The sequence below is a fragment of the Bidens hawaiensis genome, unplaced genomic scaffold (assembly GCF_021521415.1).
Source record: "Bidens hawaiensis isolate Kalapana, Puna unplaced genomic scaffold, B.hawaiensis_p1.1 tig00024421_1, whole genome shotgun sequence".
Classification (NCBI taxonomy): Eukaryota; Viridiplantae; Streptophyta; class Magnoliopsida; order Asterales; family Asteraceae; genus Bidens; species Bidens hawaiensis.
In genome coordinates, this window is record NW_027493846.1 from 122,643 (window position 1) to 194,731 (window position 72,089).

General features: G+C 36.0%; 3 protein-coding genes and 3 long non-coding RNA genes across 8 annotated transcripts; 2 read left to right on the plus strand and 4 right to left on the minus strand.

Annotated features, from left to right (window-relative positions):
• The first annotated feature begins 75 nt into the window (after positions 1–75).
• LOC143569215 (uncharacterized) lies at positions 76–1,943 on the plus strand. 3 transcript variants are annotated; one of them, XR_013141696.1, is made up of 4 exons: positions 76–160; positions 1,021–1,080; positions 1,450–1,499; positions 1,722–1,943. It is a non-coding gene; the product is annotated as an uncharacterized LOC143569215 (long non-coding RNA). The 3 variants fall into 3 exon arrangements; XR_013141694.1 differs by having other exon boundaries at positions 1,040–1,080; XR_013141695.1 differs by having other exon boundaries at positions 1,043–1,080.
• An 18,236-nt stretch (positions 1,944–20,179) lies between these two features.
• On the minus strand, positions 20,180–21,608 carry LOC143569222 (uncharacterized). Its single transcript, XR_013141699.1, has 2 exons — positions 21,486–21,608; positions 20,180–20,712 (listed from the first exon to the last, which is right to left on the minus strand). It is a non-coding gene; the product is annotated as an uncharacterized LOC143569222 (long non-coding RNA).
• Positions 21,609–21,664: 56 nt separating this feature from the next.
• LOC143569226 (putative serine/threonine-protein kinase At1g54610) lies at positions 21,665–26,057 on the minus strand. The gene is made up of 5 exons (XM_077055196.1): positions 25,549–26,057; positions 24,233–24,517; positions 23,438–23,755; positions 21,847–22,074; positions 21,665–21,769 (listed from the first exon to the last, which is right to left on the minus strand). The coding sequence occupies exons 1-5, from the start codon at positions 25,930–25,932 to the stop codon at positions 21,665–21,667; spliced, it is 1,320 nt and encodes a 439-aa protein (XP_076911311.1). The 5' UTR covers positions 25,933–26,057.
• Positions 26,058–27,804: 1,747 nt separating this feature from the next.
• On the minus strand, positions 27,805–30,489 carry LOC143569216 (uncharacterized). Its single transcript, XM_077055184.1, has 5 exons — positions 30,452–30,489; positions 29,876–29,930; positions 29,553–29,633; positions 29,215–29,462; positions 27,805–27,995 (listed from the first exon to the last, which is right to left on the minus strand). Exon 4 carries the CDS (start codon positions 29,446–29,448, stop codon positions 29,215–29,217), a length of 234 nt encoding a protein of 77 aa, XP_076911299.1. The 5' UTR covers positions 29,449–29,462; positions 29,553–29,633; positions 29,876–29,930; positions 30,452–30,489; the 3' UTR covers positions 27,805–27,995.
• A 1,757-nt stretch (positions 30,490–32,246) lies between these two features.
• LOC143569217 (putative protein phosphatase 2C 21) lies at positions 32,247–35,501 on the minus strand. Its single transcript, XM_077055185.1, has 10 exons — positions 35,372–35,501; positions 35,222–35,285; positions 34,995–35,103; positions 34,190–34,343; positions 33,989–34,114; positions 33,777–33,900; positions 33,619–33,695; positions 33,479–33,531; positions 32,813–32,867; positions 32,247–32,607 (listed from the first exon to the last, which is right to left on the minus strand). The coding sequence occupies exons 1-10, from the start codon at positions 35,486–35,488 to the stop codon at positions 32,422–32,424; spliced, it is 1,065 nt and encodes a 354-aa protein (XP_076911300.1). The 5' UTR covers positions 35,489–35,501; the 3' UTR covers positions 32,247–32,421.
• Positions 35,502–52,793: 17,292 nt separating this feature from the next.
• On the plus strand, positions 52,794–53,148 carry LOC143569218 (uncharacterized). The gene is made up of 3 exons (XR_013141697.1): positions 52,794–52,814; positions 52,915–52,967; positions 53,064–53,148. It is a non-coding gene; the product is annotated as an uncharacterized LOC143569218 (long non-coding RNA).
• The last annotated feature ends 18,941 nt before the right edge of the window (positions 53,149–72,089 follow it).

Sequence of the window (72,089 nt, forward strand, 5' to 3'; positions counted from 1 at the left end):
TTTTATCCGTTGCTATCCCATTTTCTCTCTCTCACCCTGTATTCTCTCTGTTCATAAATCGATTGTGGTGTTGGAACCCTTGGTGGCGCCGGACAACAGTCGTGTATGGATCTCAGATTACGTGAGCCACTACCAAGACAAAGTTCATTTTGCCATTAAGGTAACCTGCCGGTTTTTCGCTTGATTGTGATTATGGTTATGCTAAGTATTAAGGGTAAATACTAAATAAATTGATTCTGTGAATAGGTTGGTGAATTATAGGGATGGTCTGAATCCTTCCTTGAATGGTTTTTTTCGGGTTGGGTTTCTTTTTTATTTGACATGCTAATGAAGATAGAAATCAAAGAATTCGAACAATAGTTCTATTGCAGTGTGCATTCAGTAGTTATAGTTATAATGAGGTTTTAAGTTTGATAACTTTTGACGCCTAAGTTGAGCAACATAAATTGAATTATAAAACAAGGTCGGTGACGCGTGTTGCAGGTAAGCCGTAATCTATCGTTTTCAGGTTCCTCTTCAGAACCCTTGGTAGTTATGGTGTCGTCGCACCAGTTGCGTTTGTGTTTGCCGATTGTGATATTCGGCTTTCTTGAAAAAAATTATGATGATCTATTGTATTGGGGTTTCGATTCGGAACTGTTGGCAGCGGTGGAGTGGTGGTAGTAGTAAGTTGTTTGTTTTTGGTGCATGTGATCTGTCATTATTTGGGTCACAACTTTACGGTTTTACGTTCCTTAGATAGACTTGGTTGTTATGTAGTGTATATCGTTTACTCGCGGGTTTACAATCATCCTTTGATCTGTTTGTTTACTGGCGGGTTATGTTCCTTAGATAGACTATGATTTTAACGTATCTATTGTTGAACAATATAAGCTCACATTTAGTCTACATGGCTTGGCTGCTAACCGGATATGATGATAATGTATTTGAGCCTAAATAAATATCTAGGAAAACACAGTTGTTTAACCAAGTTGATACAAGTTAAATGCAACATTTGTACATCAGTTTCGCTTATTTAAGTTTTAAACTTTTATGTCAGCAGGAAAATAGAGGCCATTCATATCACATCCGGATGCTAAGGTATGCATTTCATGTCTTATTGTTACAAAACCTAGAACTGCATAATATGGTCTTTAGTGTTCTACTTAGATGTGTACAAACGAGGTATTTTTCGAAATGATTCCGCTGCTTTGGGATCAATTAATTACAAACAAAAGTGTATCACTTTATGATTCTTTGAATTAGTATTTTGGTGAACTAAGTACTGTTTAAAATGGATCAACAGTAATGACACGAAAGGTTTTAAGTGGTGGTGCTGCTGCTGCTGCTGCTGCTGCTGCTTAACCTTACAGATTAGAGTAATTTTTGGGATGTGTTTTTGACACCCATTTATTGTTGGATTACCAATTATTAGTGAATGCAAACAATTGTTTCTTTGCTTTTCATCAGGTGGCTTCTGAGTTAGATATATGCTACTACTTGGGAAGCTTCATATAAAGGTAAGAAATTCATTTATCTTGATAAGATACACATGTTACTTTTCTATTTGTATGTTCAACTATATCCACTGTAAAGACTTAACAATGGGTGGTTTCCAAATTGTAGCATAAAATTGCAATACTGTATTTTTAGTTTTAAGTTGAATTAACAGGTCCTTGACTTTTGGTGTAATTTTGATCGAAATATGTGATTTAACTTATGACACCCCTTATTTCTTGCAGTAACTAAAGCTGATGCAATTCCATATGTCTGCATGCTGCTGAAGAGATGTCTGCCTGTTGCAGGAGGCAGTTAACTGTACCACAAGTCTGCAAGTTAGAACTGATAATATGTAACCGCATAAGTTAGAACTGATATATCTAACCGACCAACAACTTAGAACTGATAATATGTACCTGCATAACCAATCCCGGCTAAACGCGCCTGGTCAACCACTAGTTGTAAACTAAAACAAAAATCAATATGCTTAGGTTTCATGATCCCTCATGAAGAAGTCCATCTCTCTTTCTACTCTATTTCTACGGTAGAAACTCGATAAATTAATACTCAATTATTTAATAAACTCTCTGAGATAATATTTTTTGCCGGTCCCGATTCGGGGATAGGGTGCTAAACTAATAATTCGCTAAAATTATAAGATAATACATTTTGATAATTTCTTTAGACTCCATATAAAATATAAATTAATAATTCTTTATATATAGCATATTACATGAATGATTTATGAAGGTTTCTTGAAAAATGACTCAATTGTCTTTTGTTTTTTGTTGAAATCAATTTCCCCTTGAATCTCGTCTCTAATTTTCCTTAGCATGGTAAGAATTTCTTGTGTTGTTTTCTCATTGCTTAACAAGAAATTGTTCAATGTAATTACCGCTTTAATAGCTTCGTTTCGCGAAGGGGGCTCCATTATAGAACTTTCATCATCTTCTTCATCGATATCATCTTTATTAACTTCAATAACACTTTCAATAATTTCTTCATCAGTCAATAACTGTGCAACTACATTAATTCCAATAACGCTTTCAATAATTTTAATAAATTAGTAATTATTAATTTATCGATTAATTAATAACTCTTTTAATTAATAAATTTTGGTGGTCCCAAGTGTATTATTTTATAGAGTTTCTACTGTATATGTTGTGAATGTTGATGTGTGTAAAACTATACACATTATTTATATCATTTACCCCCGATTTTATACATTTTTCATAACAAATCCATTGAGTTTGACACTAAATCATTTGTAACATGGATTTGTAGTTTCGAATGACGAATTGGCCTAAATAAACAAGAAATAACGACCAAAAGAACAAAATTCAGAAACCGAACAAAACCGAGAATGAAGAAACAATGTCCGAAATGGGTTGGTCCAAAGAAACATTAATGAACAACCGCAAGAAAGAACGAAGTTGGAAGAAATGAAGATCAAAAGCAAAGACAAGACTTGGCGATAAAAGAATAATAAGACACTTGCAAATCTTATGTGTTGCAACGACACTATCAACCGAACCTTATGACCCATAAAGATTTCCAGACAAAGCATTAATGAGCAAGCATAAGAGTCAAAATCCAGAAGACCTATACTTGACACTTATGGGTTGTAAACACCCTTATGACCCTTAAAGAAACATCGGTCATTTTTTTATCTGCAAAAGTCTTTGTCGGTGCAACCAGATCCAAAAAATCCGGAATAGATAATATCAAGGCATTTGAAAGCGACACATATGAGTCATAAAGCCAGGTTACGGCCCATAAAGACTGGCATTAAGAAACAAGATCCGAAAAATCTGGAGTTGAAGATAAGATCTCTCAAAAGTTACTTTTGTGGGTCATAAGGATAATATTGAAAACATTACGACCCATAAGTATTCCAGATTTTTACCTATAAATAGCAGTCTCGAGTTTCAGCCAAAACCGTCCCTCTTCTAGCATATCTCTTCTCTTGTTTGCTGAATAAACTCCAAATGATTGCCAAGGAGGTTTCAAGAGTCTCAAAAAGGTTAAAACACTTCCCGGGAGCTTTGAAGTTCTTCCCGAACACCCCACGAGTAGTATGTCTCTATTTTGTAAGTCTAATTTGGTTATGTTAATTGCTATGTTAGGCTAATAATCTATTAGTTTCGACATTAAGGGCTTTATTTTGTATTATGATTCGAATGTGAAATAGTTATGTGATTTTATTGTCGAAAGGTTTCGTTTGTATAAATTCTTGAACTTTAAATTCCGAAACTCTGTTAGGATTCAAATTAGTTTGTTAACGAACATTAACAGTTTATTAATATGCTAATGAAATTCTTCAAAGTTATGAAATAAGATTTTAATCTTAATAACTAAGGAATAAATGTCGGTTTTGCGTTTGTCTACGAATTCAAATTCGTTATAGAAATTATACATTGTGATTTAGTATTCCAAACGGCGTGAACACTAAATGATAATTAATACTTTCATCACAGGCAAATCGCACATTAAGATCGTAAAGACGTGAGCTTAGGGTAGCGAGTTGAATCTAACTAACGAACTGCGCTTAGTTAGACATAGATGGAGGGAACATCCATAATTGCACCATAAGTATTTATGATCGTAACTCGAATCAGAAGTATGAAATACCCCTTGTGTCGGAACTATCTTTAATAATCGTTTGTTTCTAAGTTAGTTAGTTTACCTCTTAGTTATATGCTAATTATTTGTACTGTTGTCAGTTAGTTATATGCTTATATAATCTATAATTTGCACAAACCCCCATGTTACGAATACTAGTTCTAAATCGCTCCTGGTTATAAAATTGTTAAACCGCATTCCCTGTGGACACGAACCTTACTTCCATTCATATTATCCATAATAGCGTGTAACGTAGTAAGTTCACCTTTATAGATTTATTTGTTGCAGTTAACGACATCCAACAAATTGGTGCGGTAGCCGGGGACTATGTCCAAAATTTTACTTTTATGCCAAGATCTTTAAGAGTTGGTAAACCACTTGTAATCGATCTAGAAATAGAAAAAACCGTGAAGAGATTAAAGAAACGGGCAAAAATTCAAAAGAAGTTAGCAAATCCTTCAACCTCTACTCAATCACCACGGTCGTTAACATTTGGGGAAACATTTCCTTGTCAAGTGACTCTGAATCATCTTCCACTCCCACGTCACAAAACTCGACTTCGACCCAAGATTCAGGCCCAACAACCTCTTTGTATCGAACCCAGTCGAGCAAACCCTAGAATGGGCGAACTGCGATGTTCCCCAACAACCTCTTTGTATCATTTATCCCGCTATTCCAAATATCAAGCTAAAATCAAGATTTATCCATTTATTGCCAACCTTCCGAGGCCAGGAGAATGAAGATCCTCACAATTTCCTCAAAGAATTCCATGTTCTGTGCACCAGAATGAAGCCAAATAATGTAACAGAAGATCAAATCAAACTTTTAGGGCATTCCTTTTTTCTTTGCAAGATTTAGTGAAACATTGGTTGTATACCCAGCCACCATGGTCAGTGACAACCTGGAATGCTCTTGCAAGAACTTTTCTTGACACGTACTTCGCTGAAGCAAAAGCGTCCACTCTTCGTAGAAAAATCACAGGGATCAAATAAGCAAAAAGAGAGCCTCTACATGCTTAATGGGAAAGGTTCAAGGAGCTATGTAGAAAATGTCCTCAACATGGAGTCTCGGAGCATCAATTACTTTAATACTTTTGTCAAGGAATGGCACCCATGGAGAGACAATTGCTAAGTGCCTCAAGTGGAGGAAACCTACTCGAAAAAACTCTGACCTAAATCAGATCCATAATCCAATCAGCAGCAGGTGGCACCAAACACTCAGTGCATGAAGAAGAATGGTATCCATATGTACCACGTGCTATGAAAGGAGTGAATACTCCTCACACTGCAACTCAATTGGTTGAGTTAACAAAAGCAGTCGTGATGCTTACAAAGGATAAAGCAGCCGAAGCACCACAACGAGCACGTGAAATATGCTTAGAAACAAGACACCCCACTAATATGTGTCCAATGCTGCAACACAATGTTGAACAAGCAAATGCAGTTGGCGGATATCCTAGACAAAACTCAAGGCAATGTGATCAACCACGAGGAAATCAGATCTGGGACAACCCACCAAGTTTGGCTACCAACAAATACCAACTCAATATCAACCACGCCAGCCCTTTCTAAACCAACAAAATTCCCAACACCGTCAAGCATTAACAAAACAACCAAGTAGCTCTGGAATGTCTTTAGAGGACATTGTGAAGAATCTGGCTACCAGTAGTCAAACATTCCAAAAATAAACAAATGCGAGCATCAAGAATCTGGAGCAACAAATGGCTTAGTTAACTAGTTCAGTGAGTAGACTCGAATCTCAAGGAAATTACCAGCACAAACAGTAGTAATCTGTCACACCCGGCCCTAAACGGCGGAAACAGCCAGGCGTGCGCGCGTGGGGATTGATAATCAAGCACGGGTCATTGCAAACATTCAATAAATTTCCCATTTCTCATGAAATGTCTAGTACAAAATACATTACATTGTTTAGAAGAACATATAAAAACATCCAAATATGAAAAACGTTGAAGATTTCCGCGCCATATCCCCTTACACGGCGGGAACAACCACGCGTGTGGAAGGGATAGAACTAGAATCTTCCAAAAACCATTTTTATAGCTGTTCTGCGTGAAGTGCTCTACGTGTGACCCCTTGCGCTACTTAATTACCACCTGAAAGACACGTAAAAATATTTGAATCAGTATAAACTGAGTGAGTTCACAAGTTTCGGTGACTTGATAAATCGTATTGCATCATATTCTTGATACAACCATATTGAAACATAGTTCTGATAACATCATTAAAACATATTCTTGATAAAACCGTCCCGCGGGTTTCGCGCGGACATTTCTGAAAACTATGTGCTCGTCCATGCAAAGTGGCGCGGCCACTACGAGCGAATTTAACCAGTAGTACTACCCCATGACCATACTAGGCGCTCGTCTATGCAAAGAGGTGCTACCCCTACGAGCGGGTTGATCAAACCAGTAGTCCCTACTCTTAGAGTTTCATTGATAAAGTGATCACTTTCTCGTTCTAGCGCACTCACATTGATAACCAAGATAGACACTATGAACAGATAATCGTTTGCATTGCTTGTAAATATACCATGATAAAACATAATTTAAACACGTGTCCCTCGCCCGAAAAGAGTTTAAAAACAGTGAAAATAGGGGCTGTGAGACTCACCTGTGATTCTTGTTAAGTGATGGTTTAGAGAGATTAAACGAGATTCGGGTTTCTTGGTGTTAGCCTCGAAATTGGAAGTCTAGAATATGTTTAAATAACAAGAAATATGTGTATTAAGACCAAGTAATCGAAGAATATAAGGGCTGGTCAGAAAAGTAAATCTCAAGACTAAAGTTTCGGCTTACCTAGCGATGGAACTGGAAACGGATGCTTGGGAGATGGTTAGTGCAGAATTACAGGTTTACGAGAGGAGTTTGGAGTGTGTTTCTTGTGGTTGTGATATTTTTATTCAAGAATTGATATTTATAGGCAAATTCAAGGGAACACAATCCCTTGATTTAGGGGATTGAGATCTTATCATATTGGGTGTAGTGATGACAAGGTATGGGGTTTATTATTATTTATTTAGGGATGGGGGTGATGGTCCTAGGGAGTGGTTATGAAGATTCTGACAGTACATGCAGGACTGTGGTTGGTGAGAGTAGGTGCGGCTGACAGTTGACATTTCGTGTTACAGTACTGTTCCTGGTACTGTTGTCAGTGTGCTGTCAAAAGGTAAAAATCTCTGAAACACGCAACTGGTTCTTTCTGGGCGGGGGTAATCCCCTTTCATCTAAAGAATAGACTAAGTGTTTTGTGCGCGTAAACTTGCGCGTATAGCCTTCTGCGTGTAGGCCATTTCTTTGAACGTTGTGGGTCCGGCGGCTCCAGTTGGTCTTCGCGCAAGCGTCCTTGTAACGAATCCTGCGCGTATCACTGCGCAGGCGTCCTTATAAGGAATCCTGCGGGCCCATCTGGCTCTGCTGGAACCAGCGTTCTCAGAGTTTATTAACAGGGTGAACTTTTGGATTTAAGCGAAAAGGTGGTTGGTTTCTGTGCAGAGGTTCATGCGTAAAGGGTTTAGTTTTAAGGTGTCCCGCGGGGATTCTTCCCGCAGGTGTCGCACATAACTCCTTTTTATTTGATGCGGGTAGGTGCGTAACCTTCTCGTAGTCAGGGTCGTTGAGTTTCATTTGTAGATTCTCCATGAGGTCTTGGTATTTCAACATAGTGATCAGTTATGTTGAAGTCAATTCCATCTTGGAGCTTCAAACAAACTAGCTCTCAATGTTCCCGCCATGCGGGGAGGTTAGTTCCCTTTTTCCGCGCGCGCATAAATGATTTGGGTCTTAATTAGGAAATTAGGATATTGTTTGAACATAGTTTTACTTATTGATCATTGAAGAGGTATGCAACCCATTAGACAGAAACGACATAAAATTAAGTTGTCATGAAAACACAACAAAAACCTGTGCGCGTGGCGCATATAATATATGCCCGTGCTTCACAACATGGCGCGCATCGCATCCGCGCATGGCGCATATAACATATGCCCGCGCTGATCATAACATGGCGCGCATAATATTCACAATCACCTAATAATTAGGTTGATTACTTGGTTTATGGGATTGGGGAATTACCGGGTGTCACATTCTCCCCCTGTTAGGAGAATTTCGTCCCGAAATTAGGAGGTGTCGCTGGTAGGAGCTATCCTTTGGAAGAGGTATGGGTACTTTTTGCGCATTTGGTCTTCTCTTTCCCAAGTGAATTCAGGTCCACGCTTTGAGTCCCATTGAACCTTTACTAACTTGATTCGGCTTCTTCGCAACTTTTGTTCTTTCCAATCGGTTACTGCTATAGGCTCTTCCATGAAGTGTAGTTGTTTGTCGATATGAATCTCGTCCAATGGTAAAATTAACGTTTCATCAGATAAGCACTTCTTGAGGTTGGACACATGAAACGTGTCGTGAAATCCACTAAGTTTGGCGGGTAAATGGAGTTTATAAGCAACTGGACCGATCCTTTCCAGGATCTCAAATGGTCCGATGTATCGCGGATTTAACTTTCCTCGCTTGCCGAAACGGGGAACTCCTTTCCATGGAGAGACTTTCAAAAGTACTTTATCCCCTACTTGAAATTCCAAAGGTTTTCTTCTCACATCTGCATAGCTTTTCTGTCTGTCGCGCGCTGCCTTAAGGCGATCCCGTATCTGGAAAATTTTGTCCGTCGTTTCTTGGATCAATTCTGGACCAGTCATTTGCTTGTCACCCACTTCAGCCCAACACAGCGGGGACCTACACTTGCGCCCATACAAGGCTTCAAATGGCGCAGCCTTGAGGCTTGTGTGGTAACTGTTATTTTATGAAAATTCAACCAATGGGAGATGAGTATCCCAGCTACCTCCGAAATCGATTGCGCACGCGCGCAACATATCTTCTAATGTTTGAATGGTTCGCTCGCTTTGTCCATCTGTTTGGGGATGATAAGCCGTACTCATGTCAAGACGAGTACCTAAAGCCCCTTGTAACGATCTCCAAAACCTTGAGGTGAACCGACTATCTCTATCAGAAATGATGGATACCGGAACTCCGTGTTTTGAAACTACTTCTCGAATATACAATCGGGCTAACTTTTCCATCTTATCGGTTTCCTTGATCGGCAGGAAGTGTGCTGACTTAGTTAGTCGGTCTACAATAACCCAAATCGTGTTGTAACCCCCAGGTGTCCTTGGCAGTTTGGTAATGAAGTCCATGGAGATTTGTTCCCACTTCCACATGGGAATTTCTGGCTGTTGAAGCAACCCCGACGGTTTCTGGTATTCAGCCTTCACCTTCGAACACGTCAGGCACTTACTGACATACGTCGCGATGTCGCCCTTAAGATTGGGCCACCAATACAGCGCTTTAACATCTTGGTACATCTTGTCTGCGCCAGGATGTACGGAATACCGTGTTTTGTGAGCTTCGTTTAACACTTGCTCGCGCAATCCTCCCTTGAGAGGGACCCATATGCGGTTAGCAAAATATCGAGTGTCGTTCTCTTTGAGCTCTAAATTCTTAATCATACCCCCAAGGGATTCGTTCTTGACAAACTCTGGTTTCAAGGCTTCTTGTTGAGCTTCTCGGATGCGGGTAGTGAGATCTGCGCGAATGGTCAATCTTAGAGCCTTAACTCGTAGCGTCTTTGCTCGCTCTTTCCTACTTAAAGCGTCTGCTACCACATTCGCCTTTCCAGGATGATACTTTATTTCACAATCATAATCATTCAATAATTCTACCCATCTTCGTTGCCTCATGTTTAAATCCTTTTGATCAAATATATGTTGAAGGCTCTTGTGATCCGTAAAAATTAAACACTTTGTACCATAAAGATAATGGCGCCAAATCTTTAGCGCGAAAACAACTGCTCCAAGTTCCAGATCATGCGTTGTATAGTTCCTTTCATTGACCTTGAGTTGACGAGAGGCATACGCTAAGACTTTTTTTCTCTGCATAAGGACACATCCGAGCCCTTGATGTGAAGCGTCGCAGTAGACGACGATGTCGTCCGTCCCCTCGGGCAGAGACAAAACTGGCGCACTACATAACTTTTGCTTTAACATTTGAAACGCTGCTTCCTGGTTTTCGCCCCAATCAAACTTCTTATCCTTCTGTGTTAGCGCAGTCAGAGGTAAAGCTATCTTGGAGAAGTTCTCAATGAAACGTCGATAGTAGCCAGCTAGTCCTAGGAATTGCCTCACCTCAGTTGGTGTTTTTGGCGCTTCCCAATTCTCGATGGCTTTGACCTTGGAAGGATCGACGTGTATTCCTTTCTCGTTTACAACGTGACCGAGAAAGTGAACCTCTCTAATCCAAAACTCACATTTAGAAAACTTTGCATACAACTTTTCTTTCTTCAGCATTTCCAAAATTAATCTCAGATGTTGTTCATGCTCAGCTCTGGTTCGGGAGTAAACCAGAATGTCATCTATAAACACAATCACAAACTTATCCAAGTATGGTTTGCACACACGGTTCATCAGATCCATGAATACTGCCGGCGCATTAGTTAGCCCGAAGGGCATCACTAAGAACTCATAATGGCCGTATCTAGTTCGGAAGGCTGTCTTCGGCACATCTTCCTCATGGACCTTAAGTTGGTGGTAACCTGACCGTAGATCTATCTTCGAATAATAACTGGATCCCTGCAACTGATCAAATAAGTCGTCAATCCTTGGTAAGGGGTACCGATTCTTGACTGTCAGCTTGTTCAGTTCCCTGTAGTCAATACACATTCTAAATGAACCATCCTTCTTCTTCACGAAAAGCACTGGAGCTCCCCAGGGTGAAAAGCTTGGGCGTATGAAACCCTTATCCAATAGTTCCTGCAACTGATTGGATAGCTCTTGCATCTCGGATGGAGCTAGTCGATAGGGTGCTCGAGCTACTGGTGCAGCTCCTGGAACCAAGTCGATTCGAAACTCGACTTGTCGCGGTGGCGGTAATCCGGGCAAATCTTCAGGGAAAACTTCTGGAAATTCGCGCACCACTGGTAAGTCTTCAATCTTTCGTTCTCCTTTCTTCTCTACTACGTGCGCCAGGAAGGCGTAGCATCCTTTCCTCAGGCCCTTTAGACACGAAATGAGTTTTATCGCAACTCCACTTCTTTCCCCTTGAATTACTAAGGTTTCCCCGCTCAACAGTGGGATCCAAACCTGCTTCTCATGGCAAATAATTTCCGCGTGGTTCTCGACTAACCAATCCATGCCTACCACAATGTCAAAACTTCCCAAGTCTATTGGCAATAAGTTAATATTGAATCCGTGACCTCCCATGACCAATACACATTGCTCAGTCCTCTCGTTCGCGCGTATCTGCCTACCATTGGCTAGTTCTATAGTATAAGGCGTGTCTAGCCTACTGGTTGCTAAGCCTAGGGAGTTTTTAAACTCAGTGGATATGAAACTTAGGTCAGCGCCAGTATCAAATAAGACAGATGCAAAATGGTCGTTAAGTAGAAACGTACCGGTTACCACATTCGGTTCTTCTTTTGCTTCGCCCGCGTTGATCACAAAGGCTCTCCCGCGAGCTTGGTTTCTCTTTTGCGGGCAATCCCGACTGAAATGTCCTGGCTTCCCGCATGCGTAGCAGTTATCGTTTACTCCAGTTTCTTTGACATGGCAATTTATCGCCTTGTGCCCTGGTCTGCTACATTTGGCGCATACGATGCTTGCGCATTCACCCTCGTGGTGATACTTGCATCTGCTGCACCATGGGCGAGGCCCATTGTACCCTCTTCGTGGTGGCTCCAAGGCTTGTATCGCGTAAGCCCTTACGCTCTCCTGTCTCTTGAATGGTGGTTGCTTGGAGTCGGACCCTCGGTGGTGAGAGTTCCATTTTCTCTTGGGGTCAGAGGTTCGCTGCTCGTTCCCGCGCGAGGTCAACATGCCCGCACGGACCGTATCTCTTGTAAGAGTGATGGCCCGCGCCACTGTATCATCAAAGGTTGGAGGCGCTGCGGCATTGAGCGGAACTCTGATAACATGGGGTAACCCAAAGATATACCTCTCGATCTTTTTCTCCTCCGTGTTTGCCATATCCGGCACCATCTGGCAAAGTTCGTTGAATCGGTTGTTGTAGGCATCGATATCAGCTCCTACCATGGCGTGGTTCCAAAATTCCTGCTGTAGACTCTGAATTTCGGCGCGAGAGCAGAACTTCTTCATCATCATATCCTTTAGTTCCTCCCAGGTCTTGTGGAGAGCAACTTCTCGTCCCAATGTTTTCGTTTGAAGCTTCCACCAAGACGAGGCCGCTTCTTGGAACATGCAGGTCGTGTAAAGGACCTTTTGACTTTCACTACACCCGCTAATGGAGAGAACTGTCTCCATTTTGTCGATCCAGTTGTAGAGCCCAATGGCCCCTTCGGTGCCCTTGAATGGCCAAGGCTTGCAGGCCATAAATGTCTTATAGGAGCATCCTTTGTCCAAAGCTCCTGATTCGGCCTCATGCGTTGCGATCGCCTGTGCGATTATTTCTGCGAGTTCCTCGGGTGTCATGGTAATTCCTTTGGCTCTGGTTGGAGGCATTCTCGTTTTTCTTGAAAGAGTGAAAATATATCAAACTTAGCGCATGTACCCTGAGCACATAATGTTTTTATCCTTAGTGTTCACTAGACATTGTGTGACCCGTGTTCCTAAGTGTGTGTGATTTTTCTTTCGAAAATATTCTTTGAAAAAAATATTTCATGCGATTCCCCTACGGTTATAGTCTAGGTTAAAACTTCTTTCCTAGTTCGCTATAACCAGTGCTCTGATACCAATCTGTCACACCCGGCCCTAAACGGCGGAAACAGCCGGGCGTGCGCGCGTGGGGATTGATAATCAAGCACGGGTCATTGCAAACATTCAATAAATTTCCCATTTCTCATGAAATGTCTAGTACAAAATACATTACATTGTTTAGAAGAACATATAAAAACATCCAAATATGAAAAACGTTGAAGATTTCCGCGCCATATCCCCTTACACGGCGGGAACAACCACGCGTGTGGAAGGGATAGAACTAGAATCTTCCAAAAACCATTTTTATAGTTGTTCTGCGTGAAGTGCTCTACGTGTGACCCCTTGCGCTACTTAATTACCACCTGAAAGACACGTAAAAATATTTGAATCAGTATAAACTGAGTGAGTTCACAAGTTTCGGTGACTTGATAAATCGTATTGCATCATATTCTTGATACAACCATATTGAAACATAGTTCTGATAACATCATTAAAACATATTCTTGATAAAACCGTCCCGCGGGTTTCGCGCGGACATTTCTGAAAACTATGTGCTCGTCCATGCAAAGTGGCGCGGCCACTACGAGCGAATTTAACCAGTAGTACTACCCCATGACCATACTAGGCGCTCGTCTATGCAAAGAGGTGCTACCCCTACGAGCGGGTTGATCAAACCAGTAGTCCCTACTCTTAGAGTTTCATTGATAAAGTGATCACTTTCTCGTTCTAGCGCACTCACATTGATAACCAAGATAGACACTATGAACAGATAATCGTTTGCATTGCTTGTAAATATACCATGATAAAACATAATTTAAACACGTGTCCCTCGCCCCGAAAACAGTTTAAAAACAGTGAAAATAGGGGCTGTGAGACTCACCTGTGATTCTTGTTAAGTGATGGTTTAGAGAGATTAAACGAGATTCGGGTTTCTTGGTGTTAGCCTCGAAATTGGAAGTCTAGAATATGTTTAAATAACAAGAAATATGTGTATTAAGACCAAGTAATCGAAGAATATAAGGGCTGGTCAGAAAAGTAAATCTCAAGACTAAAGTTTCGGCTTACCTAGCGATGGAACTGGAAACGGATGCTTGGGAGATGGTTAGTGCAGAATTACAGGTTTAAGAGAGGAGTTTGGAGTGTGTTTCTTGTGGTTGTGATATTTTTATTCAAGAATTGATATTTATAGGCAAATTCAAGGGAACACAATCCCTTGATTTAGGGGATTGAGATCTTATCATATTGGGTGTAGTGATGACAAGGTATGAGGTTTATTATTATTTATTTAGGGATGGGGGTGATGGTCCTAGGGAGTGGTTATGAAGATTCTGACAGTACATGCAGGACTGTGGTTGGTGAGAGTAGGTGCGGCTGACAGTTGACATTTCGTGTTACAGTACTGTTCCTGGTACTGTTGTCAGTGTGCTGTCAAAAGGTAAAAATCTCTGAAACACGCAACTGGTTCTTTCTGGGCGGGGGTAATCCCCTTTCATCTGAAGAATAGACTAAGTGTTTTGTGCGCGTAACCTTGCGCGTATAGCCTTCTGCGTGTAGGCCATTTCTTTGAACGTTGTGGGTCCGGCGGCTCCAGTTGGTCTTCACGCAAGCGTCCTTGTAACGAATCCTGCGCGTATCACTGCGCAGGCGTCCTTATAAGGAATCCTGCGGGTCCATCTGGCTCTGCTGGAACCAGCGTTCTCAGAGTTTATTAACGGGGTGAACTTTTGGATTTAAGCGAAAAGGTGGTTGGTTTCTGTGCAGACGTTCATGCGTAAAGGGTTTAGTTTTAAGGTGTCCCGCGGGGATTCTTTCCGCAGGTGTCGCACATAACTCCTTTTTATTTAATGCGGGTAGGTGCGTAACCTTCTCGTAGTCAGGGTCGTTGAGTTTCATTTGTAGAATCTCCATGAGGTCTTGGTATTTCAACATAGTGATCAGTTATGTTGAAGTCAATTCCATCTTGGAGCTTCAAACAAACTAGCTCTCAATGTTCCCGCCATGCGGGGAGGTTAGTTCCCTTTTTCCGCGCGCGCATAAATGATTTGGGTCTTAATTAGGAAATTAGGATATTGTTTGAACATAGTTTTACTTATTGATCATTGAAGAGGTATGCAACCCATTAGACAGAAACGACATAAAATTAAGTTGTCATGAAAACACAACAAAAACCTGTGCGCGTGGCGCATATAATATATGCCCGTGCTTCACAACATGGCGCGCATCGCATCCGCGCATGGCGCATATAACATATGCCCGCGCTGATCATAACATGGCGCGCATAATATTCACAATCACCTAATAATTAGGTTGATTACTTGGTTTATGGGATTGGGGAATTACCGGGTGTCACATAATCCCAAGCACAACGCTTGTGCCATCACATTAAGAAGTGGAAGGAAGTACGACAACCCGGAATTGCAAGAAGAAAGGCAAGAGGTCGTTGTTGAAAAGAAGACTAAGAAAAAGATGCTTCCAAGTCAAGTGAAGTAATACCTAAGATCAATGTCCCTCCTCCATTTCCCTCAAGATTTTTAAGCACAAAGAAATAAAGAGAAGATCATGAAATCATGGAGACGTTTTGAAAGGTGAAGGTAAATTTTCCCCTCCTTGATGTTATCAAGAAAGTCCCTTGATAAACCAAATTCATAAAAGAACTTTTCACTTAAAAGAAAAGGCTTAAACGGAACGAAACCGCCAAGGTCAACGAGGATGTCTCAGGCGTCTTACAAAAGAGACTCCCACCAAAATGCAAGGATCCTGGTGTTTTCACTATTCCTTGTCAAGTGGGAAATTTAAGCATACCAAGAGCCATGCTTGATCTCGGAGGCTCTATCAACGTCTTACCATGTTCCAATTTCAAAACTCTCAACGTAGGACCGTTGAAAAGGCATTGGTAGTCATTCAATTGGCTGATAAATCCATGGTCCACCTAAAAGGTGTATTAGAGGACGTGTTAGTACAAGTGAATGAACTGGTATTTCCTGTTGATTTCTATATGTTAGACATGAAAAATGGTGACACTTCAGACTCAAGTTCCGTTATGTTAGGGACGCCATTCCTAAAGACTACTAAAACAAAGATTGATGTTTATAGTGGTACTTTCTCCATGGAATTTGATGGTGAGATCATAAATTTCAATATTTACGATGATATGCGGTATCCAAGTGATGTTTCATTTGTGAATTGGTTAGATGTAATCGATCCTTTAACTGATGATTACTTCGAGTTATCTAACCATCTCACTCTAGCATTAATCTTAAACAAAATCCTTGATGAAACGTCGACAATGAACCCGCAGAAAAGTTCAAACTTGAACATGAGTTGATAGATATGGTATCCCTCATGGATACACAACCCATCCGGGGTTGCAAAAATCCTGACTAGACGCCGATTAATCCCCGATTAATCGCTAGTACCCACTTCACTGATTAGTCGTGGGCTAATCGGTCAATGAACAATCCGGCCTAAACTGGCGGTTTTCGATGAGATTCTGACAAAAATGAGCGGTTTCCAGTGAGATTATGACCAAAGTTAATGGTTTCCGGCAAGATTCAATCAAAAACCAGCGACTTGTAATGTGGGTTTAACAAATGAAAAGGAAAAGGCACAAACTTGGCTCCTAGGGATAATGTAGGGTAGGGAGTATTATTTTTTTAAAGGTCATTATATGTGGGTTTCTACAGTCCTATTTCTCCATACAAGTGGTGGTATTAAGTTCTCGACATGCATATGACAACCAAGTTCTAGATATCATGAACACACTGGTTATTCTCTATAATGGCACTCATATGACATGTGTACATACTATGTATTATATGTGTATTATATATAAAGCAAATCTCACACACGCATGGGAGGAATTAGGTTGCCGATATGTAACATGTGTACACGTCCCCATGACTCATTATCCCCATCTAAATGGTCCATTTTAATTTTTCATTTTTTTAAAACATTTGAATGTGAAAACTTTTGAGAAACTTAAAAACTAACCATGAACAAAGACCTCTACTTGGCATTAATAATAGCAATTAGCAATTTACAATTTCGGCTTTTGTGCACGATCAAGATACTCTAAGGCCAAAAAAATTCAATTTTCCCCCCGTCCCCACACTTGAGGTAAACATGTCCTCAATGTTTAAAATTTAGCATTTAAAATAACATTTTCGAGGACGGGGTTAAAATTGACTAATTATAAATTATAAAATCGGGCTTAATGTGATGGGCATATCAAATTATACAATTAAACTTTTAACAACGCAACTAATAAAACAAAGGATACTACGAAAACGAAATCACCCTAATAAGATAAGAAGAAACTCAGGTGCGCTAGTGATTGCTCTTAACGAACCCGGCTCCTCAATTCACTCAACAATATCTACAAACTCTCACACGTGTAGAAGCATGCTTCTCATAATTGTTAGGATAACTCTTTTAAACCATTTGCAAAACCGTTAATTTTAATTACCAAGCCAATTCAAATAAATTCCATAACTAAATTTGTTAAACGAGTAAATATGCTAAAAAAAACTTAACTCCCTTTCATAGGAATCACGATTACATTTAGCATATGAAACAAGCTATTTAAACCCACCGGTAGCCCGGGTGGATAAGTGAGGTCTCGTGAGGGTTTATAGTGAACTACACCCACAAAGTTCGAATTCAACATAATATACACGTACCTGAATACAAGGTCGGGTTGCCTCTCGATTAGCACTAAATTCTTGCTAAGGTCTTCATTCGGACCATACCTGTATGTGTCGTTCATGGCGGTCTCGTAGGGTGCTTGCCTCCTTCTGATCCTAAACTTGTTCTACTCTCATCATTAGATTTTTCCCATACCTTATCATAACATTTACACATTTCTCTGTAATAATCAAACTCCACCTTTTTTCTTCCTCTCCTTCTTGACTTCTTCTTTACCTTCTCTTCATTTAACCTGCCAATCATAAAACATTTTATCTTTTCTGTTTAATTCTCCTTCTCAGGAGATCCACACTTGTTAGTTTTATGATTAAACGAATTACAAAACACCTTTAAACTCATTTTATTTTCCCCAAACCTCATTCAGACTGTTCCCTCGGCACAATTAATAATAGCCTTTGTTGTAGCTAAGAATGGACTGCCCAGAATAATAGTCGGTTGTGTATTCTTAACATAATCGAGCACTACGAAATCCACAGGATAATAAAATTCACCAAATTTATGATTTCTATTTTTTTTTTTTTTTGCAAACCATTCAGACTTCCAACCTCTTTATTATCCTTTTCCTATTTACAAATCAAAAGAAACTAAAATGAAACTAATCTTATTTTCTTTTTTTCTAATTCATGTGATATGTAGTTTCTCTCCACTTGATTTATTTTATAATCCAAAACATGGTGTAAATTATAGATTTCAAAATCTAATATAATGCTCGTTTCAGCCTGTAATCTATAAAATATAAAGACAACTTAATGAAATTGCATTCCAACAAATATTAAACTTAAAAGTGCAATATTATTAACAATTAGTCATAGCCAAACACCCACTCTTCAAACAACCGAAAGAAAGAACGAAGCCGGAAGAAATGAAGATCAAAAGCAAAGACAAGACGTGAAGATAAAAAACTGTCGGTTATTATTTTATCTGCAAAAGTCGTCGTCGGTGCAACCAGATCCAAAAAATTCGGAATAGATAATATTAAGACATTTGAAAGCGACACTTATGGGTCATAAAGCCACGTTACGGCCCATAAAGACCGGTGGTAAGAAACAAGATCCGAAAAATCTGGAGTTAAAGATAAGATATCTGAAAAGTTACTTTTTTGGGTCATAAGGACACTGTTGAAAACATGACGACCCATAAGTATTCTAGATTTTTACCTATAAATAGCATCCCCGAGTTTTAGCCAAAACTGTCTATTTTCTTGCATATCTCTTCTCTTGTTTGCTGAATAAACTCCAAATGATTTCCAAAGAGGTTTCAAGAGTCTCAAGGAGGTTCAAACACTTCTCGAGAGCTTCGAAGTTCTTCCCGAACACCCCACGAGTAGTATGTCTCTATTTTGTAAGTCTAATTTGGTTATGTTAATTGCTATGTTAGGCTAATAATCTATTAGTTTCAACATTAAAGGCACTATTTTGTATTATGATTCGAATGTGAAATAGTTATGTGATTTTTATTATCGAAAGGTTTCGTTTGTATAAATTCTTGAACTTTAAATTCCGAAACTCTGTTAGGATTTAAATTAGTTTGTTGATGAACGTGATCAGTTATTAATATGCTAATGAAGTTCTTCAAAGTTGTGAAATATGGTTTTAATCTTGATAACTAAGGAACAAATTAAATGCCGGTTTTGCGTTTGTCTATGAATTCAAATTTGTTATAGAAATTATACAATGTGATTTAGTATTCCGAACGGCGTGAACACTAAATGATAATTGATACTTTCATCACAGGCAACTCGCACGTTAAGATCCGAACGGTGTGTGCTTAGGGTAGCGAGTTGGCTCTAACTAACGAACTGCGCTTACTTAGGCATAAATGAAGGGAACGTCTGAAAGGCGTGACGTTTAGTATTGATACAAATCTTTTAATAATAAAAATCATTGCACCATAACTAATGATGATCGTAGCTCGAATCAAAAGTATGAAATACCCCTTGTGTCGGAACTATCTTTAATAATCGTCTCTTTCTAAGTTAGTTGTTTTACCTATTAGTTATATGTTAATCATTTGTACTACCGTTAGTTTTATGCTTATATAATTTATAATTTGCACAACCCCCCCCCCCCCCCCTGTTACGAATACTTGTTCTATGTCGCACCTGGTTATAAAATTGTTAAATCGCATTCTCTATGGACACAAACCTTACTTCCACTCATACTATCCCTAATAGTGTAACGTAGTAAGTTCACCTTTATAGATTTATTTGCTGGAGTTGACGACACCCAACAGATGCTTGCATTAATCTCACTCTAAGCTCGTTCCTCCTGCTTGAGACGCAACTTCTCAGCATGAACTAAAAAGAAGTTGCATAATCTCACGGTCTCACCATTGTTTTTTGCATTTCTTTTATAGCTTGCAGTAAAAAATAAGTAAGCATGAAAATTTCAAGTTTTAAGGGTGGATAAGTGTAAGAGGTCAATATGATATTTCAAATTTGGTTTAGGTACATATGAAATTCAAGACGTTTAAAAGCTATATATGAAGCCGTCACTGCTCGCAACGTCCTTACAGATTGCGTTGCCAGCGACAGAATCCGATCTGCATGAGATATCACAATGTAATCCTCCTTCAAAGGTGATAAAAACCGGCTGTCGGTTATAATGCAGCCCTAATCATACACTAATTGGTACTAATAGTAAGTAAAAAGTTCAGCAATAGCTTCAAAATAATACATTGGAATTAATATAGTCAAATGTTATAAAATAGTTATATGTTTATTTCACCTAACCACAATTATCCCAACACAAAAAGACCAAAAAAAAAACAAATGAACATTTACAATACTCAAAAAGCAGCTTCTTAGTTCTCACCATCGCGCACAACAAGAATCGGGCAATAAACACAAATAACAAAAATCGCATTGTCTCACCGGTCCAACAATATTTGCAGCCTTTCGTATCAACTGGTTTTGACCAAACATTCGCGAGTCTAGTGATGCTTCGAAGATGAATCGTTATGTTTCTTTCTGCGTGAACGACCTTTAGGTGCGGGCTCAGCCAATGGACCAGACCATGTCTGGATTGGTGGTTTGGTGTATGAAAAATTGGAGCTAAACGGGACATCGGGCGGGTCAAAAGTTGGATCCATGTGATGTGAAGAGCCCAACGGGTAACCCAGGGTTCCGTCTTGGTGAGGTGGAGGAAATTTCTCGCTTTTGCTTTTTGCATTTGCGTGTGTGATCAGCCGCCGTCTCTGTTAAGTGTAACAAATTCAAGATATGATTGTATGAAAACGAGACATAAACAGGTAAATAATAGGTTAGTTAAAAACAAACGGGACAAATGGGTTGAGAGTCTGGTGTTTTCAATTAGGGGGTCCATGACATCGAAAATATCCATAACCAAAAAACAAACCGAAACAACCAAACCCACACAAAAACCAACGGTTTGGTTTTGTGTTTTAGTAAAATCCGAATTACTTGTTCGGTTCCAATTTTGCATGTAACAAAACTGAACCGAATTTATGAACTTTATTTTTATTTGGATGTTAATAATTTTTAAAATAGTATATTCAAATAAATAATTTTTTAAAATAGCAAATTCAAATATTTTAGGCCCAAATGTATAATAATCAATAACTAACCAAAAGATTTAGGCATAAATCTATTATTTTCTCGGCCTAAAAGTTTCAAGCCCAGACGGTAAAACCAAACAAAAGCGAAACCAGAAAAAAAAAAGGGTCTTTGAAAACCGAATTTCTGGTTTTTGGTTTGGTTTGAGCCCTTTATTTATAAAACTGTAATTGAAATTATATATTTGTAATCATATTTACCACACCAACTATTTACAAAAAATTATATGGTATTTGTAATCATATTTAACCCAACCCTAATTTGACCTGCACCAAAAGTACCATTTGACTGGAACCCTTTTTACTAGCTACAAGTGGGTGTAAAAATAGTGGAGACAAGTAAAAATAAAAGCAAAAAATAAAACTCTATAAAAAAAACTAGTAGTTTTGCATACATCAATGTTTACTTGCAGCTCGGCATTGGCTTCGGGAGCAGGCATTGCACGTGCAGATCTTTCACGTGTGCGAGTCTTCTTCCCTCCATCAGCATTACTTTTAGCAGCATGTCTCAATCTACCAATAATAATACTCAAGTTTTAATTATAAGCTTACCAATAAATTATTCATTTAATTATTACCTTCTAGCTTCTTCATCATGTAGTTTTGCATCCATCTCTTTACTAGGTGGATATTTTGGAAGACTTGACGGATCACACGCATACGGTTTTGTTGTAAAAAACTGCATAGCAATATTCTTTTAGCATTTATTTAAGGAATTTAAAACTGTAATAACTGAAAAAAGATTGCAATGCTTACTTCACTTTTCAAAGCAGCGGTCGCAGTTTGACGATCTGCAGGGTCGATTGCAAGAAGGGTATCAATTAGCGGCAATGATGATGACGGGAAATGTTTAAATGTTTCGGCTATACAACGTTTATACGAATGTTGGGGTTTAAATATGGTTGCGTGTGGTAATTTTGACTTTTTCCAATATTCTTCAGAAGGCGAACCACATAACTTGAAAATCTTGTGTAGTTGTTCTACCTGATTGCACAAGAAAAAAACACTATAAATCAATTTTTTGAAGGCTTAATATCATAAAAAAATTAACATCCATGCTCATTTTGTACGAAAAAGTAGAGTGCATGTAACTGAAAAGGCTGAACCGAAACAAAAACTGCTGGTTTGATTTTATGTTTACGTAAAAACCAAAATTTCAGTTCGATTCTGTTTTTGCATGTAATTAAAACCGAAAAAAACAAACCGAATGTATGGATTTTCATTTCAAATTTTGAATGTTAAGTAATTATAAGACTTATTGTAACCCAAATATTTGAGCTCAAATGTATAATAATCAATTAATCATTAATTAACAAAAACATTAATTTAATCCAACACTTTCGGCCAGAAAATTTCAAGCCCAAATGGTAAAACCAAACCGAAATCAAACGGCTATCAAAGACTCTAAAATCGAATTTTTGATTTTTAGTTTGGGCCCAAAACCTACCCATCCACACCTCTACGAGAAAGTCCCTCAACCAAAATTTAATAGTCCTTTAACTTGTTTACAATAAATGTACTTGTTAAAAAAAAATCATTTACCCCTTAAACAGGTCAAGACTTTTAAAAAAAATTACCCAAGTCAACAATTTAAACTGAAGGGTTAATCCTAATGGTTCACAAGTAAACGGGCTAAATGGTTAAACCGAGAAAGAAAAGGGTCAAAGATAAAATAATAGGAAGAAATAATTGATAAATCAAAACAAAAGATATACTAGTGATAGAGAGATCATTAGTTACTTTAATTAGTTTATTTGGTTTTCTAGTTAGGAGTCTTGGTGAGCAAGTTAGAGTTTTTAGTATAAATAGATGGTTTAGGGTTATTGTTTTTTGTGTGGTTTTGATCTTAACAAAACATAAAAGAGTCGTAAACTAGAGTTGGGTCACAAAACCCGGTTGTTATTGTGTGTGCTTGATCCAATTAATTCCAACATAAACACTTGGAAAGTCACCTAATCAAATCTCGATAAGTTTAACTGGTAAAGGGTTAAATTTATTAAAAAAAATCACAATTGTGAGAAATTATAACAAGTGCATGTACTTGTGAAATTTTTTTAAAATATAACATTTTACCCCTTAAACAAGTCAAGATTTAAAAAAAATACTATGCAAGTCCAAATTTTAAATACTTGGAATGTCACTTCATCAAATCTTGACCTGTTTAATGGGTAAAAGGTTAAACTTTTATAAAAAAATTTAACAAGTGCGTGTATCTTAAATTAATTTAGTAACTTTTAAGTCTTTAACATAGCAAACTGGGGTGAGGAGCTTTTCGTGTACAGTGAGAAATTACCTTCTGTTTTTATGGTTAACCCTATTTCAAAATAAAAAAATTAAAAAAAATTACCTCGGTACGACCTGGCATGATAGGCTTTCCAGCTAACAACTCAGCTAAAATGCACCCTGCACTCCATAAGTCAATACCTACACCATAATCAGTGGCCCCGAGAAGCAACTCGGGTGGTCTATACCATAATGTAACCACCCGACTAGTCATCGGCTGCTTATGATTCGGATCAAAAAACGAAGCTAAACCGAAATCAGCAATCTTCAAACCCCCATCATTATCAAGTAAAAGATTAGACCCCTTTATATCCCGATGTAACACGTATCGGTTGTGACAATGTTCAAGCCCAGATAACAACTGATGCATGTAACACTTGACCTAAAATAATCATAAACAGTTAAAACAAAGAAAACGGCCTTTGATTTAATTTTGAAGCTTGGGTCCTTAATCATCATGAATTACGCCGGACATCCTTAAACTAATATTCATGTTGGTGTTTATTTTCTTTATTGATTTATATTTAATGAAAATTATATACATATTTCTAAATTTCTAAAAAAAACTTGTATTCTTGTCGGGATTCTATTTCGAGTAAAAAAAATTTATATTCATATTTATTATTTATTGATTTTTATTTAAACTAAAAAACTTGGGGTTTTACTTTCTTCTTTTTTTATGAAAAGTATAATAGGTAAATGCATATTGGTCATTTAACATGAATTTAACTAAAAAAACTAACGCTAATTAGTGCAAACGACGTAAAGATTAAGGAGTAAGGACCCAACTTGTAATTAGGTACGTATATACATAAATGATGAAATTTGTAATTTACTCAAATTAATATTATAAATGAACCTGAGGTTCGGTGAATTTGATTGTTGGGCTAGCAGCAAGTCCAGCTAAATCGTGTTCCATGTATTCAAAAACAAGATATAAACTACAAGACATCCTTGATGTAACCAACCCTTCCAATTTTACAACATTTGGATGGTCTAGACGTCGTAATATTAAAATCTCTCGGGCCATGAATTTTACACTTTCGGGCTCCAAATTGTCGAACCGAACCTTCTTTAGTGCGACTATTTTCCCCGTCATGGTGTCTCTAGCTTTGTACACATTACTGTATGTGCCTTGCCCGATCTGATCACAACATTAAAATGTGTGTAATGCATTATTAGTAATAGCATGCACATCAGGTTTTTTATCCTCGTATCTAAAATTTATCCAAAAAAACACAAAAATACATTTATCCCCAAAAATTTGTTCATCTTTCAAAAACCTTCCACATCTCATTCCCCATATCTATCCCTATTCAATTATATAATACTTATTAATGTTTTATTCTTATTACCTTTTTTCTTTCTTCCACTCACAAAAAATATGATTTATAGTAGTGGTGTAAACGCTCCAAGCCAAGCCTGAGCTTGGCTTGTTTTGAGCTATATTTCTAAAGCTCAAGCTCAAGCTTGGCTGGTTTCAAGCTATGTTTCTAAAGCTCAAGCTCGGCTGGTTAGTAGTTTTTCAAGCTCGAGTTCGGCTCGTTTATTCAATAATAATTAATCTATATTTCTAAAGCCCAAGCTCGGCTAGTTAGTAGTTTTTCAAGCTTGAGTTCGGCTTGTTTATTCTATATTACTAATCTATATACATTTTTAATTATTTTTGGATATATTTTAATTAAGGTTTTTTTATATAACATCGTATATATTATTTTGTTGTTTTTTTATCATAATTTTAATGTTTAAAATTTAAATATTATACTAATATTATATAAATACATAACTAACATTAAATAGAAATAATACAAACAAACGACTCACTTAGACTCGCAAAGCCAGCTGAGCTCGATAAGCGAAGCTCGGGCTCGGGCTCTGTTTTTAAAAACTTATTTTTAGGCTCGAGCTCGGGCTCAAGCTCGTTTAAGATTGGCTCAATTCGAGCTTTTGACGAACCGATTTCAAGTAGCTCACGAGTGGCTTGGCTCATTTACACCCCTAGTGTATAGATACGGGAAATGAAAAGTGAATCACTGTAGCTTCCCTAAAACTGTTCATTGTTTGATGGAATGGTAATCTTTCCATAAACATTACAAATCTATTTTTTTTCACAACCCTAACGATCATATGGCTTATAAGTGTGCAAGAGTATCAAAAACATGAACTTTTACTCGCCTTATCAATTTTCTCAAACGTATCCGCCCTGCGAGGAATCCACCCATTGATCGCCTCGCCTGCAACCGCCGATAGCCAAGCAGGCCACCCAGCGGCCACCTGTTCACCATGTAAGTTCTTGGTTGGATTACTATGTCTCGGGTTCGGCTTTGAACGCCTTCTCTCACCTCTTGACCTCACATTCCCATCTTTTTCCACTTTCCGAACCGCCCTGTCTTGCACCTCTTGACCGCCATTGTCACCGCCCTCATTGGCTGCCGACTCACTCTCCGCCCGCCCGGATTCCACATCCGGGTCCCGCTTTCTCTCTGTTTTCTTATCAGCTACAATTTGAGAACTTTGTGTCCCTGAAGATGAAACCTCCTTTCCAAACACACACCCCATTTATCCCAGTCTTTATAAACCCTAACCCTCATTTCTCATGACATCCCTGAATAAAAAACCAATCAAATTCACAAATCAAATGATTTTGTTAAAAAAAACACTTGATTTAAAATGGGTTTTTGATAAAGATTAAGAAAAACCCTAACTTTATTACAAAAATGTTCAAATTAAATTAAAAAACAGGGGCAGTAGTCATTCAAAAGAAAGAAAGAAAACCCTAAAATGAATATGATTATATGGGTCAAAGATGAATTAAAAGAAAAGGGTTTGATGGGAAGAGTGTGAAAGAAAAGAAGACAGTTGAAATTGTGGGTGTTTGATTGAAGATCTAATTAGGGTTTAAAAGTGACTTACTGGAAAGAAACAGAGTGTTGATCTGAGCTGGTATCTATGAGTATCAGTCAATCACCAGTATATGCGATGATTCATTACAACCTTCTTTTTTTTTTCTGTAAAGTTTTCACCAACTCTGTTAAAAAACAATACCTAAACCCTTTGTACTTATTATATTAATCGACCATTTGTGTAAATTAGTTTAACTAATTAAAGTTTGTTATTATTTAATTCATTTATATATCAATATTAATATTATTTAATTGTTGATATAAGTGACCATTGGTAATTTATAGGGCCAACTTTAGTTTATATAATAAGAAAAAATAAAAATCACATTTTTGTTATTATGAAATTTCTCATAAATGTTTAAATTTAATAATTTAGTTAAAAAATTATGAACTTAATATTGTTTAGTGATATCCCATTAAATCAGTTATTTGATATTTCTGGTTAAATTTGAAAAATATATATACGTGGTAAAATAGTAATCGAGTTTCATATTTGTTTAATTTAGAGGATTTAAACTTTACATTTATTAAAACTTTTAAAAGTAATAGAATAATGTTGAAACTTTATGTAATATTGTAGTTAAAAAAAATGAGTAAACTTAAAAAGTTGGTTTGTATTAGGTGACATATCCCTAGTAAAAAATTCATCACACTAAAGTTGATTAGAGTGTTAAAAGATTGTTAATTTTAACTTTAAGTATAAAGTTATATTTCAAAGCAAGACATTATAGTATTTATATTTACACGAAATAAAGGATGCTTTATCTTTTGGTTAGAAACTTAGATAAATAATAAGTCTTGTTGTTTTTATACGAAATAAAAAAAATACATATTATTTGATAAGCTCAAAAAACGGAATTGGCCTAGAATACTTGCATTATTGTTGTCAATGTGGCATTTAAGTTTTTAAATATGCCATTAATATAATTTTAGTTTGAAAGCATACATTTTTGTGGTGTTTTGTACAGCCAATTTATAGCATAACACTGATGTAATGAGTAGACAAATCTGGGAACATGCATGTTCTATACTTCTATTATTGAACACAAAAAATAAACTTGTTTCTTAAGGAAAGAACAATTTTATGAAGTTATTTTGTTATTTTCTTAAGTTATTACTTTCCTAATTAGGTTTACTAAAAAGTATACATAACTTGATATGTCACACAACCCATCCCATCCAATCCAACCAATTATCACTAATAACCTAATGTTGTTCCTACTTGAAAATGAATTTATATAGCAGAATATAGTAGAAAAGATATGTAAAATCATATTTAAAATTCACATACTTAGAATAGAAAGAAAACAAGCCACAGAAACAAGTGGACCAACAAACTTACAATCCCAGCTTTTCAAAAGCAAAAAAGATCAAAATCAATCACTAGACCGGGCTCATCTGCACACTGTTGCGGAACAGCGTCGGCCCACAGCGAAAACAAGGATTGACCCGCCGACCCAGGAATCAGAACACAGACAAACAAGACCTGGATGGTCATATAGATGCACGCTGATATTACTTTTTTATGCCTTTATATAATATCAGAAAAAAAAGTCTGCTTAAAAATAAAAGATTTGACAACAATTTGGCCATTTTATACCACGAAATCCTGCCACATGAGTCATAACATACACATTCATAAGTAATTACGAACCTCCTAAAAAAAACAAAGCGAGTGTTCAACAAAAAAATGCAGAATATGTACTGCAAAGTGGCACCCTGCACAAAATAAGACAATGGTCAAAAAATAAACAAAAGTGCAACAATTATGTATGCAAATGGAAGAAATGAGAATTAGGAAGATAATAGCACAGGGGTTATAAATAAACTATTAAGTCATGAGTTTATCAAAAATCAATTATTTTATAGTTATTTATTGAATCCAAGTGTAAGGTTTCTTACTTGGATTACTTTTTCATGAAAACTGAACCCATTTACTTAAACATGGGTTTTCTTTTACTAACAGCAAGAGCTCGAAAACCCAGGATGACCCTAGCAAATGGATCACCCTTCCGCCCGAAAAACAAAATGTGGTGACCCAGCTCACCCACAACTGGGAGAACCCCCGGCTCAACCCAAAACAATCTCCCATTAGGAAAATCACGGGGCTACCGCTGGACCAATTGGCCTTTTGGTAATATGGGTTGAATTTAGATTTTAACTTTAAACAGTCATACGGGTCAAGTTTAAAAAAAAAAAACTAAAAATATATTTATATTTATCAGGTTAAAAGTCACCCAAGGTGTAATTCAAAAGGCTTTAACATGCTAATTCAACTTGTTAAAACACATTTTATATTGATCTGATAGATTTTATTAAACGAGTCAAAGCTCAACTCGTGTGTAGCTTTTCAAACTCAGCTCGTTTATTTTTATTTAATTAATTATATAATTATAACGATATTTTTTATATTTAAAATTATAGTTTTATATATTTATAACTGTAATTTTCCTTTAATCAAAACTTTATAAACAATTACTATTATTTATATATATAAAATATGTCAAAAAATTAAAAAAATAATAGACTTGTGAGCCTACTTGAGTTTGATAAGTGAAGCTCGGGCTCGGGCTCAGGCTCGTTTAATAAACAAACTTATTTAGACTCGGGCTTGAGTTCGTTAAACCCCAAATTAATTCAAGCTTTTAGCAAGTCGATCCCGAGTAGCTCCGAAGCGCCTTGGCTCATTTTCATCCTTAATTTTATAATCATATTTAAAGTAGACAATAAAGTTGGCTCGTTTTGACACATATCAGATATTTTCAATTTTAAACATTAACTGGTTTTAGCCCATTATCCAACTTGCCCATTTTACCACCACTAATTTCTGTGTAAAGTGTAGAAGATCGTAAGTTTATTGTCTAGTGACTCGTATTTAGATGTTTATCATTCATTTAAATACAAAGCAAGAAGACGAGAGTAAACGTGTCGATTATACCTAAGAATCAGGTGACATGTCATCATCATCGTCGTCACCATCATCTCGGGGCTTCAGAGGCCCCTTCATAGAACCTTTATCCTCACCAAGAAGCTCACGAGTCGCTTTTTCTAAAAAATCCTGCGCAGCCGTCTTTACAGAAGTTTTATTAGATGAAAGATACTTCCTTCTTTTACTAGCATTTCCCTCTGCACGCGCTCGATTTGTACCCTCACGCCTACTAATTTCCCTCATGTTCTTCCTTTGATCTGTCAAATCATGCAAATTATAATTTGTTAAAACTATTAAACATATCACAAAAGTGGAAAACATGGTTTAAGGACAAAGGAGATAGTTACCAGGGGTAAGATCGGGCAATGAATGCTCAATGAAACGCGCTGCTGCTTGGTAGTTTAAGGTAGTTGATGGCCGCAAAGGTTCTGCATATAAGGAAATATAAGACAAGCTTCCAAACACTCCCTAAAATCAGTTACTCCAATTTTAATGTCACTAAAATCACATTTAAAGCACAGATCCAAACACCTCCTAAGACTGATTATTCAATTTCAAGTACTATCTCAGGCAGCATATAATTATGATTTTAAATTGTCAGCATTCAGTGTTAAGCTAAATCTCTTTCAAAACACGCAAACAAACACCCCCAAAGATGGATAAACCTTACCTTTACTCAAACTAATGCACTTATCCAGCTTATCCTGGTAGAGTTGTAATCTCTCCTACATTATCATCAACTCCAACATTAACCAAAACTTAAAAATCAAACAAATTCAGAAAAACCTTAAAAAAATAACCAGGGGTGCAAACGAGTGGAGTTACTTGAAACGAGCCAAGCCTTAATGAGCTGGGCCTCAAATAAGGTCCGTCTAGTTATCGAGCCTTGTATGGGAAGATAGGCTAGTGTATTTATAAGTTTGAACCCTTTTGAACTTGTATGTATTAGCATAAATCTCAGTCTGCATAGCTGAGCTTGAGCCGAGCTTAGAGTCAATAAGGTTTATTATTTTTTGTCAAAATATATAAGTAGGTAATAAACAAGCTAAGCTTAGGTTAAACTCGATAAGGGTTTCTCAAAATATATAAAAATAATTAAAATGTATGTAAGTAAGTAATTAATAAGAAAACAAGCTCAAGCTTGAAATCACGACTCAGAAACAAGCCGAGGTCGAGGTCTAGCTCGTAAGGCTCTTGTCTTTTACACCCCCTAAAATTAGAAAGAATGAAAAGAAAGAGAGGGTACAATTTCTGATCTGACAGGATGGTCATCTGGATCAACACCATTGCCTCACTTGAATACAAAACATTAATTAATTATTAATAATAAACAGAACAGAACAGAATAGAATATATATTTCACATTCTTATTCATTAAGTTTGGGCTAGCTAGGGCTATGTTTACATTATTACAAGACTTTGTTAGGGCATGTTTAGTTAATTCCGCTTTATAATCAGCAAGTACTCGGAACTCCAAGGATCGGTGGGGTGGGGTGGGGGTTATGAAGCGCTTTTATGTTACTCGGTAGGTTAATACTCATATATTGGCTGAATCGGTCAACATCGGCCTTGGAATCGGTCAACTCGGAACCACCAACATTGGCTGTCAAAGTTAATTAACAACCATCCTTGCCCCCACCCAAAAACGCCTAGTGTCCAATGCACGTTCCATTTGGGTTAAGATGGTCATGAGAGTTAGCCCATTACAATGCCCTTAGGTGATGGATATTGTCCATAAATTATGTCTTTTATATTATTGTCCCTAAATTCTATATGTTTTGCCCAATATCAATTCACCTCTTTAAAAAAGTTATTTACTAATTAAAAATGTTATTTAATAGAAAATGCATTTGGAATGAATTGGTTGGGTTGGTATAATAATGTAGAAAGTGTGAAGTATAAAAGGTTTTTCAAGAGAGTTTGTGTTTCAAAAGGAATTGGTTTAGTTGGTATATAGATAAAAAAAAAAATTATTATTTTATAAAGGTAGTCACAGAAGGGTGGAATTTTAAAATCTTTAGAAGTTGAGACACGGTATGTTAGGCTTAGCAAAACCGCACTTTACCACCTTTTTCCCAACCCCGATTGGGTGAGGTGGCATTCACCATGTTATGTCTTTGTTACATCACCACCTTTCCCGTTCGCGATTGTCACGCCCATCACCCTTGGTGCATTCCTATTCGAAACCTCCACCCTTGTCCATATAATTTATCTAAAAAATAATTTATTATTATAATTGTTCCATTTTTTAAAATCCTCAACACCCAGTTACCAATATTTATCTATATTTAATACAATAAGTCAATAATACCTTTTTTTTTTTTTTTCTTTTATTCTTTTTCTTCTTTTCTTATTATTTTTTTAAAATTTATAAAAGATAATGAGTGAAATTGACAATAAACATAAAGAACAATTTATGTATTTATGCCTAAAAAATATAAGGGAAGGGAGTGAATCACTAGTTAACTCCTATATTATTTATTCTAGAGAATTGGACATACTACAAAAACTAATGTAAACCTTATGCTTTCTTTAAATTATAGGGATGAGATATATAGATTTCTATGCACATGCTCTTTTGTATCCAATATCGTTATGACTTGATTTAATAGTACATGGACGTGTAAAGGGTGGTAACATGTATATGAGCATATATTATACATAGACGGAGAGAGGTACATCTAGGGATGACAATGTGACATGTTTGGGATAAACATACGTAATACAATATTATACCTAATTGTAAAACCATGTCTCATACTCATCAAGTATTTGTCAGATAATTATTCGTCGTGTACTAGGCATCCCTATAATTTATCTTTTAAGCATCAAATCCTTACTAATGGAGAAACATTCTGTGTTACAAAAATCTGTCTTCACATTTCAAATCGAAATATGAGCCTAACCTCGTTACATTGGTTTAAAAAGCCAAAAACATTTAGTTAGGCTTCAAAGGCCAACATACGATGCGAAAGCACGACACATTCGGTATTACAAAAAATACCAATAAATAATTTCGAGTCGACGTTACTTAAAACAAACAAGACAACTCCTTCTTTACATTCAGACGGAAACCAAAATACGAAACAAGCTAGAAATAGACAACTACAAAGTCGGAATAGTTTTTTGGCAGTCTCATTTATACCAGCATATATACAATGTAGTATATTACACACACAAAACACTAAAGTTTAATATTTTTTTTTTAACACTGATTTAGTTTGATTCAATTGTAGCAGTATTGTGTTTATCATCTACATCTTGTGCAGAAGCAAGTGACTGAATTGGCTTCTTGAACTGCACCAAAATCATGGTCATATTGTCACATCCATCGCCTGCAGATGTTGATGGTGCCAAGCATTTATCAAACACTCTTTCGCATATTGTTGAAAGTTTGCTTTCCTGTACAAGGTTTAAGCATTAGGAATACCAGTTAAGAACTAAAACAATGTTTGCAATGGGAATAGGGATGTAATTGAAAAAAAAGTTTGGTAAACTGTCTGACAAGTAGTTCATTTATGTCCGTTTATATATTAAATGAATGAACATCAACAAGATTTTATGGAAGTAGTAAATGAAAATGTAACATGAGATATTTCACACTTACAGATTTCAATTGTTCATGAATGAAATCCACTAATTGTTGGCTTGACATGCAATCCCTGGAATTATGGAAGTAAATAATTTATAGCAATGATCCAAGAGTAAAAAAATGAAAAATAAAAATAAAAATTGGATGGCGCATCAATAACGCCACAACATATAAAAATCAACTGAGTTGTGGAGTCAATCTTTCTTAATTTTGTAATTACATAATTATAAATTAGGTTATGAATTTCTGACGCCACACAAACCTGACAAGAATTTCGCAAATTTGGGTTTAGTCTAATTGTCTAAACAGGTTCAGGTCGTACCCACGCAACCACATTTAACTAAACAGTCGTGTTCGAGTCACCTGTTTATTTTTTAAATTGTTTAAAAAACATGTATTTTATGTCTAGTTAGGTACTCTATGCCAAAATTTAAAAGATAGGACAGTTTTTATAGTTTAGGCGTCACTTTTACATACGTATGTATTTTATGTTGTAAATTTGTAAATTTAGATTACTACTATGCGAAAAGAAAATTTTAATTAATTTTGAGTTAAACTGTCCATGTTCATGTCAGCCTATGAATAAACCTGTCACTTTCACACACTTTCGGGGTTTCCGCGAATACGACCCATTTTAACACCCGTAAATTAAAAACCATGGAGAAAGGAAAGACTACATACCATATACCATCACATGCCAGCACAACAAATTCATCATCCTCACATAGCTCAACCTAAACAATTAAGCAAAGTAAACGATTAGTTTATGCTTGTTAAAGATCGTTAAAAATCTCACTTTCTAGAAGGTGCAATAGACTTACAATATTGACATCAGGATTAGCAGTTACTATCTGCTTTTCAGCAGACAAAAACTTGTTCTGCTTAAATTCCATATCACCTGCACAACCAAAATCATAATATTAATATAACACTAAACAAAATAAAGCAAAACCATCCCATGAACAAATAAATAGATTACTTATAGCCCTTGTAAGATTCAGACTACCATTAACTCGTCCTGCATGAATAAACCCACCCGCTTTTAGTATCCTCTCCCTCTCAACCTCGAGCACTGGCTTATGATCTCTAGAAAGATTGTAAGCCTGAAAAAATATAAACCAAAATAGTTTATTTTTTTAATATTTAAATCTACTACACAAAAGGGAGAATAAATTATTTGATTAACACTACCTCGCCTTTTCTGGAAATAACACAACGAGAATCACCAGCATTTGCAACAACGAGTTGATTGTTCCTCATGATTGCAACACACGCTGTGCATCCAGATGTGGGTCCCGTGAAATCAGAATGAGGACCCTGCAACGAATCAAAGAGCTCAATGATATATAAAACTATAAACAATTTTCAACCAAAAATATTAAAAAAAAGTACCTCCTCAAAAGCCCAGTCATCAACCTTATTACTTGCTTCTCCACCTCGTGGAGACCAAATAAGACCCTCGATAACGCCTGTGAATTTGTTTAATTTGTCTCCTAAAACGGATAATTCTCTCCACCCTCTTTGCCCACGCATCATATCATCCATTCTGCGCCACATATGCAAAATTATAAATATTTTTTTTATCAATTTACAGCATATACATAGACAAGTGTTTGTTTCAGAACCAATAATATGTTGAAAACCGCACGATTCATTTGTACCTATGGCTTTGAATGCATTTGCATCATCTCATCCTCTCTCACCGCTTTTGATTATCTTTTATACACTATGTATAAATGCATTATGCAGTTCGCATGGTTCTCAACATAGTATGTTGTATGTTCTTAAGCAAACGCCCCTCTATATGTGCGTGTAGGGCGCATCTTTTCAGAACTATATTGAGAACCGCAAAAGATGTGTAGATGTCACTTCAACAAAAAAGAAATGGAAAACAGATGTTAATTTATCTCTTCCCACCCTGTTCTTTGATTTTATCTCCTCTCTCCTGAATTTTTTTTAAAAATATATAAAAAAAGGTGCACATAGATGTACATATAGTGTAGATGCAAATATGATTTAGATAAAAAAGAAACTATCAATATTATATTTTTTTTATCTTAAAAACTATTGAAATCTACATGCCTTCTAGTCCAACTTATATAATAAATAGTCTAAGATTTAATACAGTTCTCGCAGTTCTCAACATATTACTGGTTCTTGAGTGAAACTGTCAAGAAATTTGAAGAGATTTTATAACCTGATAAATGCCTTTTGTACAGAGGTTTCAATATCACCCGTAGAATACGCCTCATGCTTGAGCACTTGCTGGTGAAGATACTTTGCACAAAACTTAGCAACAACTTTACCTAAAGAAAACATTCAAATTGAAACTTGTATACACATTTCACTTATCTAAAACATAACTAAGATAACATGTGTACCAAACAACTTATAATCCAACACAAAAACTTGAAAATATCACACCTCCATGGCCATCATATACACCAAAGAAATAGGTAGTGGGGTCCAGATCCGGAAGTGCCGCATGCTACAAACACAACAAAAAAAAAAGTTAAGTTGAAACATATTGAAAACAAGCACACTTTATAAATGTTGAAGTTGGTATCTACTCACGGCATCTTCCATTGTTGCACGCCATCCTTGCATCGATGATAAACCGTATCTGACCCGTCCATTCTCACCGTCTTCAGAAAGCTTGTCTGTTTTGGGAGTGCTAAGGTATGTACCCATATTTTACCTGAAATCACAATAACAAAAGATCCTTAATTCAGCATAAAAAATGTTCATATGGATATATGAATTGTAGCATTAAATCGAGTTGAATCGAACCAAACCAAACTAAAGTATTAATCTTGCTAACTTGTTTGTTTTTCTTTGTATAGATATTAACTGCCCAATATAATAAAAGATCCATACTTTATGTTTCAAGAACAAGATCCAGCAAATACCCATATCCCAAAATTCAAAACCCCAAATTTCCCATCAAATTCACATCCAAAATCCAAAGAAGATCCATTGAACATTAAGTATATGATTAAAACAAGACTGTATAGTAATTAGAGATTAACTTACTCAAAGTGCAGTAAGAAAATGGGGATAACGAAATGAAAGAGAGTAAAGAAACAAGTGTAATGTAATGGTTTATTAGTAGAACTGGAATTGGATTGGCATGTGATGACAGATTTGTAGTTGTAGTTATCCTCCATGGAACAACAAAAAGGAAAGAAAACAAGACAATTAGCTAGCTTGTTTTGGGTTAACTTTGACTTGGGGTCAAAAGTCAAAACTATAATATCAATACCTCGTGCCATGGCTGCAGCTGAGTTAAGCCATCAAAACCCAACCACTACTTTTTTCTTTTTTTATTTTAAGGTTGATGCTCAATATTTATGTAGCGTTTGGTATGTAAGAATGGAGGATGGAATGGAATGGCCCATTGTGAGGTAATTGAGAAAAGTGTATTTGGTTGATCAAATGAATGAAATGACCCATTACGTAGTCCATTTCATTCCCTCTAACATACCCCAATTCCATTCCCTCCATACCCCATGTTTTTTTTTTCATTTCATTCCCTCCTTCACCCTACATCACCTCCACCACCCTCCCACCACCACCTACCATCGCTGCCACCTGCCACCAACCACCACCATCGCCGTCCACCTCCGCCACCACCCACCTCCACCAACCATCGCCATCAGTGCCAGCACCGCCAGCCGCCCACCGTCACTGTTTTCCACCACCGCCGCCACTGCCACCAACCACCACCATCGCCGTCCACCACCATCGCCATCAATGCCAACCACCCGCCACATCCATCAACCATCGCCCCACCATCACACCCGCCGCCCACCACCACCTCCGCGGTTACCGCCACCACCCAACCCACCTCCACCCCTCTACCACCACCCACCTCTAACCACCATTATCTCGTTGCCCACCGCCAACTATCATCACCGCCCACCAATGCACGACCGCCACCTACCTCCCACCACCACCATCCGCTACCGCCCACCAATGCACGACCGCCACCTACCTCCCACCACCACCACTCACTACCATTTTAATTTTATTTATTTCTTTTTTTTAACCTACCAAATAATGCAAAGTAATGATTCATTTCATTCTCATATGGTAACCAAACATTTCAATGGAATGGTAATAACTCATTTCATTCCTTTGTCCATTCCATTACCACGTTCATTCTATTTCGTCGTTCATTCCATTACCTCATACCAAACAGACCCTTAGTGCTTTAGACCATTTGTTAATGAGCTATTGATGAAATGATAAAAAGAAAGAGATATGGTGTTTTATATGACCCATGTTAGATTCATGCCCCGTCATTTAGTTTCAGCGACACATAATGATAATCGGAGACTAGCCGAGTAGACGACGATCATTAGCTCAATCCTTGAACTGAACACGTTTTATCTTATCGCACTCTCGTGTCTTCAGGCGAGTGGTCACAGACGTTGATATTAGGTGAGGGTTTTCCCCGGTTCGGATGTGAGTGTATCCCAATTTGGTGAAGGATTTGTTGGCCATTAAAAAAAATGAACCATACTAATTTGGTTTGAACATAGCAGATAAGATAAGAGAGTGGAGATTGAGATGGTTTGGACATGTAAAGAGAAGACAGGCGACGAATCCTGTTAGATCCGTAGAAAACATTACTATAGAGGGGAGGAGGGTAGAGGACGACCGAAATTGACTTGGGATGAGTGGATTAGGCATGATTTGATAGACCTAAACCTCTCCAAGGACATGGTTGAGGATAGGAATTCGTGGAGAAGTAGAATTAAAGTTAAGGATTTTTAGAGAGAATTGAATACCTTAGGGCTTAGACTTAACTTATTTAGGTCACATACCATAATGGTATTTCCCTTACATATATTATTATTATTATAATTATTATTAGCTTTTATATAGCTGTTAAACTGTGATCTTATTATTAATATTATTATTATTAATAGTAGTTTTTATATAACTGTTAAACTTTGATTTCCTTTATTTTGCTTCATACACATGTACTTAGAGCCGAGGGTCTCTCTGGAAGCCACCTCTTTATTCCTTTGGATAGAGGTACGGTGTGCCTACATCCCACCCTCCCCAGACCCTACTTATAGCTTTGCTGTCGGTGGGATTTTACTGGGCATGATTGATTGATTGATTGACAAATTTGGTTTAAAAATTGATGATCAAATTGCGATAAAGAATGAAGATGAAGATTAAACATGTATCTTATAAGCACATAAGATTTGTACAGACCAGGTACGAAAACTATCAGTCTCGTCTCCTTGAAACAAATGTTTCTCAAATGCGTCTTGGGAGACGAACCCGATAAAAAAACATAAAAATACCGTCCAGGAAGACTGCTTTTGATCAGAATATTTAAAGAAAAAATATGGACGGCTCCCTCGACTTTTTAAACTTTTTGACCCGATTTGACAACATCTTTACACGTGATAGATTTTAATTAGTCTAGAAATCTTGTCAGAACGTTACCCAAAGTGTTGCCACTGTCCAAATTTTTTGGTCCATTTTTGGAATATTGAATATTAGTTGGTCATTTGACTCATTTTCCATTTTCTCTCTCTTCAAACGATCCATTTTGAGAGTATGTGTTGAACATACGTCAGGTAATAATCCGTCAGGAATCGGATATATATGTTAGCTTGTTAAAAATTAACAATGAGAATTTTAAAATATATTTCTTATTATTTTATTATTTATATAAATTTATTACCTGCAAAATTTAGAATATAAAAATAAAATTTAATGGATTAGTTGATTACTTTGTTATAAACATCGGTGAATATTTGAGTAATATGGGATTTAGATAAAGATTTTTAACCACTCTGGGTTTGAGTTTATTTTTTGAGAGACGTAATTCGTATAATATGAGATTTTAGATAATATTAGAAGTTATAAAGTATTTGGAGTTAAAAACATTTAGTAATCAAAGCACGTAAGTTGTGTTATTGTCTTATTGACGAGTTGATGTACCTTGGCTAGAGCATCCACTCAGCATATCAATTAGGGATGAGATCGGGATCATATCCGTACCTATACTCGTACCTGTACCCGAAAGTACTCGTACCTAAAATCAGTAAATCTTGGTACCCATACCCGTACCCGAATTATATGGTACGGGTACATGTACTTTGGGTATGGTACTCGCTTTGTACCTCTTTGTTCTTTTTTAAAAAAAAATCTCCACTAAACTAGGTATCGGTAACGGTACGATACCGAAAATCAATTATCTATAATACCAAAACCGTAATACCGCAACCAAAACATAATACCAAAACTAAAAATGAAACAAATCAGCCATAATATAAAATTCATTCTCTTTTCATTTTCTTAGTTTATTGTTTCCTTAATTTCTATATAAAAACAAGAGAGAAAGTTAATACATATTATTTAATTATATACACAATTTACACATACATGAAATAAAAATATACGAATACACAATATATGAATATACACATATAAATTGAGAATGAACTTATTCAACTAATATATATATATATTATGTTTTGAAAATCTCTCTTGAAAGTAAAGTCATAAGTGTTGGAAACCTAATAAAAGCCCCTACATATTTAAACGGGTACCCGTACCCGTACCCGTTATACCCGTACCTGTACCTATAATCAGTAAATTTGCGTACCCATACCCGTACCCAATAGACACGTACGGGTACGGGTACAGGTACAAGTACGGGTACGGGTATTTAGAAAAAAAAGCTCATCCCTAACATCAATTGTATTCTATTACATCAATTATCATTTTTTGAGTAGGGTTCAGCGTGTCGTACACGGAACCTCTTCAGCTCCTAGATCCCAAAGCTTCGTTTTTAGCAGGATTGACTTTGCTATTCAAAAGGGGGTTGCGACGCAGCTTGTTGCCCGTTTGCCTGCCACTTTATTGTAATCGTTTTATAGTAATTTATCAAGTCCCGGATCGATAAACAAACACGAATAAACGACTAACTCTCGTTTATATTAATCCGAAAATATGACTCAAAAAACTGATTACAATATCTATCAAACCCTAACTCGGTTTGACTCTTGATGAACCCTAACTCGGTTACGTCTCGTCTGTGTCTTTATGTCACAGCCCCCGACCCCTATACCCTGGGAGGGAAGCCGTGAACATTGATTGGTGGTATCGGTGTTTATTAAATTATTTTGCAGCGGAAATTTTCATCAGAACCGTAGTTAGGAAAAATGATCAGAGTTATAAAAACACCATGGTTATTATTATGATAAACCGAGAATTTAATCCCTTTTGATACAAACATAAGTTTTATAGGGTTAAACCTTAATTTACAAAATACGTTTATTTATTCTGGTGACAAGCCACTTATTTAAGCTGGAAGCCCGCAGGCATCATTCCTTTGCCTCTAACAAGTCACCTGAAGCATGTTTAAAATATTTGATCAGCAAGAAATACTGGTCAGTACATTCATTTGTAAATGACACATTTTACAGTTACAACATTAAGATGTTTTTAAATCTGCCTGCTTACAAATTACCGAAAGGTACTTGTCACTCGACCGTACCTATGACTGTGGTCATATTACTTATTGGCTAACACTTGTCCAATAAGTAACGTGTAATAGCCCAGTAGGCAAACCTTGTATACAAAACCCCACAATACCAGTAGTAACCATCCCGTAAGTCTACAGAGACTTAATCACTGTAATGTATTTAAAATACTTTAAAAATATATTTGAAAACATTTAGACCATTTGCCATGAGTTTTATAGGTTTTGAAATCATCATTACAATGTCGAAAAAATAGTTGTCTCACGCAAAGGTGAGTGATACCAAAAACTCGAATGACTCACCTTGCAAGTTTACAATTAAAGAACACCTCCTGATATTAAGCACCTAGGATAAACACATGTAGTATAACTAGATTAGTATAAAACCAATAATCATAACGATAATCACGAGAGTAGAAACTTTACACGATGGCACAATGTCATACCTTAACAGGTAGAGCTTTTGGATTTGTGTATATTTCTTTCGATCGGATAGGATATCGTTGCAATAACTCGGTATTATACTATTAATATATATCTTAATATATGTGTGTATATTCAGAGAGAAAGAAAGTTTTGAGCGAAGAATGAATGTCTCAAGTTCAATCTATTTATAGCTGATTTTGGACCTCGTCGCGGTACGCGATGGCCATAGGCAAAGGCGTCGCGTATCGCGAAGCATCTTATAGCCTTGCCTAGTCAGCCCTAGACCTGCCACGTGGCAGGCTACATGTCTCATCTGCGTAACATCCACGTCACGGTACGCGATGGGTAGTCTAAACCCGTCGCGTATCGCGATGGAAGGATTTTTTAAAAATCTTAAATTCCAACAAAAATACTAAGGCTGCCCTGCGAGCGTGCAAAGTGCGCCATCAAAGCGCCACATTGCGCCCATCGCACTTCGCCTGAGCCCGTGCCCATGCGCGTACGCTTTCGGGTGCTTCGCACCCTCCGCTAGGACCACTGGGTGTGATATGTCTTATAAGAACATTAACATAGAAATTTTCTTTCTTATAAAGAGCTCAATAGTTTTATCATCTAGCGATGTGGGACAAGAAACTTACTTTCCTATTTATACTATGGTGGAAGCTTCCCTTTTCTTTCCTCCACCAATGTGGGATGAGATTTTCTTCACTTAGTTCTTTATTTTTTTTATCTTTGATTTGTTTTATGGTTTGTTATACTTTATGGTTTGTTATACTTTAGATGAACCTAACTCGGTTGCACCTCACACCACACTCTATAATGTCTAACCATTACTTGGTTTATATTGACTAACCTAACTTGACATCCAAGACATTACCTATTATAATTACAATACAATTAGGAAACATATTATAATTAGGAAATATAACCAACTATGAATAGCTTGCCAACATTGGTCCCTCACGTTCACCGTCTTGTGACTTGGTGTCCGAAATTACTTCCAACAATCACCCCTTAATTTCTGACTCAAAATAGGTGTATCTTTGTCTCCAAACTTGTTTTCTTCACATGTCTGATTCGAACTACGATCTTGACCTTCTCGGTTTTCACAACCATCTTGGCATTGATCTCCCCGGAACTTTTCTTGATCCATAGATGTGTTCTTCGGCTCCCCCGAACTCGACCACCTCTGTGACCCTGTCCACGACCATTCACTCAGTCGTATGAACTTGCATAACTCCTTTGGCTGCATCCCGATCATCTAATCGAGCGAACATCAATCTTTCTTGATCATCTTTTGTTCCCGAATCAAAACACAAGTACATCACTCAAATCAAAATCTTGGTCAAAACATAGCTCGTTTAACCTGTTTAAAAACAAACCTTGAATTGAACTTGGAATTGGTTGTCAACACCAAAATAACCCCTTGACTTTTGTGTTTCTTATAGATGAAAATTTCCGTAGCATGTGCAGACCCCCACTTCAATAGATAACATACAAATAATGTTTACTTTGTACTTTGTAGTTTGCACCAAAACGAAAACCTTCACTTCAAGAAAACGATTGCCACCGCCAAACAACCTTTGACTTTTGAGATACCTTTTGTGCGTTCTTTTATCACAAAAAAACGTGATCCCGACGAACAGAAAAGATCAGCGTTCCGGTCACCAAATATCAGCCCGTCACCGACCCTTGTCTCGATCGTTGACCGATTATCGATTTCTTGAACTTGGCTCTGATACCAATTCAAGTCCCGGATCGATAAACAAACACGAATAAACGACTAACTCTCGTTTATATTAATCAGAAAATATGACTCAAAAAACTGATTACAATATCTATCAAACCCTAACTCGGTTTGACTATTAATGAACCCTAACTCGGTTACATCTAGATGAACCCTAACTCGGTTACATCTCGTGTGTGTCTCTGAATGAACCCTAACTCGGTTTCACCTCACACCACACTCTATAATGTCTAACCATTACTTGGTTTATATAGACTAACCTAACTTGCTAGCCAAGACATCACCTATTATAATTACAATACAATTAGGAAACATATTATAATTAGGAAATATAACCAACTATGGCCAGCTTGCCAACATTGGTCCCTCAAGTTCACCGACTTGTGACTTGGTGTCCGAAATTACTTCCAACAATCACCCCCTAATTTCTGACTCAAAATAGGTGTATCTTTGTCTCCAAACTTGTTTTCTTCACATGTCTGATTCGAACCACGATCTTGACTTTCTCGGTTTTCACAACCATCTTGGCATTGATCTCCCCGAAACTTTTCTTGATCCATAGATGTGTTCTTCGGCTCCCCCGAACTCGACCACCTCTGTGACCCTGTCCACGACCATTCACTCAGTCGTATGAACTTGCATAACCACTCCTTTGGCTGCAATCCCGATCATCTAATCGAGCGAACATCAATCTTTCTTGATCATCTTTTGTTCCCGAATCAAAACACAAGTACATCACTCAAATCAAAATCTTGGTCAAAACATAGCTCGTTTAACCTGTTTAAAAACAAACCTTGAATTGAACTTGGAATTGGTTGTCAACACCAAAATAACCCCTTGACTTTTGTGTTTCTTATAGATGAAAATTTCCGTAGCATGTGCAGACCCCCACTTCAATAGATAACCTACAAATTATGTTTACTTTGTACTTTGTAGTTTGCACCAAAACGAAAACCTTCACTTCAAGAAAACGATTGCCACCGCCAAACAACCTTTGACTTTTGAGATACTGTTGCCCAAGATAAAAGAAAGAATGATCGATCAAAGAAAATAACACGATAACAATTTGCAAAAGTTATGAAATCTTTATTGATGTTGAAGGTATATATAGACGTACATACCTGTTGATCTTAATACTAATTAAAACTTCAATCCTTCTACAATACATAAATATTAAAACTCACTAAAACATACCATGACATATTTACATAACTAACCCTAGACTCTAATTTGGAGGGATTAAATCTAACATTCACCCCCTTAATCACGAACAAGTAAGTCTTCAACACCGAGCAGTTTCCTCATTGTAGAAAACTTTATCCTTGCCAATGCTTTTGTTAAGATGTCTGCTCTTTGAAGTTCTCCACTTATATGTTCAACCGTGATGTAATTGTCTTCGACACATTCCCTTATGAAATGATAACAGGTGTCAATGTGTTTACTTCTTCCATGAAACACCGGGTTCTTCATCAGCGCGATAGCGGATATGTTGTCGACATTTATCGTAATCTTTTCTTCTTTCCATTCGGTGAGTTCACTTAGTAGTCTCTTTAGCCATAGTGCTTGACATGCTGCAGTCGTTACAGCCATGAATTCGGATTCACATGAAGAGAGTGCCACAGTTTGTTGCTTTTATGTGCACCAAGTTATGGGAGAATTCCCAAAATAGAACACTATCCCCGTAGTGCCTTTTCCTTCTTCAGTATTAACACCATTGTAAGTCCCGAATCTGGATCACTACAATTATGATATCAATATGACAAGTATTGGTGCGGAATACCAATACTTGGTGATTCAAGAACACGAGTAAAACAATAATGATAACACGGTATAGCTTTAAAACACACGTATATTAGATACGTCGGGTGCTTAAGCACTTACAATACACAATGCCAAAAAAACAAGTGAATGAACAACCTCTACTCTATACATGACCTCGACTATATATAGAGAAACCAAAAGCTAGCCCAAACACACCAAAAGCCCACCGAGAACAACAACATGTTCTCGGTTTACATATTAACCCATAGCCCAAGCCCAAACATGTAAACTAAGTACAACCCACATAAACTAGGCCCAACAATCTCCCCCTTGGTTTGTAGCTTTGTCTTCAATCATGCTCCATGTAATCTATATCAGCATCATTCAATCCTCCCGCCCAAAACTTACATCTGATGATAGAGGCGACCATAACTGTGTATTATTTAGCGGCTGCTTCAAAAAGTGGATCAGCTACAATCTGGAACATGCTGAGTGTCTTGATATCCTTCTCTCCAAATTTCAACAAATCCTTAGGATCAACGAATCGGTATTGACCTTTTCCCTTTTGTAGCTTGATAATAACCGTGGCTGTAAAAGAATCATAGAACCAGAACCTCATGTTCTCCAAAGTGCCATCAGGAATGGCATCTGGTACAGGAATATAAGTAGCTTTCTTTGTGAGAGGCCACATTACATTCACCATTGTTTTCCCGGTCTTTGGATCCAAGACTCCTTTGGCTTTCTTTAAAAATGATTCTGCAGTTGTCATGTTTGGAAAGCCTCGATCAACCTCACGTCTTAGAAAATTCCAGAAATCTAGACCACGCTTGTCATTAGTTGGGTTGGTGAATGGAGAGTTAATCAGGTCACTAAGATCCACTTTGGTCCAGGAGCCAAAGTCTTTCATCTTCTTGTAGTACTCAGTTATTCCCGACTTTCTCTTTACCCACCACATATTCTTATTCGCGTCAAAACCCCATGATAGAACTCCCGATCGATCACCATTTTTATCAGAGAACCCCTTTTGAAGCGTAACGACGAACCTGTCTGGGTGATCCGATGATTCAACATTCTGATTCGAGTTCTTCATCACCAACAGTTTCTTCTTTCCTTTTTCAAGTAATTTCTTCTGAATTCTGTCTGATTTCTCTTTGGTGATTGGGGGTGCATCCATGTATTGCTTTAGTGACTTTGACTCATGAATGTTGTCGGCTGAACGAATAGGAGAGTCTTTGTCTTGATCAACAATGGGAGTTTGATGTACCACATCATCATTGCTTTTAAATTCATCTCCAAATTTTTGAAATAACTTATGTTGAAGATCAAGATACATTCTTGTTAAACCTCCCATACCAGGCTGCAACTCTTTAATCTTGGAATCCTTGTCTGAGTTGCTTGCTTCAAGTTCCTGAATACGAACATATTTAACTATCGAATCTTGTTCGAGTTCAAAGACTCGACGTTGCAGTGCTTGAATGTCTACAGGGGCATTCTCAAGAACCACACCTTTACCCTTGTTCTGAAAATAACTCTCTTGCATGGCAAGGATTTGAGCAACCTTTCTTGATGTACCTGGACTTGACTGACCCTGAACGGCTGGGCCAGACGAACCAGAGGGAATATTTGTAGTGTCGGTGTATGGAATGTCTGTATCAAAGTCAAATTCACTAACGAACTCACTGGACAACAAATATTGAAATGATGGCTCAGCAGTAGATGTATCTGGTTCAGCTTGTGTTTCTGGAGCATGTGACTCTGGTTGAGCAGTTTGTTGTTGTGGGCTGGCGTTGTTGTTGGTGTTGGTGTTGGTGTAGCGGTGGTTGTTTCGGCTTCACTATCCAACTCGCTAGATCTCGGATCAACCATTTTTCGTTTGCGATGGATGAGATCAGCAGTTGGTTCTTCACTATCGTCTTCCTCAATGTTTTCAGTAACTGTCTGAGGAGGTTTCAGCGCAGTTGACTGAAATAAAGCTTTGGCAGCTTCAAGAGCTCTTAACTTTTCAGCATCAGTAAGAGTGACTGTCTGATGGTGTTCTTCTTTATCTTCTTCGTCATCAGAGATTTCAAACGTTGCAGCACGTGGTTGAGCTGGTGCCACGTGCTCGTCAGCAACCTGAGCTATGACAGGCTCAGCTTCAGTCTCAGCAAATCGTCCGAATTTCACCAGAGCATTTAAGCCCCGCTATACCACTTTGACCCCCTTCCTGGATTGTTTCATCAACCCAAAGGTGTTGGGTCCCATTGACTTCATGTCCAAAATTTCAACAGATCTGACCAAGTCGGTGTAATGAGAATCGAAGATCATCAGTAAGAATCTTGGATACATGAGGAACATCTCCTTCTTCTTTGCTTTCAAGTTGCTCATTATTTCATTGAAAACGAACTTGGAATAATTGTAATTCCAATCCATGATCAGAGCAACGATAGCAGACATCTGAGTGTGGCTGATTTTGTCTGAACCTCCCTTCCTCCCCGAGATACATGTAAAGAACGCGTGTAATAGGTATCTCCAATACGGGTGAAATAACTTCTTGATTGCTGGAGGATATGTGCCTTCGTAACCCATTCTGGTAAGAACCTCAGTAACTTCAGTAGCAGAGTACTCTGTCGGGTAATCAGGTTGATCCACAAACATAAGAACTTCTCTAACAATGGCCTCTGTGATAACAACTAGCTTCTTCTGTACTTTGGAGTCAATTGACACGACTCCGTCTGGCCCTCGTGGATTAATTGACGCATTGTTCCAAAAATCGGTGACCATCTTCTTGCATATGACAGGGTTCTCTCGAAGAGCATGAGAGATCCTACGAGTGTTGAGACCGACTATCATCGACTTGAATTCCTTGTGGGCCAAGGGTGGATCAAATAAATGACCAGCTATGTTATGCGTGTCAACAAACTTTAACGGATTTTGATCAGCCATTTCTGCACCAAACGTATCAAGTTAGATATTAAGTAGATTAATTTGATAATATAAAAAACCATGACTTATAAGGGATTTGATTATAAAGTTGAGAAAGGCCCAAAGAAAACTCATATGAAAGCCCAAAAGCCCAAGTAAACAACACAATATAGTATTGGGCCTAACAGGGAGTAATAAGTCCAGCAGGAGAGATCTCGGTCAACAGAGAGAGTTCTCGGTCAACGAATGTGTTTTCGGTCAACGAAAGTCAATGAAATCAACCCAGAACTAGGGTTCTCGGTCAACATTTAACCGAGAACGGGGGTTCTTGGTCAAGTCTTGACCGAGAACGTAAGTTCTCTGTCAAGACAAGGGGTTCTCGGTCAACGAAAGTCAACCGAGAACTCCTTGACAGCTGGGGACAGAGAACCCATTGGGTTCCGCCTTGGGAAACGTGCAATCATCTTCAACCCACCGAGATCTCTACAAAACCTCCATTAAACCTGCAATTAGTCAATAATAATCAACCAAAAACACTTAATTAACCCCTAAGATGTCCATCAAAACCCATAAATACTCATGAATCCACTTTTAATTTATTAACCCATCCATGAAGTCAGTTCATGGCAACATCAAGTGAGCCTCTGTGAACACCTAGATCTCATATTACCTGTGAATCAAACAAGTAAACACTAATAGATGATTAGTGAAGATGATTTAGTTTTCGGCTAAGGCACTTAAAAGAAAGAGTTAAGGTTTTCCTTTTAATCTGATGAGGGTAGTAAATATGATAAAAGAAAACTTGAGAGTATTTATACTGAAACCAAGGCAGGCCAAGAACCCTTAATGGGCTCAAAACATTGAGCAGCCTAAGCACAAATATACCAAATTAAACAAATGATCCAAGAGATTTCGAAGCCCAATTTGAAAATAAGCCTAGTTTATACAAACGTTTCGAGGAGAGTAATTTCAAGATAATAAAAACAAACAAAATATGAAACAAAATAAGAATAAAACAACAAATTCACATTAATAAACACATAAACTCCCTTGAATTTTATGCATTTGGGATCAAATTCAGTTTTTAGTAAAATCGCCGCCCCTTTTTATGAGAAAATCTGAACATGGAATCATATCGTTTGAGAGGCTGTCACAAGGATTCATGTTCAGCGTTATTATGACAGAAAGAGACAGGTTGATAGCAGGTATAATGCACTTAGCATGATTTTCATTGTATCAGTAATATGATTAAGGTTCAGTTCGACACAAAGCTTAGATGGATATCACTCATGAATCTGTGATGCCCCCTATCTCTTCTCAAAGCGTATTTGGCTTTCCCCAGATCACCCCAATTTGACTCCTACCCCCTAGTGCTTGATCAAAAGATTTTATAGATAGTAAAAATTTTAAGCTTTAAGGTTGAGCGTTGGACTTACAAGCCATCCGGACATACATGCCTTTCATTCGAGACATGACAGGACTTATTTTTATGCCCCCATCTCTGTAGCTCTAGTTTGACCCTTTAAGCCTTTGAAAACATAAATTTTTGATAGAATGGATGAATAAGATAATGGAAACTCTTCACATGAATTTTTTTTAACGAATAACATGTCACACCCCGACCAAAGGCGGCGGAACATGCCGGGGTGCAACGTGATTGGACAAATACACAAGACACTATTTAAAGTGACAATATTTAATCAACTCATTTTATTTCATAAATCAATAAACAACACATCTCATTCATATAAACAAATTTGAAATCAAGTAGCAATCATATTGTTCGTTTTACTAACATCTTAATAGCCTTGGTAACGTTTTCGTCAAGTCCTCGAGTCAACAAATGTCAAACCTGTAACATTTCATAAAATAAAGTTTGTCAACACAAAGGTTGGTGAGCAATTCATAAGTTTGAGCATATAAGTATATAGTAATAAAAAGCCACAAAACTTGTATACGAAACAATAAATAATAGCCATAATTTGGATAACATCGCTAATAGAATTACGTTAGCGAAACCTGCCATAAAAGAATACCAGATGGTTCAGGATTTAATATAATATCGTTAATCGCATTACGTTAACGACACCGTGCTATAAGAGAATACCAGATAGATCACGGATTTATAGACTTCCCCCATGACTGAAAGCGATAAACACATAGACATATAGCATAGAACACCAAATCAAGCAAGTATTTAAATAATGTATACAATCACGTTTGTGGGTTTAAGATTCAAGTAAATAAAGCATGTAGTTTGATAAGTATGAAATGTTACCCCAAAGCAAAAGATGGAAAAAGGGGTATGAAAGTACTCACCTCGATTGACGAATTGAGAAACTAATAAGTGATCGACATATAGAAAGCTTGTAAACGAAACGAACGAATCTTACTTGAAAGCTAATTGAAAACGAATAAATAAAATATATTAGTGAACTTGAACTTTAGTTGAAACTAAATTTGAAACATTGGACGAGAAGGTTCGGTTGTTAATCGGGTTACCGGTTAATTTATTAACGATTTTGGACTCGTACTTAATTGGTATTTTAAAATAAAATAATAATATTTTATTGGGATTTTAAATAACTAAATCAATATTAAATAGATACAAGACGGGTTTATTTCAAGAGTTCGATTTTATAAAAAATGAACAGATAATAAATTTTATAATAATATTATTAATGATAATGCTAGTAATGATAATAATAATTCTAAAAAAAATATGTTATATATATATATAGATGTATAAGATAACGATGATGATAATAATAACAATAATTATTATTAATAATACTAATATAGTATGATACTAATAATAATAGTTAAAGAATAAAAATCCCAGTATTAATTAAAGCGTTGTTGATAAAAATAATAATAACAAATAATATTGATAGTAAATAATGATACTATACTCGATGTTTGTTCGATTTCTAAACGAGTTAACAAAATAACTATATTATTATTATTGCTAGTAATTAATGATAAAATATGATTTTAATAAATAATAATAATATGACCTTTAATAATATTAATAACTTTAATATTTATAATAATAATGATAATAATAAATAAATATAATCTATTATCTATATCTCTCTTTAAGACGCTTTTACATTCAATGTTTCTGGCGAATTAACAACCCATTAATATCATCAATTGAAATTCAATCCATTGAGATGGTCTTCTGTTACGTTACGACCCCTCTGCCTGAGAGGTTAAATCAATTGAAGACATTGTAGCTTCAATCATCGTATTCACAGTTCCTACCCTCCTTCGATATCTTGTAGGTAATCTTACGTTTCATTAAACCTTCTTAATTGGTTGATTCTTTTCTATCAGATGTTCCTTGGTCAGGCTGATAAACACAACATCATCTTCACTAGATTGGTTACTTAGAGTTATTTGAAATTAGTTACTTCTGTTTATTGCTCATTTTTAACAGTAATTTGAATGAACTGTTATTTTTACATTCTAAATGTGGATTACTTTATGAATACTATTTGAGTTCAAAAAGTCCAAATATATAACATAGCTACTATTTTGGTGGTCAGAAAATATGAATGTTCATTATATTTATACAAAATTTATATATCTTGCAGATGCCTTTCAACTCGGCTCAACGACAAAAGTTATGAGTCTTCTTATTCTTCTACATTTGCACATAATATATGATAAGTTTTGGTGCTCATCTGTTGCAGCTTGTTATTCAGTAAATGCTAAAACCAATTTCAGGTTAATAAATGAAATACTATAAACAATATTTGCAATTTAAAAGTGTTCATGCTATATGTTTCCAAATCATCTTTACTGGTTTCACATATATTTTTATTATTTCAAAAATCTATAATCTATATTATCTATATAATGCATATGGGATGGGCATAATGATGAATTACTAAGACACCGTTATATTAAATTCGTTCAAACACTCCGACCATGTTTGCACATTTCTCAGTACAAGTCTTCGGTAGTTAAAGTTTACTTGAAATCTTATTATTTTGCTTCCATTTTATAGGTGGTCAAAGTTGTTAGTGGAGACTGCGTCATCTGACTCAAAAGGGATAGCCGCTATTATCATTGGAAAAAGGATGCCCGGGTACATCTTTTATTAATTCTAATGACTATAATCGAAAAAACTAAGTTTGTTAACGAACCGAACAGGCACGAACTAAGCATTATCATGTTCGCTTGTCTAACTCTAATTGAACAAATGACCGAACGTCAACATTTAAACGAACAGGGTTTTTTTGTTCATGTTTGTTTGTTAAAAAAATAAACTAACGAACAAAACTGAGCTAAAATTAACGAAAAGTATACGTGAACTACAATGTGTTTGGTGTAAAAAGTTATTAAAAGTAGACTAACATGTAGTGTGCCAAAATAATTTAGATACATATTAATGAATGTATATGACAAACGGGTCAATCGACAATCCGACATAACCCGTATATTAAACGGGCTGTGTTTGGTTTGGTTGGGTTGGGGTTAAGTTAGTTGGCATGCCATTCTTTTAACACGTTCACTTTTTTTGACTCAACTCGACTTGTTTTGCCAAGTTTTAAATTTACTTTTTACAGTTGTGTGATCTAGATTTTTATCACAAGTGTAGGAATAGACAAAAAGGCCTCTAATACAAATAAACGAATCAACCCTCACGACAGAAGTGACAGCGAAAACCGCAGCAGCAATGTCATCTGTTTGTAACTGAGGGGACGGTGTTGTAGCCCCTTATTGCCCAAAACTCCTTCAATTTTGACTTGACTTCGTTACGTGCGTGTAATCCGTTAGCCAATTACCATTAATTTGTTGAGAAGTTAGCCTCGAAAACGCCAATGGTGGAGAAAAGAATTAAGATGCTGCAAGATTAGCAGCTTGGGCTTTTGATCCAGTGGGATTATAAGGCGTTTAATCAATGGATGAATAAAACCATGCTTGCACAGGTATGGTTGTTTAAAAAAGGTACACTTTCTTTAGCTCTCTCTTCTTTTTAGTTTTTAAACTTTCACAGTTTTTGTTGGTTATTGTGAGATTCAAAGTTAGTTTTCTTTTTTTTTTCTCCCTAATATGAATGAAAACTTAAACCGAAATGAAACAAAAATTGGAAACAAAAAATCAAAACTGAAATGACACCAAAAACAAAGAACTAAAATCAAACCGAAACCAAAAATTGAAAAAACTAAACCAAACGGATAAGAAACCGGGCCAAAAATAAAATTTATATAATAAAAGAGACCGGTTTCTGGTTTTTCTACTTTTTTTATACGTCTGTATTGTGTTATATATTTAATGAAAGGGCACTTCTGGAAATATATTCATCATTATGGATCTTGTAATAATAAAAGAGATCGGTTTCTGGTTAATCTACTTTTTTTATACATCTGTATTGTGTTATATATTTAATGAAAGGGCAATTCTGGAATTTTTTTAACAGCAACAACAGGTTAGACAGTGCACAATTTGGATTTATTAATATCAAGAGAAGGAAAATTTGTGTTTGAAGCAACTGCTAATTCAATGGTCGCATTTGACGGAAGTTTATGTTCATTAACCGACTAACAAAGCCACCAACTAAATTACCTACCATCTTAGAGATTTTCTACATTTGTGCAGCTGAATAACCGACAATTTTTTGATAGTTTACGCGCGTGCAGCTGAGTTGCTAACAGGTAATTGAAAGTTTAAAAAAGTAGGAATTAATTACTATTTTAATCTTTTTAATCGCAATTAGACAATAATGATAATTTTTAACGTTTAAATTTGTGGCAGAGTTCCCTTAATTGATGAGAAATGGGTGCTTCTTGGTTTTTGTTTCTACACAGGTATTATGTTCATCATTATGATTTGAAGTAAATTATTGAAACATTTTTACATGAATAGTGGTAATTAATTCTTGAACAATTTTTTGGTTATTGCAGTTGCAATGTATCTGCACTTTGCCACATTAATCATTCATGAAATAACAATAGCTCTCGGAATATATTGTTTTAGGTAACAAAAACCACCATTACTTTTTTTTTATATGATCTATGTATGTGTTGACCTTTTCAGCCTTTAAAAAATTTATGTTTTTAGTTTTTAAAATTGTCACACTGGTAAATGTAGACAAACTTGATTTGCCTAATTTTTTACCAGTGCTAGGGGTCCATTGTTGATTTATACCATGTTTATATTTTGACACTTTCCGAAAACTAATATTTTTCTTTTCAAGGAAAAACTTTTTACAAGTTTTTGTATTATATTTTAAAATTAACGAAGAAAGAAAGAGCACTTGATAACTACATGGAAACTTCTTAAAAACCTTATTAAAAATTGATGTCTAAGTTTACACTATTGTATGCTGTATTTAACAAAAATTAAATGTTTACACTTTGTTGGGTTGTCACGTGTCATGCTGCATAGGATCCGGTCTTCGCTTCTAAATAGAATACGATCACCATGCGGATGCAATTGCAACTACAAGCAGCTTATGGGATGTTATATGTTGCGAATCTGTTTTATGAACCGAATTGTTGATGGGTGTGCGTGACTAATCAATGAGATAGGTAATTACATTATAAACAGACGAATTTTGTGCTTTTAATATCAAATTTTGATTTGTAAATCTTGAATATGATCTCTTTCTTTTGCCATTTTTTATCAGGTGAAATGGATTAGTTTTTTTTTCTTGAATTTCACTATATTGTTGGGTCAGGTGGCTGGACAGACCTCACAACCTCAAGAGTGTGCTGGAAGTCGAGAGGTGAATGCGTTGCGTATAATTGGTGCACATAGAGCCTCTGTTGTATCACCGTTTTGGCTCTCAGCGAGTAATTCCCTAATGACAAGGTATTCGTGCACGCTGCAGATGCTGAAAATCAGAAGGTTTCAATCACCTCTTTTATCACCTTGCCTTTAGATATTTTTTTTTTTAAAGTATTGAAAATCAGGAGGTTTTTAACCTCTTTTTCCTTTTAAGTTTTAACTAATTTTCGCTTAGGTCTTCGATCTATGTTGGCCCAGCCCAACCGTGTATGGTATATATTTCAAAAACTATCGAACAAAGGTTTAAACCATTTTTTTGTTTATTAACAATTTGATGCTAAAAAGTTATGTTGTTGTTCCAGTTATTTTTTATACATTAAAATAGATGCTAATACTTTATCTAATTAAATTCAATTAAACTTTAAACTTTAAAGTGGTGAGAATGATGAAAAGTATATTTGAATCTGGTGAGAAATCCAAGAGCAAATCGTGGATGTCATCAAAAATTGCAAATTGTATGTTACAGTTTAAGTGCAAACATCTCCTTGTTCTGTTTTGCATTGGGTTAAAACTTTTCAAGTGGATATCCAAACTTTTTGGAAAAAACTGGTTACCAAGTAATTGTGATAAAAACTACATTACTTGCTATTTGTGACCTGAATGGGCAATTTTGGTATCATATAGAGATTAGCAAGCATAAAAAATGTACATACTTGGCCCAACAATTAAGCTGAGGGGTCAGAAAAGATGATTTTTTTTAATCCGTTTGCCTTTTCTTTTTCAAAATTAGGAAGGTATGGTATTGTTGACTTTTTGTTCAAAGTTCACCAAAAACTCAACCGGCAAACCAATGGTCAAAGTTCGTATTATCATTTTAAGAATCAAATCAAAGGTTAAAGTCTAGAGGAAATTACAATCAACATCTCTCAATTGCCAAAAGCATCATGGGTCAGAAAGAATAACCTTGATCACTCAGGGTGTTAATTCCATTGTGGTTTCTTATGATGGAAAAGTCACAATATATCTTGTCATCTTCTTGCCAAAGGAAAAACTTGTTCACGCCAATGGAGGAGGTTAGTTTGTTTGTAGAGTTTTAATGATGTTCATAGAAGTAAATAAACTGAGATGCATATTTTGGACTTCTTGTAACCAACTATCAAAATAAATATATCAATCAATGATGGCGATACTTACATATGCAAGATCCATACTTAGGTAAATGTTATATAACCTTGATCAGTTTATTTAGTTGTTTATTTTTTTATTTTTATGCTGATCCGTCAAGGGTAGTGTTGGAATTTGTGGTTTTATGCAACTAGAGATTTTCATGGCCAAAATATGATTAGTTTGGTCAACGCTAAAGTAACGCAAGATCGCAAAGAATCGTAACCATTAATTTATTACGATTGATAACATTAGATTTATCAATGAACAAACGTAAGTAGTGGTAACATGTCATGGGCGATAGTTGAGAGTAAGATTTGACGATAATCTTTTTACCATCATGTTTACTTTTTCATTTGGTGTACAATTTACAAATTATTCATTGTGATGATGACGGAATGAAGTGTATCATAAATATTTAAGTTTTCCACCTTTTCTTTCATTAAAATTTGTTGCTGATTAGTCAAGCATATGCTCGTCTTGCAATTTTTCTTGTTTTGACGCACTCATTACCCTTGTTTTTACCGTCCCAAACCGTACCGATGCCATTAAATTTCCGTCGCGAGCCTTACTTATACCGAGCTAATCCTCATTGAGTTCCTGCCGCAACGCGCGGGCACATCTACTAGTAGTAATTTATATGTAATAATACTAATAATAATCTTCATGTAGTAATATTAGTACTAATAGTAACCGTAATTTGTTAAGTATAAAAAATAACACCAAAACCGGTCCAGGAGGAGACTCGAACCCGAGACCTCTAGTTTAATAACTAACGTGCAAATCAACCGAACCAAGATAACGATTGTTAATTTAAACCCATATTAAACCCAAAATTGTTAAGTTACCATATTAGGTGTTCACGAGTCGTCGGAGGAAGCTTGCTGGAGACATGGTGGGTCACCACCACTGTGCTTAATAAGCTGTCGTCGGTTCCCGTTCCGGCCGCCGGAGGCGCGTCGGAAAAGCGTATAAGAGAGAGAGAGAGAGTAAGAGAGAGAGAGACGGAGAGAGTGAGAGAGTGTGTGTCGGTGAGAGAGAGAGGCAGAGAGAAGGAGAGAAACATAGAGAGAGAGAAACAGTGGGAGAGAGAGAGAGAAATAGAGAGAGAGAGAAACAGAGAGAGATATAGACGGAGAGAGGCAGAGGAGAGGGGGGGGGGCTCGCCGGAATTTCGAGGGAAGGGAAGGAGAGGGTGCCGGAAAACGTGCGGAGAGGAGAGGGAGTGGCCGGGATGGTGGTGGCTTGCGTCGGTGGTCGCCGGAGGTGATGGGGTCGCCGTAATCGCTCGAGCTCGCCGGAAAACGGCCATGGGAGGGTGGGGCAGCTGAAAGTGTAAGGATAGAGTTAGGGTTTTATACTTATATAGGTAGTTTATAACTGTTACATTTTGGCCCCTCAAGTTCTAATCAATGTTTAATGTGAGTTTAAAAGTTTCCAAAACTTATAATAACTTTGCCAAAACTCAGTTTGAACGCTTTATGTTTTTCTTAACGACACTATAATATGACAAACGTCGGTTTATTAGTGATCGATGTCTATTATAACATTATATAATAAATAAATAAGGTTCTAAAATGTTGAGTTGGGTTTACGTATTAAAAGTTTACAAAAACGAATATTATTCGAGATCTGAATTTGACGAATGTCACAGTATCCCCAACTTTTTGAAAATTTCGTCCCGAAATTAAAATAAACTTAAAGAAAATTAATTATTAACGAATGTTGTCTTTAGTAAGATAATTGCATGAACAAATTTTAAGCAAACGAATAACGTCAGATACTTGCATGATTTGAAAAAACGCTACAAATGAGAAACATAATAAAGGCACTTATATATAGGATGTACCAGAGGCGTATCCACCATGCCCTTATCATGATTTCGCATCTTTATCGTTTTTCTGCCATGATCCTCTGGTTTGAGTTACCGCACACAACCGTACTTACCATGACTTCCATACGGGTCCACATGGTTCGTTCAATTGCGTGGTTTAAGAGACATATTTATTTTGAAATATTTAACTATTAAATGTGTAAATAAATTTGTTGAATTTTACCAATATTGGTAAAACAGTACTAATGGTTGAAAAATTTTCGGGATTGACTTTTTAATAAGTAGAAAGATAGGATACATAAATGAAACAATTAAAATCTTAAAGTATAACCAAGTTGAAAATAACTATTTTGGTTTAGATAAGTAAAGACGATCAAATAAATAAGATCCATGGTAGACAATTACAAGACGAGGATTGAAGTCAAATGTCATCAATGTGCAAGAATAAGTAAATCAAATCCATGGTTGAAAGTCGGGTCACTAACTTAGTATATATAAAAAAAATTGATGAGTGAAAGTGAAAAATACAATAGGTGTAAATGAGAAACCCAAAAAGTGAGTACATGAGGTCGGGGTAAACAATGTTAAAATTAATAATAGCGTATGATGAGTTTCATACGTGAACAAACTTAAGGTTAAAAGTAATTGAGAATTCGATTGCGTGAAATCACGAGAATGAGGTGAGTTTCTTGGGGTGACGCATACATGTATCAATATAAATAAAATAGCATCTAGTTAACAACCAAAACCATCGATGAAATGTGATAAAACGTGAATACGGCCACTATTGTGAAACCATTTATATAATCGTCATTATAATAACGGTTTCTAATAGCGCCAAAACTTGTAGACAGCCACACATAGGCCGTTAATAGATTAGATGAAATGATATAGAATAATGTATAGAATTATGTTTACGTAAATGCTCAAATATAAATAGCATAGTCATGAAAATATCGGTTAAAAGATAAACGAGATTTTTGGCGAAGTTAAGTTTTTTTTAAAAAAAGTATTACACAAATTGCTATTGAATAGTTTACATTCGGTCATGAAAATTCAAAACACAAAAACGAAATCTCATGTGCATAAAGTTACCATCGAAACATCTCATCAATGGAAAAGAAAATCGCAATAACAGTGAGACTCGAATAAACGACGAAATATATAAATCGCGTAGCGTATAATAGAATAAAATTGGAAATGAGGTCTTGAGTAGGGCCGTTTTATTATTTCTAAGAAATGTACATAATAACAAGGCATCGCGGTAATGCATAGCTAGAGGAACATTTTGATCACTATCAATTTTAAATCTTGTAAGCCCAATTTGTTAAAGGAATTTGTATACATAAAGCGGTTATGATGAAAAATATTTATAAAATAATGCTTGTGATAATAAGAGGTAATAGTTCGCGTATGAAGTATAACGCATTTGTAAATGCGTCCTAAAAAGATTTACGAAGTCACGAGCATTCCGTTTATGCAAAATGAGGAAAGTTGTAATTTATTACTAATAAATCCCGCATTCATCATTCAAAATGAAGCCTCGTATTTATAAAGTTATTAAGAGATTTATCACATTAGGTGACAATATTTAAAATCTTGAAATCATACATATAATCGTTTAATAACCTTTGAAAAACAAATCCTCATAATAGAATTTTATTGTCATGACAGTACCATATATATATATATAGTTTATAATTTAAAAGTGGTTATTTGAACACATGAGTGTTGTTATAAATATGCTAGTTGTATATATATAAATAAAAAAATAGGGAAAAACGAAGCTTGTATGCGTAGGGAGGGGTCTTAATCTTCGTACGGTGAATGGGTTGGAAATTTAGTAGTAAGTGAGAGTGTTTAGGTCGGCTTGGGTAGTTGAGTTTTCTTGAGTTGAATCGATGGGGTTTGTTGAGTTTAGGTCTTTGGAGTGGGTTAGGCTTAGATGATTTGTGTGAGTAGTGGTAGGGCTATTAGGATGATGCTTGCTTATTTGAGTTCGGGTAAGTTGATGGGTTGGGTAAGTCGACCTTGACTAGCTTGGGTTGAGATTTGGTTTATACATGTATTTGGCAAGGAGTGTTTGGGTTACTATTTGGATATCAAACTCTATGGTTGGATGTGAACGGTGTGGCGATATGGTTTGGTGAATTGACATAGCATGGGTCGAAGGATTTGAGTCATAGATGGGTAAGCTTTGGTTATTATATGTTCAAGGTATTTTGTGGGTGTGTTTGTCAGTGTCTTTGAAGTATTTGGATAGTGAGTTTGATAGGTGTTCGTGGCGTAAAGGTGTCGGTATTTAAAGCTTTTTGTTGGGTTAATGTTGTACATCTTGGATTTTGCATGGGGCTTGAGTAGGTGAGGGTATACTTTTGGATGTTTAGGTTTCGTTCATATTGAGGAAAGATTTGAGTGCGTGGGAAAACTTTTGAAGTGTAAGGATGGTTTGATTTAAGGCGGTAGTTTGAGATGGGGTACGAGTGTTTGGGAACTTGTGGTTGCGTTTAGAGAGATTTTGGCTAATAATAAGCATTAAATTGAAAATATCATAATTTATAAATAATGTTTGAAACATCCCTGAAAATTTTTGATAATTTAAAAATTACAAGTTAATATATATATATATATATATATATATATATATATATATGAATATATATATATATATGAATATATATATTATATAAATAGAATTTTTGAGATCTGAGCGTGTTAATCACACAATTATTTTTATAAATATTAAAATAAATTTATTTATTTATTATTTATTATATATATATATATATATATATATATATATATGCTTATGAGGAAAGTTAAAATACGTAAATTGAATGTTAAAATTTGTAATGAGGTCTCAATATTGAATGATGAGTGTCGTTTTGGGAATATAAAGTTGCGAAATGAAATTTTTTTTACCAAGTTCGCTATTTAATATCGTGTAACAAAAATATCATGGTAAGTTAGAATGACCGGCATTGTAAATCGAGAAATAACAAGTAAACGATTTTTGTCTTTTAAGTAAAATTTCTATGAAGTTTTGCATGAGAGTTTCAAGAAGATTACAAGCTCTAAGTTCGTGACTTTCTTGGAAGATCATGGCAAAACTATCATAAGAATTTTAAAACGCGGAAAATCGTATGATGTAAAATTTTTTTTTATTTGCGAAAGTTTATTATGAATCAAAGATTGCATGATGAAAGTTGTTATGAAAATAAATTTGGGCAACGAAAAATCTACCACGTGTATTATATAATGTAGTATGATTAAAAAAATGTCATGAGAAGTTTAAATAATTAAAATTTTGAAGTGATCGTCCAAAATAAACGGAATAGTTATAAAATAAATTTTTTATAAGATTTTTGTACAAGGACTTAAAGACAAATTTAAATTTATATAATAGGAAATTTACTTGAAAAGTTGAGGTGAAGTTTATCATAAAACCTTCTAAATATAATGAAATTTATATAATAAGTTTTTTTTTTTGTTTTGTAAATAGTCTTAATGAAAATAAATGGCATATTAAAATATCATTATAAATAGATCAAACTATATATATACATATAGTTATTATATCTAATTATCTATATAATTGCTTACCATGAAATCCTACGTGTCACTCTCAGATTGTTCTCCACATTCTCTAGATCCACCAGATTGCTTGATTTTTAAATGGAGGCTTCTCATGCATTTAACCCGAATTCACGGTTATAGGTCTTACCAAACCCGAATAATCTATAAATGAGTTATAACATCTCATATAGCATTATTTAGTTTGTAATTTTATGAGTCTGAAGATAATAAAGTTATTGAAGTTTTGACGTTAATAATTCAAGTTCATAAAAGTTTGTCAGATTATTCCAAAGTTCAATTATATTATGACAATATAATATTATTATAGCAACCCCACTTCCAAATTACTTTCGTTCAAAACAGGATCGGCGACGTCAAAATTTTAGTTACCATGTTCAAGATTCAAGAACACAAATCTGGTTTAAAGGGTTATAAAATCTCATTTATTTGTGAAATAATCTCTTAATCATCAATGAATAATTTTCACGGGTTATATGTCTTACCAAACCCTAATAGCCCTTAAATGGGTTATAGATTGCATTTATTGGTAAACAATTTCATCGTTAAACCCTAATTTAATTTATCTCTTTTACATGTTCTAAGTTGTTGGTCTATCATCTCCTTCGCCGGTTAACTTTCGATACTACCCACCATCCTCAACTACATCAACGTCCCCGTTTTTCATTAGACAAATATTTGTGTTCATGTTTGTTTATTTAAAAAAAATCAACATGCCTGTGTTCGTTTATGTTTGTTCGTTAAAAAGCTAAAAAACAAACACATCTCAATTGAAAAAACCCAAACGCTAAAATATATAATAACAAACTAATATATATGTATTAAATTAAAACAAAACTACGTTAAAAAATAAAATAAATCATCATAAAATAGCAAAGCGATTAAAAACAAAAACTTGAATAAACTCCCGTAACATGGGAGGATCAAACTAGTATATATATTTATATATAAGGGTCCAAATAAGAATAAGGAGTTTCCTAAGAATGGTAAGAACCAACAAATTTTTGACATTTGGCATTACAAATTATGGTGAAAGAACAATTCTAGGAAACTATGTCGGTTATAATGATTAAAGAGTAATTCTAGGAAACTATGTCGGTTATTAGTGATTTTAAATCTCAACCATTGATTAACATGATACAATGACTATGATTTATTCCTAGTCTTCATAGAAAACTAATTTTTTTTAGTATAACCCTCCCCTACATATATATATATATATATATATATATATATATATATTAACTTATCTCGAAGAGATTTTTAAGGAACGGAATTTGCAATAAAAATCCTTATGAAATCAAAATGAGAAAATTGGTGTAAAACTTTACCATATAACATCGAGATATATAAGAATTATTAACAATAAGAAAAAAAATATAACATTTATAAATGAAGACTTGTGATAATAATTTATAACAAAATGAAGGAAAAGTGGTTTAAATTCTTGAAACGTAATAATAATGTTTTAAGATTTAAAGGTGGAAAAATCGCGCATGAACCACCATGACTTGATATTCCGATACTAAAAACCTTTTTACAAAAATACCATGTTGGAGTCTAAACATGTGCACGTACCACCACGTCTTTTTCATGTTTCGACTCAAATAACGATGGCAACAAATATAATAAATCGGAATACAACGTCATGTCGAAACAATAGTCCACAAACCACCGCGGTCCTGTTGTTTCAACACCGAAAATTAGGATGACGAACGGAACGCTCGCATTCGAATACTTAAAGTGGTCATCTCATATGAGACAATCTTTAAAGAGATTTGAAACAACGGGATCCAAGTTAAGCTCGTGATCCATAAAACACAATAAAAACTAATGTTTTTGCGTTTTAAGGTAAGGATATCTTGGAGTACTTTGAAAGTGTGTGTATGTGTATATTTATGATTTGATAAAATAAATACGTATATAAATAAACAAGTGTATTGAACAATCAAGTAGGGTAAACATGTATAGACAACACGTATAAGGACCCTAAAGTAAAGACTATACTAGGTCGTTACGTCTAACCACCTATCTTATAGTCTTGTAGCTCTGATACCAATCTATGACACCCCGACCAAAGGTGGCGGAACATGCCGGGGTGCAACGTGATTGGACAAATACACAAGACACTATTTAAAGTGACAATATTTAATCAACTCATTTTATTTCATAAATCAATAAACAACACATCTTATTCAAATAAACAAATTTGAAATCAAGTAGCAATCATATTGTTCGTTTTACTAACATCTTAATAGCCTTGGTAACGTTTTCGTCAAGTCCTCGAGTCAACAAATGTCAAACCTGTAACATTTCATAAAATAAAGTTTGTCAACACAAAGGTTGGTGAGCAATTCATAAGTTTGAGCATATAAGTATATAGTAATAAAAAGCCACAAAACTTGTATACGAAACAATAAATAATAGCCATAATTTGGATAACATCGCTAATAGAATTACGTTAGCGAAACCTGCCATAAAAGAATACCAAATGGTTCAGGATTTAATAGAATATCGTTAATCGCATTACGTTAACGACACCGTGCTATAAGAGAATACCAGATAGATCACGGATTTATAGACTTCCCCCATGACTGAAAGCGATAAACACATAGACATATAGCATAGAACACCAAATCAAGCAAGTATTTAAATAATGTATACAATCACGTTTGTGGGTTTAAGATTCAAGTAAATAAAGCATGTAGTTTGATAAGTATGAAATGTTACCCCAAAACAAAAGATGGAAAAAGAGGTATGAAAGTACTCACCTCGATTGACGAATTGAGAAACTAATAAGTGATCGACATATAGAAAGCTTGTAAACGAAACGAACGAATCTTATTGAAAGCTAATTGAAAACGAATAAATAAAATATATTAGTGAACTTGAACTTTAGTTGAAACTAAATTTGAAACATTGGACGAGAAGGTTCGGTTGCTAATCGGGTTACCGGTTAATTTATTAACGATTTGAGACTCGTACTTAATTGGTATTTTAAAATAAAATAATAATATTTTATTGGGATTTTAAATAACTAAATCAATATTAAATAGAAACAAGACGGGTTTATTTCAAGAGTTCGGTTTTATAAAAAATGAACAAATTATAAAGTTTATAATAATATTATTAATGATAATGCTAGTAATGATAATAATAATTCTAAAAAAAATATGTTATATATATATAGATGTATAAGATAATGATGATAATAATAATAACAATAATTATTATTAATAATACTAATATAGTATGATACTAATAATAATAGTTAAAGAATAAAAATCCCAGTATTAATTAAAGCGTTGTTGATAATAATAATAATAATAAATAATATTGATAGTAAATAATGATACCATACTCGATGTTGGTTTGATTTCTAAACGAGTTCACAAAATAACTATATTAATATTATTGCTAGTAATTAATGATAAAATATGATTTTAATAGATAATAATAATATGACCTTTAATAATATTAATAACAACTTTAATATTTATAATAATAATGATAATAATACTAATAATATTAATAATAAATAAATTTAATAGTAATTTATATGTAATAATACCAGTAATAATCTTTATGTAGTAATATTAGTACTAATAGTAACCATAATTTGTTAAGTATAAAAAATAACACCAAAACCGGTCCAGGAGGAGACTCGAACCCGAGACCTCTAGTTTAATAATTAGCGTGCAAATCAACCGAACCAAGATAACGATTGTTAATTTAAACCCATAATTAAACCCAAAATTGTTAAGTTACCATATTAGGTGTTCACGAGTCGTCGGAGGAAGGTTGCCGGAGACATGGTGGGTCACCACCACTATGCTTCATAAGCTGTCGCCGGATCCCGTTCCGGCCGCCGGAGGCGCGTCGGAAAAGCGTATAAGAGAGAGAGAGAGAGAGTAAGAGAGAGAGAGAGACGGAGAGAGTGAGAGAGTGTGTGTCGGTGAGAGAGAGAGGCAGAGAGAAGGAGAGAAACAGAGAGAGAGAGAAACAGTGGGAGAGAGAGAGAAACAAAGAGAGAGATATAGACGGAGAGAGGCGGAGGAGAGGGGGGGGGGGGCTCGCCGGAATTTCAAGGGAAGGGAAGGACAGGGTGCTGGAAAAACGTGCTGAGAGGAGAGGGAGTGGCCGGGATGGTGGTGGCGTGCGTCGGTGGTCCGCCGGAGGTGATGGGGTCGCCTGAATCGCTCGAGCTCGCCGGAAAACGGCCAAGGGAGGGTGGGGCGGCTGAAAGTGTAAGGATAGGGTTAGGGTTTTATACTTATATAGGTAGTTTATAAATGTTACATTTTGGCCCCTCAAGTTCTAATCAATGTTTAATGTGAGTTTAAAAGTTTCCAAAACTTATAATAACTTTTGCCAAAACTCAGTTTGAACGTTTTATGTTTTTCTTAACGACACTATAATATGACAAACGTCGGTTTATTAGTGATCGATGTCTATTATAATATTATATAATAAATAAATAAGGTTCTAAAATGTTGAGTTGGGTTTACGTATTAAAAGTTTACAAAAACGAATATAATTCGAGATCTGAATTTGACGAATGTCACATAACATAATACAAAATTTTGGTGATCAAGATACTAACGGGCTCGTGTATGACTGGGTAGTTGCTTTTCTGCATATTATTCGGAGAGATGTATCTGGAGACATGCACATGTCTTTAAAATGACTCTGCACATTAAGTTTAGCAAATTTAGTTTATATCACTTCAACTTTTACGCATCATGGAAAGCTACCATACAAATTAATGATTGTTCTAGAGCCTTTTAAGCTTAATAACTTCACCCGTTAGGCACACAAAAACAAGTTTTCTATCACTTTCCGAAGGTTGGATCAATTCTCATGTGAAAATATTTTGAAGCCTCTAAAAACTGTTAACTTAATAGTAATATCACTTCCCAATGAGTTAAGTAAAACACACGTGTTAAGAATTCAGTCACCCCGGTCACTTTAAGCTTTCAGGTGAATGGCTATCCATTGTAACCACAAGTGGTTAACCGGACCAAACATGCATGAAAATACATGTCCTTCCAGCTCAGAGTTACCGACATAATTTTAAGTGAAAGAATACGAAACACAAAACACATCATAATCTCCCTGGGTGCTTTCAGTCGTCAGGTAAATGGCTATCCTGACTACAAGTAGAACACCGGACCAACCATATACAAGTATATGTCCTTCAAACTTGAGCAACCGACATAATTTTAAGCGAGAATGAATCTTGAAAAACAATATTTTTTTTGATAAAATAATAAAAACAACGCACACACACTACTTTTGACTTTTTGATTTTTCTCCCCCTAAATTTGGTTTACATATTAACCCATAGCCCAAGCCCAAACATGTAAACTAAGTACAAACCAAATAAACTAGGCCCAACAACCATAACTGCTATCACTATAACCAGTTATTTTACATCCTCCATTCCTCTTATAAGTTATACCAAAGTCTTTAGTGCCTTTGATATAACGTAGAACTTGATGAATGGCTTTGAAATGGCGTTCTTTAGGTTCTTGCATAAACCTGCTGAGTAAACCAACTGAATATGACAAATCTGGTCTAGTATGAAGTAGATACCTTAAGCATCCAATTAGACTTCTATTGTCACACCCCCCGTCTAGGGCCTAGGAGCGTGACCCAACAGTTGGTATCATAGTTGTAAATAAATCAGAGTTGCGTTTAGTTTGCGGAAGACTTATAAACTTTAAGAATCGAAAATGTAACTTTTATATATACATTCAAAAGACGGGATTATAAAATACCCGTTTAAGTTATTACAAAATATTTATGTGTTTATGATTACAAACCACCATATTAAGTTATTACAAAATAATCCGAGCCATCGTACATTAGTAGCACTTCGACACTCCAAGTGGTAAACTTGTTCACCTGCAAAATGTAAGAAAATACGTCAGCAACGAATGTTGGTGAACACGCTGACGCATAAATAACTCTTTTACTTTATTACCCCTTGAGACTACGCCTGCCTCGGCCCAACGTGGCTTAGGAATAACAAAGTCAAATAACACATTATAAACTAGAGCCTCTACACTAGGTCACCTCACGAACACTGTAGCGTTCGACTTAGTTAAGTACCCTTAAATATACACAACGGTCGTACTCCCTGCAGGAGAGCATCCTACGACCAAGGGTGGTGCGATCATGCCCATACATCTCATAGTACCACCTATGTAAGGATCCAGACATATGTATACCACAGCCTGAGGGCTAGGTTTATACCCATAGTTATAACGGTTTTAGGAACACATAGTTCCTTGTAAGCAATTTAATATAATAAGTTTGACTCATTTGAAAACAAGTTTAAAAGTTTTGGGGGCGTATTCACCTTGTCTCTTTAGGATCGGCTTCTCTCACCGTCCAAGTGTCTTTCCCTTTTCTTTATCTCGAACCTATAGGTACGAGTATAAATATTTGTTAGTCAGATACACGATCCGGCTTAAGACCTTTAGTCTTATATCTCAATCCTCGATTGAACGTTTAGTTCAATTCTTATTTACTTGAAAACCTCTTGTTTAAAAGTAAATTTATAAACCTTTAGTTTATATTAAAAACCCGACGTTTCTTCTTCTCCAAGAAACGTAATCTCTTATTATTTAAGAATACTCTTTATTCATTAAATAATATTTTCATAACAAATAATATATACATATATACTTACACACATATATATGTTATCACATATTCAACATTCAATCTTTCATTCATTTCTTTGTTATGTTTTCTTTTCTTTTCTTTTATCGAGGTATCGAGTATAATATCGACTTAAGGCTTAAGACTTGAATATAATATTCAATTATATTGAATTCGATATTATGCCTAACCTTAAGTGACATATAGAAATCCTAGGAACTTGAGCAGCACTCCGACGTCGCTTTTCTTCTCGATCGTCAAACGTCAAGCTTTAATACTTGTCGTCACGTTTATCGAGACTCATTGTCATTTCAATAACACCTTCCTGGTATGTGGGTGGAGGGTGGCACGCACTTCGAGGAAACGCTGGTTTATAAACAAGGAAACCGAGACACGTTTAATGAGGAAATAAGGCACGAACTTCGAGGTAAATTATAAAAGCTAGAGAGATGTTAGAGAGAGGTAGGAGAGCAGATTTTGGTGTGAATTGAAATGAATCCCGAACCCGCTATTTATACACCTCATTCTGGATCCTGTCGCGTACCGCGCCCAGTCCCTGGGCACCCGTCGCGTACCACGACGTAGCCCAGGTGAGTCACTGGAGGGTTGCCACGTGTTGACACGTGGCAGCCGTTGCGCCACGTGTTGACACGTGGCTGACTTCGTGCCATGTGTGGCCACGTGTCGGGACACGTGGCGACCGTTGTGCCACGTTGTGGACACGTGAGATACCACGTGTCTCGCTGTCAGACACCCCATCCTGTACCGCGATGGGTGTTTCTTCTGACCCGTCGCGTACCGCGATGGGTCAGGAAAATAAGAATTTTTATTTTAGACACTCAACTTTGGAATTTGGCAATTTTAATCCCTAGACTTTGGAAAGTTGATACTTTGAACTCGAAATTTTCACGTTGTTACATCTATATTCAGTGGGATCAACCGATTTTCCACCTTCGGTTTTAGTCAAAAGTGTACCATGGTTCATAGGGATTTTGGTTTCATTACTATCCAACATTCCAGCATTCTTTAGAATCTTTGTAATGTAACCAGCTTGCTTGATAGATATTTCACCCCCTGATTGGGTAACTTCTATACCACGATAGTAAGCCAATAACCCAAGGTCACTCATCTCAAATTTTTCTTCCATTTGAGTTTTGAACGAGTCTATTTCTTTCTTTGAAGATCCAGTTATTATTAGATCATCAACATAGACTCCAACAAGCAAAGTAGAAGTTTTGCTTGTCTTCGTATAAACTGCATGTTCCAACGTGCATTTCTTAAAATCAAGTGATTTTAGAGTGTGATCAAGTTTCACATTCCATGCACGTGGCGCTTGTTTAAGTTCGTATAATGCTTTGGAAAGTTTGTAGACCTTTCTTGCATCTTGTGTTTTCACAAATCCTTCTGGTTGTGAAACATAGACTTCTTCCTTCAGTTCGCCATGTAGGAATGCGGATTTTACATCAAGGTGATATACTTCCCTTCCATTATAAGCTGCAAGAGCTAAGATGAGACGAACCGTCTCTATGCGGGCTACAGGAGCAAAGACTTCATCAAAGTCTATACCATGTTGTTGTACATAGCCTTTGGCTACCAAACGAGCCTTATGCTTTATTATTTCCCCGTTTGCATCTCATTTGGTCTTGAATACCCATTTTAATCCGATTTCCTTATGATCATTGGGTAATTTGGTCAATTTCCAAGTATTATTTTTATTGATTGAGTCTATCTCAACTTGCATAGCCTCAATCCATTTCTTGTCCTTGGCTGCCTCCTTGTAATTATGAGGTTCTTCTTCAGCCAGAAAAAGTTCGTTAACATCAGTGTTAACCTTTTTGGACCTTTTATACACATCTCCCAAAGGTTTAAAACCTCGCAATGGTGTATGATCATAAGAATATAATGAGCTATTAATAATTGGTCTATATTCAGCAGCCTCGGCTGAATTTGGCTCATAAGTGTATGCTGGAGGTGTGACAGGATTGGTAGGAGAATTAGGAGATAATGGTTCTTCATATTCTTGGTCATTATCTCTCGTATATTCATCCTCTCGAGTCACCGGGATTGTTTCATTGTTTTCTTGAGGAACTACGCTAAAGTTATCCTCAACAATGAAGTCTACCCATTCAGGTTTCTTACTACCAACGTCATTCATGTACTCCTTCCAATTCCATGAATCCTTTTCCAAGAATTTTACATCTCGACTGATGCAAATTCGTTTAGTATTGGGATCGTAAAGTCTATATGCTTTTGATCCTTCCTCAATTCCCAAATATACCATATTGACACTTCTATCATCTAATTTGGCAAGATGATTTGATGGTACCTTAGCATATGCTACACACCCGAAAACCCTTAAATGTTTTAGGTTTGGTTTTCTACCTTTTAACGCTTCAAAAGGTGTAGCATTCGTTAGTGCTTTAGTTGGGATTCGGTTTAAAACGTATATGGTATGCCTTACAGCTTCACCCCAAAAGTTTTGAGGCATTGACATAGCCTTCATTATGCTAAGCGTAGTAGATAACATAGTTCTGTTTCTACGTTCGACCACACCATTCTGTTGTGGTGAATAGGGTGTTGTAAGTTGCCTGGCTATACCATTATCTTTACAGAACTGATGGAATTCACTCGATGTGAACTCTCCTCCTCTATCAGTTCTTAACATTTTTAATTTTGTTCCAACCTCGTTCTCCATCATCCTTTTAAATTCTCTAAAGACTTCAAAGGCTTGATCTTTAGAAGTTAAGAAATATACCACATGTAACGAGTACAATCGTCTACAAGTAAGAAAATATATTTCTTTCCAGAATAGGTAGGTGGTGATATAGGACCACAAAGGTCTCCATAAACCAAGTCTAATGGTTTAACAAATTTAAACTTGGCTTGGTTCTGGAATGGAGCTCTAATGTGCTTTCCCAAGGGACATGCGTCACAGACTTGACTTGCATGATTAATACAAGGAATCCCTTGAACCAAGTTTTTATGAGTCATTGACTTTATTGCGTCAAAGTTCAGATGACCCAACCGAGCATGCCACAGCCATGCCTCGTCATCTAATTTGGACAATAAACAAACGAGTTCACCGATTTTTAGATTGATATTGTAAAGTCTATTCCTTGAGCTTGTGACTTTCATAAGTAATGTTTAATTATGATCATATAGGAATAGAGAGTCACGTTCCAATAGAACTTTACAGCTGTTTTCTGTTAATTGTCCGAGGCTCAGAATATTGCTTTTCAAACTTGGAATGTAGTAAACATGAGATATAATTCTCTGTTCCTTATTTTTACATTCCAATAGAACTGAGCCTCGCCCTTTAATATCTACAAACGAACTATCACCAAAATGAACTCGTCTGAAGATCTTTTCGTCTAGTTCTTTGAAATGATTTATATTACCAGTCATATGGTTACTTGCACCATTGTCTAAGTACCATAGACTTTCATTTGTGGCTGTATGCTCACTAAGAACTGCCATCAACAACGTGGGTTCTTCGTCCTCTTCCACTAAGTTAGATTGATCATGTGTTTGATCCCTTTGAGGACACGTGTTGACATAATTCCCACGCTGCTTGCATTTATAGCACTTAACCTTACTCAAATTTCTTTGAGTTTTCTTAGGTTTATTGTAATGGGAATGTTGAGATGATTTTTCGTCCTTATCAACATGTTTTCCCTTGCCATCACGCCAATTCTTTCGTGATGCATTGAACCTCTTCGGTCCATGGTTTCCAAAATTTTTCCCATGACCCTCATTCTTGTCATGGCGTGTGAACAAGAGTTTATCCTGAGTGTCGGTCACAACTCCTCTTTTGGATTTAATCCTTTCCTCATAGGTTTTAAGCCTCCCGATAATATCGTCAACGCTTACTTGCTTTAGATCAGTAAATTGCTCAATCGAAGCAATCATATGCAAAAACCTATCAGGCATTGAGGTTAAGATTTTCCTTACTAGCGTGATTTGATCAATCTTTTCACCACAACTAGTTGCTTTACTAACAACATTTGTTAGTCTTAATGTGAAAGGATCAATAGTCTCATCATCTTTCATTTGTAATTTATCAAACTCAGACTTAATGCTTTGCAACCGTGTTTCTTGCACTTGTGTTGCACCAATATGTCTGGTTTTTAATGAATCCCACACCTCTCTTGCAGTTTTACAGTCTGCAACTTGTAGGAGTAATTCTTCGGGTAAAGTTTGAAACAAGTAGGCAATAGTATATTTGTCTTTCTTGACATCTATTCTTGTTTCTTCATCGGGTTCTATCATCTCCCAGAGGCCATTTGCATCTAGCATGGTCTTCATTCGAATTGCCCATGTTGTATAGTTAGTTGATTTTAACATAGGGCATTGGAAATTCGAAAAAGATGATCCTGGTTCTTTATGTGTTACAATAGCATCATTATCCTTTGGACCTTCCGACATGGTTTCCTTTAAAGATAATAATACTTATTATACACAAAGTATAAATTATACACAAAGTATAAACAAGGTTTTGGATGATTAAGTTTAACCACTTAAACTTATAAGAACCGTCTTCAAAAGTTTACAGCAAAAATTCGGTTCTAAAAATAAATAACGAATCCTTATTTGTATATAATTAAACCACTACACTAACAAATTCCAACGATCTGATTTTGAGTTTAATATATAAAATGATTTCTTAATAAAGAGTAAATCTTTATTAGATTTATAACCAACGATTTCAGCAATCAATTCTTTTTGGTTTTCGATATCAACTAATGTATTACAAAATACTTGGGGTTCCTTCTGTCAAAAAAAATCCTATAAACACAATAAATGTGTGTGAGGTTTCTTTTGTGTTTGACCGAGTAAGAAAAAACCCAACAGGACACCACAATTGTGATGTTATATACTCTTATTTTAATAATCCAGAACAAACAACAACCACAAAGTTTGTTTTCAACAAATATTTAAC

What these genes read in the sequence shown, in the direction of transcription:
- LOC143569216 (XM_077055184.1), bottom strand. Translation starts at nt 29,448, where the DNA reads ATGAGGGAAATTAGTAGGCGTGAGGGTACAAATCGAGCGCGTGCAGAG.
- LOC143569217 (XM_077055185.1), bottom strand. Translation starts at nt 35,488, where the DNA reads ATGGGTACATACCTTAGCACTCCCAAAACAGACAAGCTTTCTGAAGAC. An exon ending in TTATTTCCAGAAAAGGCGAG is followed by an intron (nt 33,901 to 33,988) that starts GTAGTGTTAATC and finishes ATATTTTTTCAG; the next exon opens with GCTTACAATCTTTCTAGAGA. An exon ending in CTAATCCTGATGTCAATATT is followed by an intron (nt 33,532 to 33,618) that starts GTAAGTCTATTG and finishes TTAATTGTTTAG; the next exon opens with GTTGAGCTATGTGAGGATGA.
- LOC143569226 (XM_077055196.1), bottom strand. Translation starts at nt 25,932, where the DNA reads ATGGGGTGTGTGTTTGGAAAGGAGGTTTCATCTTCAGGGACACAAAGT. An exon ending in CGTTTGAGAAAATTGATAAG is followed by an intron (nt 24,518 to 25,548) that starts GCGAGTAAAAGT and finishes TGTTGTGATCAG; the next exon opens with ATCGGGCAAGGCACATACAG. An exon ending in TCATGCCAGGTCGTACCGAG is followed by an intron (nt 22,075 to 23,437) that starts GTAATTTTTTTT and finishes TTGTGCAATCAG; the next exon opens with GTAGAACAACTACACAAGAT.